The sequence below is a fragment of the Salmo salar genome, chromosome 07 (genome assembly GCF_965601325.2).
Source record: "Salmo salar chromosome 07, fSalSal1, whole genome shotgun sequence".
Classification (NCBI taxonomy): Eukaryota; Metazoa; Chordata; class Actinopteri; order Salmoniformes; family Salmonidae; genus Salmo; species Salmo salar.
Window position 1 is genome coordinate 9,222,255 of NC_138297.1, and position 71,329 is coordinate 9,293,583.

General features: G+C 43.4%; 5 protein-coding genes and 1 long non-coding RNA gene across 9 annotated transcripts in view; 3 read left to right on the top strand and 3 right to left on the bottom strand.

Moving 5' to 3' along the window:
• Nucleotides 1-4,622: 4,622 nt before the first annotated feature.
• ing2 (inhibitor of growth family member 2) lies at nt 4,623-7,291 on the top strand. The gene is made up of 2 exons (NM_001140538.1): nt 4,623-4,891; nt 6,100-7,291. The coding sequence occupies exons 1-2, from the start codon at nt 4,747-4,749 to the stop codon at nt 6,816-6,818; spliced, it is 864 nt and encodes a 287-aa protein (NP_001134010.1). The 5' UTR covers nt 4,623-4,746; the 3' UTR covers nt 6,819-7,291.
• Nucleotides 7,292-8,565: 1,274 nt separating this feature from the next.
• On the bottom strand, nt 8,566-13,110 carry LOC145879992 (uncharacterized). Its single transcript, XM_082977348.1, has 8 exons — nt 12,986-13,110; nt 12,215-12,462; nt 11,699-11,864; nt 11,102-11,303; nt 10,319-10,449; nt 9,753-9,886; nt 9,247-9,676; nt 8,566-8,885 (listed from the first exon to the last, which is right to left on the bottom strand). The coding sequence occupies exons 1-7, from the start codon at nt 13,015-13,017 to the stop codon at nt 9,357-9,359; spliced, it is 1,233 nt and encodes a 410-aa protein (XP_082833474.1). The 5' UTR covers nt 13,018-13,110; the 3' UTR covers nt 8,566-8,885; nt 9,247-9,356.
• Nucleotides 13,111-19,517: 6,407 nt separating this feature from the next.
• LOC106608527 (NACHT domain- and WD repeat-containing protein 1) lies at nt 19,518-35,232 on the bottom strand. Its single transcript, XM_014206483.3, has 15 exons — nt 35,059-35,232; nt 34,460-34,866; nt 30,206-30,360; nt 29,838-30,055; nt 25,900-26,039; nt 25,617-25,727; nt 25,241-25,402; nt 24,892-25,015; nt 24,338-24,541; nt 22,724-23,071; nt 21,559-22,085; nt 21,284-21,423; nt 20,993-21,121; nt 20,557-20,891; nt 19,518-20,428 (listed from the first exon to the last, which is right to left on the bottom strand). The coding sequence occupies exons 1-15, from the start codon at nt 35,230-35,232 to the stop codon at nt 20,276-20,278; spliced, it is 3,327 nt and encodes a 1,108-aa protein (XP_014061958.3). The 3' UTR covers nt 19,518-20,275.
• Nucleotides 35,233-37,676: 2,444 nt separating this feature from the next.
• rwdd4 (RWD domain containing 4) lies at nt 37,677-43,120 on the bottom strand. Of its 4 annotated transcripts, none has more exon segments than NM_001139935.1 (8): nt 37,677-38,535; nt 38,643-38,645; nt 38,964-39,013; nt 39,119-39,218; nt 39,342-39,492; nt 39,850-39,959; nt 41,030-41,110; nt 42,903-43,103. In NM_001139935.1, coding segments are annotated over 8 exon segments (552 nt in total). In that variant the 5' UTR covers nt 42,927-43,103; the 3' UTR covers nt 37,677-38,502.
• A 14,914-nt stretch (nt 43,121-58,034) lies between these two features.
• The window catches only part of adam19a (ADAM metallopeptidase domain 19a), a 242,938-nt gene continuing 229,643 nt past the window's right edge, over nt 58,035-71,329 (top strand). Inside the window, exon 1 of the mRNA XM_045721473.2 lies at nt 58,035-58,426. Within this exon, the coding sequence (XP_045577429.2) occupies nt 58,201-58,426 (226 nt within the window). The 5' untranslated portion in view covers nt 58,035-58,200. The remainder of the gene's footprint in view (nt 58,427-71,329) is intronic.
• Nucleotides 69,662-71,329, top strand: part of LOC145879993 (uncharacterized) — a 10,781-nt gene continuing 9,113 nt past the window's right edge. Inside the window, exon 1 of the long non-coding RNA XR_014392861.1 lies at nt 69,662-71,329. This exon is cut by the window's right edge and continues 5,531 nt beyond it. This is a non-coding gene — a long non-coding RNA (uncharacterized LOC145879993).

Here is a 71,329-nt window from a genome sequence, read left to right on the forward strand (position 1 = left end):
TGTAATCAAACCCACAAATGCTGATGCTCCAGATATTCAAATAGTCTATTGCTTATTTAATCAGAACAACAGTTTTCAGCTGTGCTAACATAATTGCAAAGGTTTTTCTAATGATCAATTAGCCTTTTAAAATGTTCAACTTGGATTAGCTAACACAACGTGCCATTGGAACACAAGAGTGATGGTTGCTGATAATGTGCCTCCGTGCGACCTATGTAGATATTCCATTAAAAATCTGCTGTTTCCAGCTAAAATAGTCATTTCCAACATTAACAATGTCTACACTGTATTTCTGATCAATTTGACGTTATTTTAATGTACAAAAATTGGTATTCCTTTAAAAAACAAGGACATTTCTAAGTGACCCTGTGACAACAATTTTGGACCCCCTTGTGGCCCCCCTAAATGTGGAGTATGAAATAATTTTTACATAACTAATTTTTGCTATCGTTCTTTTTTTACATCCGTTATTAGACAGTGGCAACGATGATGATTATGAACATGGTCTTTTGCCTGCTAATGCCTGCAATGCAGTGAAGAAAACGATATGACAACAATAACGTCTAATGTAACTGGCCCCTCTAACAGTACAACTGGCCCCAGCTTGCCCCCCCCCCCAGTTGAAATGGTCTAGAACCGCCACTGGAACCTGTTTCACCAAATACAATGTCACTTCTCTGTAAACAAATTGACAACAGACTTTCAGCATGATAATAGAGAAGGGAACTCAACATGTACGGCACTGACACAAATGACTGATGATTGGTTGAAATAAGTTTATAATAAAAAGGGTCAGTCCCTGGATGGGAGACCAGATGCTGCTGGAAGTGGTGTTGGAGGGCCAGTAGGAGGCACTTTTTCCTCTGGTCTAAAAAAAAAAAAAAAAATATTCCCCAGGGCAGTGATTGGTGAAATTGCCCTTTGTAGGGTGCTGTCATTTGGGATGAACATTACATGGCTGTCCTGACTCTGTGTGGTCACTAAAGATCCCATGGCACTTATTGTAGTGGTAACCCTGGTGTCCTGGCTAAATACTCCCCAGGTTGTTGCTGTAAATGAGAATGTGTTCTCTATCAACTTACCTGGTAAAATGAGGGTTAAAGAAATAAAAAATATTTCAGTGTAGCCTTTGATATTCTTGACCAAAAAAATGGTTTTAAGTTATTATTTTTTTTTTTAGATAGATAGATAGCTCTGAATTGTGGATTCTTTAATGGAAGTTTCTCTAATGTCACACATGTAGGGTGTGGCATCCCAGTAGGGCAGCTCTCAAGGCCCTCTACTCTTTTCTATTTTTACCAAGGACCTGCCACTGGCATTAAACAAAACCTGTGTGTCCATGTATGCAGATGATTCAACCACATACGTGTCAGTAACAACAGCTAATGAAGTCACCGAAACCATTAACAAGTAGTTGCAGTTTGTTTTGGAATGGGTTGCCAGTAAAATAAACTGGTCCTGAACATCTCTTAAACCAAGAGCAATGTATTTGGTACAAATCATTCCCAAAGCTCTAGATCTCAGCTGAATCTGGTAATGAATGATGTGGCTGTTGAACAAGTTCAGGAGACTAAATTACTTGGTGTTACCTTAGATTGTAAACTGCCTTGGTCAAAACATATAGATTCAAAGGTTTTAAAGATGGGGAGAGGTCTGTCCATAACACATTTACATTTTAGTCATTTAGCAGACACTCTTATCCAGAGCAACTTAAAGTAGTGAATGCATACATTTCATTTCATGCATTTTTTTTGTACTGCCCCCCCCCATGGGAATCAAACCCACAACCCTGGTGTTGCAAACACCATGCTCTACCAATGGACCACAGAGAAGACTATAACAAAGAGGTGCTCTGCTTTTTTGACACCACACTCCAAAAAGCAAGTCCTGCAGACTCTAGTTTAGTCTTAGCTTGATTATTATTGATTATTATCTAGTCAAGTGCTGCAAGGAAAGACCTAGTTAAGCTGCAGCTGGCCCAGAACAGAAAGTCTTTCTCTTCATTGTAATCAGAGGGCTAATATAAATACTATGCATGCCAGTCTCTCTTGGCTAAGAGTTGAGGAGAGACTGACTGCATCACTTATTATTTTTATAAGAAACATTCATGTGTTGAAAAGTCCAAATTGTTTGCATAGACAATTTACGCTCAGCTCTGACACACACTTATCCCACCGGACATGCCACCAGGGGTCTTTTCACAGTCCCCAAATCCAGAACAAATTCAAGAAAGCGTACAGTATTATATAGAGCCACTATTGCATGGAACTCCGTTCCATCTCATATTTCTTAAGTGAACAGCAAACCTGGTTTTAAAAAACAGATAAAGCAACACCTCACTGCACAAAGCAAAGCCTCTCCCCTATTTGACCTAGATAGTTTGTGTGTATGCATTGATATGTACAGTCATGGCCAAAAGTTTTGAGAATGAGAAAAAAAGTAATTTTCACAAAGTTTGCTGCTTCAGTGTCTTTAGATATTTTTGTCAGATATTACTATGGAATACTGATGTATAATTACAAGCATTTCATAAGTGTCAAAGGCTTTTATTGACAATTACATGAAGTTGATGCAAAGAGTCAATATTTGCAGTGTTGACACTTCTTTTTCAAGACCTCTACAGTCCGCCCTGGCATGCTGTCAATTAACTTCTGGGCCACATCCTGACTGATGGCAGCCCATTCTTGCATAATCAATGCTTGGAGTTTGTCAGAATTTGTGGGTTTTTGTTTGTCCACCCGCCTCTTGAGGATTGACCACAAGTTCTCAATGGGATTAAGGTCTGGGGATTTTCCTGGCCATGGACCCAAAATATCGATGTTTTGTTCCCTGAGCCACTTACTTTCTCCTTATGGCAAGGTGCTTTATCATGCTGGAAAAGGCATTGTTCGTCATCAAACTGTTCCTGGATGGTTGGGAGAAGTTTCTCTCGGAGGATGTGTTGATACCATTCTTTATTCATGGCTGTGTTCTTAGGCAAAATTGTGAGTGAGCCCACTCCCTTGGCTGAGAGGCAACCCCACACATGAATGGTCTCAGGATGTTTTACTGTTGGCATGACACAGGACTGATGGTATTGCTCACCTTGTCTTCTCCGGACAAGATTTTTTCCAGATGCCCCAAACAATCGGAAAGGGGATTCATCAGAGAAAATGACTTTACCCCAGTCCTCAGCAGTCCAATCCCTGTACCTTTTACAGAATATCAGTCTGTCCCTGATGTTTTTCCTGGAGAGAAGTGGCTTCTTTGCTGCCCTTCTTGACACCAGGCCATCCTCCAAGTCTTCGCATCACTGTGCGTGCAGATGCACTCACACCTGCCTGCTGCCATTCCTGAGCAAGTTCTGTACTGGTGGTGCCCCGATCCCGCAGCTGAATCAACTTTAGGAGACGGTCCTGGCGCTTGCTGGACTTTCTTGGGCGCCCTGAAGCCTTCTTCACAACAATTGAACCGCTCTCCTTGAAGTTCTTGATGATCCGATAAATGTTTGATTTAGGTGCAATCTTACTGGCAGCAATATCCTTGCCTGTGAAGCCCTTTTTGTGCAAAGCAATGACGATGGCACGTGTTTCCTTGCAGGTAACCATGATTGACAGAGGAAGAACAATGATTCCAAGCACCACCCTCCTTTTGAAGCTTCCAGTCTGTTATTCCAACTCAATCAGCATGACAGTGATCTCCAGCCTTGTCCTCGTCAACACTCACACCTGTGTTAACGAGAGAAATACTGACATATTGTCAGCTGGTCCTTTTGTGGCAGGGCTGAAATGCAGTGGACATGTTTTTGGGGGGGATTCAGTGCATTTGCATGGTAAAGATGGACTTTACAATTAATTGCAATTCATCTGATCATTCTTCATAACATTCTGGAGTATATGCAAATTGCCATCATACAAACTGAGGCAGCAGACTTTGTGAAAATGAATATTTGTGTCATTCTCAAAACTTTTGGCCACGACTGTAGACTATGTGTGCCATTTTAAAATGTATGTAGTTCTGTCCTTGAGCTGTTCTTGTCTATTAATGTTCTGTGTTATGTCATGTTTCTTCTAGACCCCAGTAAAAGTAGCTGCTGCTTTCACAGCAGCTAATGGGGATCCAATAAAATATCAATTAATTGCTTACTTTCTCGGGAAAAGTTCATAATACAAATGTGGTGATATTGTTGATTTGTTGCCACAGATATTTTGTTTACATAGCAGGTTAGGATAATTAACGGACAGATTAGTATAATTAACGTGGCAGGTTGGGTGAATTAACGTGGCGGATTATGCGAACTAACATAGCAGGTTTGGAGCATGAGGTTAACATTAGAGTTAGGATTATATCCTTCATTTGTCGCCACAGATGATATGTTAACGTTTCAAGCTACCATTGTAGCTGGATGGAGGTAAACCTATAGCTCTATCTAGTGGTTAAATCGATGACAACAGTTGTTGACAAACGTAACATTGCACATTTAACACTGTTGGCGACAAATCAGTATCTTGTTCACAGCCAATCCAAAAGCTAGAAATTTGGACGGCCCACCCCGTCAAGAGGAAATGCGGAAATGCGATGCATTGCCATAAAAGGAATACACCCGCGCATGCGCAGTATGTGCCGTTTTTTTGGTTTGAAGTGAACTGCTGCAGTTCGCTTGCGGATGGGAACTGCCCATTAGAAACCATACTAGCTAGCTAAATTTATCATCTCAAATCTATGTACATGTTGTTGTTTTTTTGTCTCGATGCATCGGTTTGAACAATGTTAGGTCATAATCATTACCCAAACGTAGAAAAGTCACAACTGGTCAGCTATGTTGAGGATTATTTGGAATGTGTTGAGTCCCTGCCTTTGGATATACAAAGAAACGTCTCCCTGCTACGAGAAATTGACTCAAAGTATCAAGGTATTGTTTACCCTTTCGTTCTTTTGGTGGTTTTACTTAACAGTAACGATAAAATCGTATAAAAAATGAGTGCGCTGTATTGACCTGTGCCCGAGTCACTTTAGGCAGCTACAGTAACTAGCTGACGTTAATGCTCCATACGTTAGCCGCTAGCTAACGTTAGCTAGCTAGTAATGAACGCGATTTTTTTTCTTGCTGAAATATAACGCTTGGTTCTTCTATCGAGTAGCTATGTATGCCTTCAATTTGTTATCCATAACGTCTCCGAAGTGAGGTCCGAGTTGGCTCGATAGCAATGAGATTGATAGCCACAGATCAGCCATTTTGACAAGAGGGGTGTTATTGTGGCGTTTAGCGGCTAAGAGTTGGTAAACCTTTTCATTTGCATGCGTTTTTATGTTTATTATGCAAGGGATGTTGACTTATTGTCGACGGTGTTGCTTGCTAGCAAATGTTACATTCGTAGTAACGTTACAAAGCTCCGTAACGTTAACTAGCAAGCTTAGCTCAGTAAACGGATCATTGCTTGCTAGAGAAGTAGCGAAATGGTCGTTGTTCCAATCCGCCGGTGATGAAAATGTGTCATTTACGAGGTGATTTTTGCCAGTAACGTTACTTCGTCTGACAGTTGTACGCCCAAGTGTTGTTGTAGTCGTTTGTGTGTGTGATCCACTTAGTAAGAAAACAGGGACAACCCGCCCTGACCAGGGCTGTCACTAGTTACCACAGCCAATTGTCGATATCGTACAAATTCATAAACTAAATTTCGCTTTTTAGTATTTAAGGTTAGGCATAATGTTAGCAGCGTGGTTAGGTTTCAAGACCAAGGTAGAAACAGGCGGGGTTTATGACAGCTAGTGACGACCCCTGATCATGCAGAAGGTGTCATCACTTCCTGAATATAAACCAATGCGGAAGTAGTAAGGAATCTATAAATTCAAATATCTTCCTACTAGTTTGTCTGATTGCCATTAGCTGATTTCAGTGCTCCTACAGTTTGCAGCAGCAATAAGATATGCATACAGTTGTGCACACCAGGGAAATTCGAAATGAATTTCCCCCTGTTCCTACCAGGAGCTTCATTGAGTATGTAAAACTTTCCTCTGACTGACACAGCGTCAGATATGATTCTATTCCCAATGCAAATTTCTCAACTCAATAGACACCCATCCTAACATTGAACTCTTGTCATTCTGTGTGCTTTGCAGAGGTCCTGAAGGAGGTTGACGATGTCTACGAGCGCTATCAGGGCGAGCGGGATGCGGCACAGCGTAAGAGGCTTCAGATCCAGCTGCAGCGGGCTCTCATCAGCAGCCAGGAGCTGGGTGACGAGAAGATCCATGTGGTCACCCAGATGACTGAGCTGGTAGAGAACCGTTCCCGCCAGATGGACTCCCACTCCCTCTGTCTCCAGGAGCCCAGCGAGGCCAGCGAGCGGGAACGGGTCGTCACCGAGCGGCGCTCCGGTTCCGTTCAGGAGGCGGCGGTGTCCACACCTGCGGAGCGCTCCTCCGCCCGCCGGCCGAGACGCCAGCGCAACAGCGAGAGCCGTGACGCCAACCACGCCTCGGGGAACGGAACAGTGATGGATGACCCGGTGGACGAGCTGCCTATGCAGCCGCGGGAGAAGAGGTCAAAGTCTGCCAAGAAGAAGAAGCGCAAGGCCAAGCAGGAGCGCGGCGCCTCGCCTGTGGAGTTCACCATCGACCCCAACGAGCCCACCTACTGCCTGTGCGAGCAGGTGTCCTACGGCGAGATGATTGGCTGCGACAACGACGCGTGCCCCATCGAGTGGTTCCACTTCTCCTGCGTGGGGCTCACCTACAAGCCCAAGGGGAAGTGGTTCTGTCCCAAGTGCAGAGGGGACAACGAAAAGACTATGGACAAAAGCCTGGATAAGAACAAAAAGGACAGGAGGTCCAGGTAGTAGTGACCTGTCCTCCCTTTCCTCTCGGGAACATTGCCGAACTGAGGGTTGAGTTTGTCAAAGTAAGTCATTCAAGGTATGACAAAATGTTGTGAAGTTTTGAGAGCACAATCGGAACACTATTTCCTGCAGCGCCTACTCTTGAGTAAAGGATTTGACCAATACTGAACTGGTGCTGTTACCATATACTGGTGACCCACACTGAAGCCTAAAGGTTATTCTGGGAAGCCAGATTTTGACTTTAAGAAGCCTAAAGCTGCCATCTACTGGTTCTATCGTGTTACTCAACACTTGGCGGAATGGAATTAAATTAACTCAAAAAGCATATTTTGGCTTACTAGCCATTTTGACTTGATGTAATGTACCTGAATGATGTCCTCTTTTTGTGAAAATGAGTGCATTCTGTTCGCCCCTTTCAATTCAGTAAGTTTAATTTCTTATGCAGTTTAAAAAATAAATATGTTCCAAATCAACAAGTCTCGATTCATTGATTTGGTCACTACCAGATGGGGCTAAATAGATCATTGTGCTAGGTTTTATGTTGTATGGCAGACGGAGGGGTAGATTGCTCTGTTTCTGCCTTGTGAGGTGCTTACCTGAGTTGGGATTTGACACACTACTTCACATTTGAGGTTATTTTATGATTTCATTTTCAACTGACCATCCTCAGGTGCAGCACTTTGATTTGCTATATAATGATCATAATATCATAATGGTATTTCATGTTTGTGAAGACATTCTACATATTCTTTGACAAACTAGTGTAATAGCATGTAACATTTATTTTATATCCATTAAAACAGTTATTGCAGATCAGAGACCAATCCTTGTCTTTTCTTATATACATTTTCAAATTCATTCTTCTACTTATCAGGTCATCCTGTTCGAAGACTGGTGTCTCAGTAAGTCAGGATATTTCCAAATACTCATATGAAGTTCCTGAACAAACTCTACTCCAGTCCTACATGTGTCTGACTGTCCTTTTCGTCTTCATCCTCGCTGCTACTGGATTCTGCGAACACGTCTTCGTCCCTGGAGCTGGTTCCCACGGCGACCCCCTGTGATTGTGACGTCAGCCTGACGGCGATGAGGGCAGGGCTGTGGCTAAGGCCCAACAGTAGGGTGCTACTGTTGTCTCCTCCAAGGGGGGTCAGACACTGGACATGGGCATCAGGGGAAAGGACAGACAGGACGTTGCAGGCCTCCAGGTCCCATAGGCTCAGCTCACCTGTGTGAATAAAACAGCATGAATTGTCACTTTACTATAACCTGTGTAGCAATACATAAACACTATATAACTCTCTCTTTCACCTGAGTGTGAACACCCTGTTCCACTATCCCTTACAGATGTGCTCATATAGTGGCGCACTTGTCAATGGAGAAGAAAGTTGTTTTCTCTTTTCAAAACTGGTTGAATGGCACCTGCAACTTACCACAAGTAGGATAAATTACACTTGTCGAGAACGACTTTCCTCCAGCCAAATGTATCTGAATTTGGAATAATTTAGTCCAGATCATTTGACTTTGAAGTGAGTTTAGATTTTTGTCTTGAGTCCTGTGCATGTTTGAAAACCATGTCCCCCCCCCCCCCACATCTATTTTGAGAAGAAATACTGACTTGTGCAAGGTTGCCAATATCTTTGTGCACAGAGAAACCTAATTATCTCACTTTTCTACATAGGGAAAGATAGCTGAAAATGTAAGTGATCTCTGTCCTACCTGCTAGTAGAATGGCTTTGGCTCCTCCCTCAGTGATATAAAGCTGGTTGGACCCTCCTAGCCTCAGGCTGGCATAGCCAGAGATAGTCTTGTGATTCCTCCTGAAGGGATCCCACACTTTAAGCCTAATCAGGAGAAGAGGTAAGCATGAGCTTTCTCATTGTGACAGAATATACGGGATGAGCCATATGTTTAGATACGGAACTTAATGACTGAGATGTTATGAGTTACGTGTCATTTGGAAACATATTACTTGTTACATCCGCTGACCCCAAAGGCGACTCTGCTGGCATCATCTGTGATAGCCACACAACAGACTCCTGGCTCGTTCTTCAATCTTTTCCTCACCTTCACAAGTGTAAAAAATACAATCATTTTGGGGGGGGGGGGGGGGGGGTCAAATAATTTAGCCAGTGTACTGTAAAATAGTGTTGTCAGTGATCCCAGATGGACAACAAAGCTATTTGAATCTGGCTTTATACTGTACACTCAGAAGAAAAGGTTATATCTAGAACCCGTTGAAGAACCCTTTTTGGTTTCACGTACAACCCTTTCCACAGATGGTTAAACATGGAACTCAAAAGGGTTCTACCTAGAATAAAAAGGGTTCTACCTAGAATAAAAAGGGTTCTACCTAGAATAAAAAGGGTTCTACCTAGAATAAAAAGGGTTCTCCTATGGGGACCCTTTTCTCTAAGAGTGTACATACCGTGCCTTTCTGAAGGTCCCAGAGGGTGAGGTAGGGTATATGCTGAGCTTGGCAGTAGTTGGCCAGCACCAGGTGTCCCCCGAGGTGGGTGAGGGCGGCGGTGTGGAGGATCAGCAGGGATGTCCTGTCCTCCAGGGTGTGGAGGTGGTCCTGGGACCCCACGCTGAAAACGTTGAGGTGGTGGGAGAAATAGGAACACACCACCACCTGGTAGTGAGGGGATCAGGGGAATGAAGATACATCACATCACACACTAACAAACACACACATTTTACCTGTTGGTCCCCACTGAGAAGGTACTGGTCTATGGAGTTGTATTTCTCCCTGTCCAGACTGCGCTGCTCCTCCTTCTCCCTCTGATCCTCCTTCTCCAGCCTCCTACACTTAGCAGAGTGGCTCTCTGTCCGTCTGTCCCAGGGCATCACTAGAGCTAGAGGAAATAGTCACCAAATAGTAGTCAAATAGCTTAGCTAGATCCCCGTGCACAACTTTTCTGGTATTGTTACCTGTGGTCTCATTTGGTGGTATCTGGGACTGTCTGTCTCTGACGGTGCTGCTGGACAGGAGAGACTCTGTGTGTGATGCTTTCATCCTCCCTTTGATATACCCAGACTCCAGGTCCCACAAAATCAGATGGTTCCTGTAACTCCCAACAGTCCAAATACAACAGGTCATGATCCCTGTAACTCCCAACAGTCCAAATACAACAGGTCATGATCCCTGTAACTCCCAACAGTCCAAATACAACAGGTCATGATCCCTGTACCTCCCAACAGTCCAAATACAACAGGTCATGATCCCTGTACCTCCCAACAGTCCAAATACAACAGGTTATGGACAATGAAAAATCTATCTAGCCTTCCACATCCCAAAAGCAGTTCACATCAATGAGGCAAAACGTATTAGGGGCAACAATGAACACGACAACGTTAAGCTGTGAGACAATTAGGATGCTAAGAAGGTATTATTAATCTGTATTAACTGGCTCAGAGGGACTTTATTTGGGGTGTGGTGTTTCAGGTAGTGGACTAAGTTAGCTGGTGCTTGTTTCAAGTAACCGAATCGCTCTCACCTCGTCTCAGACAAACCCAGGAGTAGCTGTCCCTCCAGGAGCCTGTATTCGTGTTGGGGACAGGGGACAATGTAGAGACCAGACTGTCTCCTCACGTAGCTTCTCTTGATCAGGTCATAGATCAGTAGAGTCTATGGTGTCAAGTGAAACAGAAGATGAATGACTAGGCTTTAGCTCAGTGGGCTAACACAGTCTTGTTGCATGTAGGAGACACGGGCTAGAACCTATAGGCCAGGGATCATCAGCTAGATTCAGCCACAGGCCGATTTGTTTCTAGAGCGGATGGACGGGGGGCTGTAACATAATTACAAATCATTTGTAAACGGAAAATTGAAGCCCAAACAGATTTAATGTTTGACTAAAACCTAATCATTTCAAATCTTGCTTACATTTGTATGCGACCACGTGTCTCTCTATTATGAGTGGGAATACTTGGGAACAGATTTCTTAAATTAAAATCATTTGGAGCTGATTTCCTAGTGTTTTCAGTCTATTATGTCCAACAATAAAAAACAATATATATATATATATTTATTTATTTATTTTTATTTTTTTATTTATTTTTTGCTCAGAAAACTTGGGGGGCCAAATAAAACCACACACCATTTGGGAACCCTGCTATAGGCAGTCACATGCAGAGCACATATGTCACTACAAGTATGCTACGGTCAACTAATGAAGTGACTTCAAGTGTAACCATGAAGTGAAAGAACAGCGTAGATCAGAGTGGATTCAGTATGGATACCAGGCTAACTGATACATGAAGTAGGGGGAGCTGGTGACCTGGAATATGGGTGAGGGGGTGTCTGTGAAGGTGGCCGTCCCTCTGTCTGTCAGGATGTACAGCTTCAGGTCGTGGGCCAAGGCCACGTCGGTGTTGCCATAGAGACCGTGCTCCACTCTGACTGGCCGACCTGTGAACCTTGATCTGGCCAGGTTCCAGACCCGTACCGTGCCAGGCCGTAGGGACTTGCACACCGCGTAGCTGTCACCAGAAGGGAGATTAGACCCATGAAAAAGCAAGACATCAAAGCAGATGCATCTCAATAATCTAAAGTGGCTTCCTTCCTCCTTGTCTCATCTCCTTCAACTGGCAATGACGTGAAAGAGCTGGGCAGGAGGAGCAAATCCCCAGTGGGTATGTACACTTCTCATCTATGCTGTGTGAATAGAACAGTGAATACGCAGGAGATGAGAGGAGAGAGGGATAGCAATTTAGCCTATTGAGATGACATGTTTAAAGAAACCAATAACGTTTGAATATTGAAAATACCATTATCAGTACTATTTAAACAATACAGCAAATAGTACAAAGAATACTAATCCTAATATTATTGAGATAATAGTACGGTAAATAGTAGATTGTTGATAAAGACCTACCGTGGGTGTTTCCCCATGAGGATGACCTCTTCTGTGCCGTCGCTCTTCACCTTGTGGACATTGTAGGTGAGGGTCTGGTCGTTGACCCTGGAGGACAGGTCCCACAGCCTTGGGTACCTCTCCCCACTGCACACCCCCACACAGAACCGTAGTTCCAAGCACACACCTACAGACAGGGGAGGAGAGAGGACCAATAGGAAATCGTTTTCCTGAACGTAACTCAATGTCAATTTAGCATCAAAAGTAAACGGTTTGTATCTGTCAATGTTAGTCTCGGAATTCATTTGATAGGTCATGTCATGTGAATTAAATGGTTGTGTGTTTATTCACTGGGCTTTTCTTTATGAATCCATAGCAGTCTCTCCACCGTTAGACACAAACACTGCAAGATAATGCAGGATGAACTTGAAGCCTTTTCTAAACAGTCTCCGACCACCACATTCTAACCGATTTCCAATCAGTCAACCAAGAGAGCAACCAATGCCTGTAAGTCTCCACCTAACCGCTCTTACTAACCTGCAGTCAGTATCCCGGGGAAGCGGGCGATGTGTTTGTGGTCCTCTGTCTCCAGGTTCCATGTCACGACCTGCGTGATGCCGGTGCGGGGGGAGGGGCAGAAGGCCACGGCGTGCGTCCCCATCCGGTTGACAGTGACCTGGGAGATGTAGTCCTGGCTGCAGCCCAGGATGGAGCGCTGGTACTGGAAACTGGCTGTGCTGTACAGCTCAATATGAATGATCTCACTGTCCCGCTTGTAAGGGTACCTGGGAGGGATAAACATAGGCAGGTGCACTATGAATAGCAATGGTCTGTTTCTTTAATAAAACATCTAATATGATAATGTGATTATAATGCCATGATAGACTTTTCAGAAGCACTTATGACTACTCTGTTCATAAGGCATTATACACGCACATCTATAATGCCTCATGAGCTATGCATTCTGTGTTGTAATGCATAACATAGGGTTATGGTTAATGGAGGGGACGCATACTTGCACTTAAAGTAACTGTCCAGTGAAAATCTCACTTTTAAAAGTTTATATTCTGTTAACTCATACCTATAGGCCTACTCGTATGTGGCCAAAGCATAAATTATAGAAAAAAAACATCAATCTTGTATCTCAAGCAGAGATTTCCTCATGACATAACATGACATGTTGGCTCATTGCCTGAGCTGGCCAATCAGCTGTCTACTCCTATGAATATTTTGAATGACCGGTATACACCCCACACCATTCTGTTTTTGGGGTACGCCCACACCATTCTAAATATATAAAACAGATACCTGCAGAATAGCAGTAGGTACTGATTGGTCATCTCTACTGCTTGTATGGAGGCAGCACCATGCTGGGCTCTGAGGACAGACAACACAGCCCCCCCTCTGGCACTAAGCACCGCTGCCTGACCTCCAGACCTTGGAGACAGAGAGAGACAACACGAGACGCACACACATGCACACACACAGAAAGAGAGAGGGAGAGAAGCCAGAAAAAGCGAGTGAGAAAACACAGAGAGGAACCCACAGACTATTAAAGGCCCATCAACACACTGCCTTGGCTACTCAGCCAGACCCACTCAGCCAGACCCAGACTCAGCCAAATGTGCTATTTTTTTAAATGCGCCATTGTTAGCTATTTTTCCTAACAATACCAGTCCTGTGAGAACACAGCGGTAGCTTTGTAGAGTTAGTCATGACTACATATGGACCTCTGAATGGTCTTAATGTATTCTCAAGTCCTCAAATTCCTATATTGAAATACATACATTTGTAAGAATTTTGTATTTATTTAAAATACAATCCACTGACAGTATTTCTAAAATAATATTTGTAAGCACTGTAATTTAAATGTGGTCTTTCCCTGTTACAGCAACCTGCCATATATTTATTTTATTTAACCTTCATTTAACTAGGCAAGTCAGTTAAGAACAAATTATTATTTACAATGACGGCCTACCAAAAGGCAAAAGACCTCATACAGGGACAGGGATTAAAAAATATATATATATAACATATATAAATATAGGACAAAACACATATCACGACAAGAGAGACAACACAACATAAAGAGAGACAGACATAAGACAACAACATAGCAAGGCTGCAACACATGACAACACAGCATGGTATCAACACAACATGACAAAAACATGGTAGCAAACAACATGGTAGCAGCACAAAACATGGTACAAACATTATTGGGCACAGACAACAGCACAAAGGGAAAGAAGGTAGAGACAATAATACATCATGCGAAGCAGCCACAACTGTCAGTAAGAGTGTCCATGATTGAGTCTTTGAATGAAGAGATTGAGATAAAACTGTCCAGTTTGAGTGTTTGTTGCAGCTCGTTCCAGTCGCTAGCTGCAGCGAACTGAAAAGACCGAGCGACCCAGGGATGTGTGTGCTTTGGGGACCTTTAACAGAATGTGACTGGCAGAACGGGTGTTGTATGTGGAGGATGAGGGCTGCAGTAGGTATCTCAGATAGGGGGGAGTGAGGCCTAAGAGGGTTTTATAAATAAGCATCAACCAGTGGGTCTTGCGACGGGTAAACAGAGATGACCAGTTTACAGAGGAGTATAGAGTGCAGTGATGTGTCCTATAAGGAGCATTAGTGGCAAATCTGATGGCCGAATGGTAAAGAACCTCTAGCCGCTCGAGAGCACCCTTACCTGCCGATCTATAAATTATGTCTCCGTAATCTAGCATGGGTAGGATGGTCATCTGAATCAGGGTTAGTTTGGCAGCTGGGGTGAAAGAGGAGCGATTACGATAGAGGAAATCAAGTCTAGATTTAACTTTAGCCTGCAGCTTTGATATGTGCTGAGAGAAGGACAGTGTACTGTCTACCCATACTGCCAAGTACTTGTATGGAGGTGACTACCTCAAACTCTAAACCCTCAGAGGTAATAATCACACCTGTGGGGAGAGGGGCATTCTTCTTACCAAACCACATGACCTTTGTTTTGGAAGTGTTCAGAACAAGGTTAAGGGCAGAGAAAGCTTGTTGGACACAAAGAAAGCTTTGTTGTAGAGTATTTAACACAAAATCCGGGGAGGGGCCAGCTGAGTGTAAGACTGTATCATTTGCATATAAATGGATGAGAGAGCTTCCTACTGCCTGAGCTATGTTGTTTGATGTAAATTGAGAAGAGCGTTGGGCCGAGGATTGAGCCTTAGGGGACTCCCTTGGTGACAGGCAGTGGCTGAGACAGCAGATTTTCTGACTTTATACACTGCACTCTTTGAGAGAGGTAGTTAGCAAACCAGGCCAAAGACCCCTCAGAGACACCAATACTCCTTAGCCGGCCCACAAGAATGGAATGGTCTACCGTATCAAAAGCTTTGGCCAAGTCAATTAAAATAACAGCACAACATTGCTTAGAATCAAGGGTAATGGTGACATCATTGAGTACCTTTAAGGTTGCAGTGACACATCCATAACCTGAGCGGAAACCAGACTGCATACCAGAGAGAATACTATAGACATCAAGAAAGCCAGTCAGTTGATTATTGACAAGTTTTTCCAACACTTTTGATAAACAGGGCAAAATAGAAATAGGCCTATAACATTTAGGATCAGCTTGATCTCCCCCTTTAAATAAAGGACGAACTGTGGCTGCCTTCCAAGCAATGGGAACCTCCCCAGAGAGGAGACAGGATAAAAAGGTCAGAGATAGGCTTGGCGATGATAGGGGCAGCAAACTTAAAGAAGAAAGGGTCTAAACCATCTGACCCAGATGTTTTTTTGGGGTCAAGTTTCAGGAGCTCCTCTAGCACCTCGGACTCAGTGACTGCCTGCAGGGAGAAACTTTGTTGCGGGGCAGGGGAAAAAGAGGGAGAAGCATCGGGGATAGAAGGGGTGGGAGATGAGGAAATGTTGGACGGGCAAGGAGGCATGGCTGAGTCAAATAGGAATCCTGACTTAATGAAGTGGTGATTAAAGAGCTCAGCCATGTGCTCCTTGTCAGTTAATAACCACATCAACTTTAAGGGACATGGGCAGCTGTGAGGAGGAGGGTTTATTCTCCAGGTCTTTAACCATTTTCCAGAACTTCTTGAGGTTAGACCCACAGAGAGAGAACTGCTCCTTAAAGTAACTAACTTTGGCCTTCCGGATAGCCTAAGTGCACTTATTTCTCATTTGCCTGAATGAGAGCCAGTCAGCCTGAGTATGCGCATGCCGAGCCTTTCGCCAAATGAAATTCTTGAGGTGGAGTAACTTTGCAAGATCACGGTCAAACCAGGGGCTGAACCGGTTTTTAATTCTCATTTTCTTTATGGGGGCATGTTTGTTAACAATACCACTGAAAATATCAAAAAAAGAAGGTCCAAGCTGATTCTATACCATTTTATAGAGGCCAGTTCATGAAAGAAGGCTTGTTTATTTCTTTGTTTTTTAGCAAGTGAATATGACAAATCAGGACAGGTCATTTCACTGAGCAGCCATTACGAACACAGGCTGTAAAACAGTGATCACTAAGATCATTACAGAGAACACCAGACTGATACCTATCAGGATTATTTATGAGGATAACATCGAGGAGAGTAGCCTTTTCTGGGTGTTTGGAGTCATACCTTGTTTGATTGGTAACAATCTGATAAAGATTTAGGGAGTCCCATTTCTTTAGGACTTGGTCAGGTGGTCACCGAGCAGGATAAATTCAGACTTAGTGTAAGGGGCCAGGAGAGAGCTTAAGGCAGGTAGGGTACAGGCCGGTGCTGATGGAGGACGATAGCACCCAGCAACAGTCAACAAAGACTTATTTGAAAGTTTAATACTTAAAACCAGCAAATCAAATTGTTTGGGGACAGACTTGGTGGAGACAACCGAGCACTGAAGGTGTTCCTTGGTAAAGATTGCCACTCCCCCACTTTTGGAAGATCTGTCTTGCCGAAAAAGGTTATAACCAGAAAGGTTAACATCAGTGTTCAAAACACTCTTCCTTAACCACGTCTCAGTAATGACCAACACATCTGGATTGGAGCTGTGAACTGTGACAATAACTCTAGTACGAAGTCGGACCCAGGCGCAGAGAAACACAGCAGGCAGAGGTGAGGGCAAATCCAGAATGTTTACTGAAGTATTCACAGGAAAAACAGCAAAGCAAGTGCACATGAGTACAACACAAAACAAGAGACCTGAGCAACCAGCCCAGTTCCATAGAGGAACCTAAAAAGCCCTAAACCAGGTGAAACCAATAATCCCAATCAGGCTCACCTGGACACTACAAACATAAGGGTGCCCTCCAGTGGCACCCTCAGGTATAACACTCCATGATGACCTCTAACCTGTGACAGGACCCCCCTGTCTGTCCCACGGTTGGGTAAAGAAAGTTCGTAGTCAACAAAGCATGCAGGAGTCATGAGGCAAATAGCAAAATGCACAAGAAAAAAAACATACAGTTGAAGTCGGAAGTTTACATACACTTTGGTTGGAGTCATTAAAACTCGTTTTTCAACCACTCCACAAATGTCTTGTTAACAAACTATAGCTTTGGCAAGTCAGTTAGGACATCTACTTTGTGCATGACAACAAATTTTTCCAACAATTGTTTACAGACAGATTATTTCACTTATAATTCACTGTATCACAATTCCAGTATGTCAGAGGTTTACATATACTAAGTTGACTGTGCCTTTAAACAGCTTGGAAAATTCCAGAAAATGATGTCATGGCTTTAGAAGCTTCTGATAAGCTAATTGACATAATTTGAGTCAATTGGAGGTGTACCTGTGGATGTATTTCAAGGCCTACCTTCAAACTCAGTGCCTCTTTGCATCACGGGAAAATCTAAAGAAATCAGCCAAGACATCATTAAAAAAAATTGTAGACCTCCACAAGTTTCCAAACGCCTGAAGGTACCACGTTCATATGTACAAACAATAGTACGCAAGTATAAACACCATGGGACCACGCAGCCATCATACCGCTCAGGAAGGAGACGCGTTCTGTCTCCTAGAGATGAACGTACTTTGGTGCGAAAAGTGCAAATCAATCCCAGAACAACAGGAAAGGACCTTGTGAAGATGCTGGAGGAAACGGGTACAAAAGTGTCTATACTCACAGTAAAACGAGTCCTATATCGACATTACCTGAAAGGCCACTCAGCAAGGAAGAAACCCCTGCTCCTAAACCACCATAAAAAGCCAGACTAGGGTTTGCAACTGCAAACAAAGATCATACTTTTTGTAGAAATGTCCTCTGGTCTGATGAAACAAAAATAGCACTGTTTGGCCATAATGACCATCGTTATGTTTGGAGGAAAAAGGGGGATGCTTGCATGCCGAAGCACACCATCCCAACCGTGAAGCACAGGGGTGGCAGCATCATGTTGTGGGGGTGCTCTGCTGCAGGAGGGACTGGTGCACTTCACAAAATAGATGGCATCATGAGGCAGGAAAATTATGTGGATATATTGAAGCAACATCTCAAGACATCAGTCAGGAAGTTAAAGCTTGGTCGCAAATGGGTCTTCCAAATGGCCAAGGACCCCAAGCATACTTCCAAAGTTGTGGCAAAATGGCTTAAGGACAACAAAGTCAAGGTATTGGAGTGGCCATCACAAAGCCCTGACCTCAATCCTATAGAAAATAGAAAAAGCGTGTGCGAGCAAGGAGGCCTACATACCTGACTGTTACACCAGCTCTTTCAGGAGGAATGGGCCAAAATTCACCCAACTTATTGTGGGAAGCTTGTGGAAGGCTACCCGAAACATTTGACCCAAGTTAAACAATTTAAAGGCAACTTCTGACCCACTGGGAATACAAAAATAAAAGCTGAAAGAAATAATTCTCTCTACTATTATTCTGACATTTCATATTCTTAAAATAAAGTGGTGATCCTAACTGACCCAAAACAGGGAATTTTTACTTGGATTAAATGTCAGGAATTGTGAAAAACTGAATATAAATGTATTTGGCTAAGGTGTATGTAAACTTCCGACTTGAACTGTATATAACGACATGGGGCTAGCAAATTGTAAGTTCAGAGTCACTCGCCCCAACAGATGGTGAACAGATCGCCAGGTGGAATCCAAGCAGCAGTGCAGCAGGCTATATAGATGGTAATCACCAGAAACCGAAGCCCAATTTATTATACTGTAACCATCCACAGACAGCTTGTATTACTAACTACCTCAACGACCATATTTGTCATTCCTTTAACATCTACACCACTCAGGTGTGAGAGGATGGATTCCACCAGCCAATCACATTATCCACGACATCCTCCTCCATCCTCCCATTTAATCAAGTCATGAAATAAGATTAAGATTTAACACTTGCTGGAAAATGTATCGTTTCATGTGTCATGTACACATATCCTGATGTCCAACGTTATCCGTCTATTCGACAGGGGCTTATGTGTGAAAAGGTTCTCTAACATACCGGATTACATTTTAATAGGCACCTGAGAAGTAGTCTGTTTGAATAATTCAACGGTGTTTTCAAACCGCACCGGTGAAATCTGTCAAGGTACTACGCTCGCCTGATTTCACAGCGTGTTAACAATGAGGGCATGTGATATTATTTAAGAGCCAGAGCAGGAGAAGTGACACCTGTCACTAATTGATTATTAGTCTATGGCACTAAGAGACAATCACCATTAGCCCCAACGCAAAAGAACCAAAAAACAAATAAGAAAGACCGAAAGCAAACAAAATATCATGAATAATGTGACAAAAAAAACTAAATATTGTTTACTCTATCGACCATGGATTTTTTTTCAATATTCAAGGTTGCGTGTAAAACACTGAGTGTCAATGTCCTTGAATCTCCCTATGTGTATAATTGGTTTGTTTAGTGTTTAGTTTTTTGTGTGGACCAGTTACAGACTAGCTGTTGTTACGGACTAGGGACTAGCTGTTGTTACAGACTAGCTGTTGTTACGGACTAGCTGTTGTTACAGACTAGCTGTTGTTACAGACTAGCTGTTGTTACGGACTAGCTGTTGTTACGGACCAGCTGTTGTTACGGACCAGCTGTTGTTACGGACCAGCTGTTGTTACGGACCAGCTGTTGTTACGGACCAGCTGTTGTTACGGACTAGCTGTTGTTACTGTTGTTACGGACTAGCTGTTGTTACGGACTAGCTGTTGTTACGGACCAGCTGTTGTTACGGACCAGCTGTTGTTACGGACCAGCTGTTGTTACGGACCAGCTGTTGTTACAGACTAGCTGTTGTTACAGACTAGCTGTTGTTACGGACCAGCTGTTGTTACGGACTAGGGACTAGCTGTTGTTACGGACCAGCTGTTGTTACGGACTAGGGACTAGCTGTTGTTACGGACTAGGGACTAGCTGTTGTTACGGACTAGCTGTTGTTACAGACTAGCTGTTGTTACGGACTAGGGACTAGCTGTTGTTACGGACTAGCTGTTGTTACGGACTAGCTGTTGTTACGGACTAGCTGTTGTTACGGACTAGCTGTTGTTACGGACTAGCTGTTGTTACGGACTAGCTGTTGTTACGGACTAGCTGTTGTTACGGACTAGCTGTTGTTACAGACTAGCTGTTGTTACGGACTAGCTGTTGTTACAGACTAGCTGTTGTTACAGACTATCAGGGATCTGAATCAAGGACTAAACTCTGACCTGTAGGCGAAAAGGACATAGTCTTTGATGGAGTTGTGGGAGACCAGTACGGAATGGTCTTTATGGATGGGGTCACAGTCCAGGGTAATGTTGACACAGCACAGTAGAGAGCAGGACGAGACCAGGTCGAACACCTGAGAGGTCACAGAGAGGTCAATCAATCACCACGGTAACAAATATCCAATGTCAAGGCACTGAACATAAACAATTAGCGTTTATGTTGCTTATGCTGATGTGATAATATATTGGACTATTGCAATACCTTCACCAGGTGACTTCCATCATAGAAGGCTACCAGCAGCTGTCCGTCACAGGCGGTGGTTACCACAGGAACGTCCAAAGAGTCACTCTCGGAGTAGATCACTTTCCCAGAATCCACCTCTCTGACCTGCAGATTCTGTCCCATGCGAACCACCAGGACCCTGTCCTCCAGACAGAGAGTGAGGGAGTCGCCCACCACGCCCCCCACCCCCTCCAGAGTCCTCACGGCGTGCCCCAGCTCCAGGTCCCACACCTTCAGGGTGCCGTCCCCATCGCAGGTGGCTGCCACCAGACCCCTCTGTCCCCTGGTCAGGGCCGTTACTATGGACGTGTGGCCTGGAGCAGAGCCAGGGGAAAAGGCATTTATCATGCCATTTACCTAGAATGGCATAGGATAACATAACAACCATGTCTTAATGTTTGTGATAGTTCTTTACCTGCCAGCAGGGTGTGTGGGATCTCTCCTGGGGGCACCAGAAAGCTGTAGGAGGGCACCAGGACTGGCAGAGAGGAACGGGCACACTGGGCCAGCAGGGCATGCAGGTAGCTAAACTTCTGTGGGTCACCTGGTATGAACACAATACACTGACAGAGAGCAGGCCATACAGCTGGAACCTCGTATCGAAGCTTTTTTTAAATTGTGTTGGAGGTACTTCAAACTCATCCATTTCAGACGTTGAGATGCCACTTTATCCATCAGTGACAATTGTAAGGGAGGTGAAGTGTACCTGGAGCCACGGGGAGGTCTTCAGCAACTATCTGTCCCAGACGGCCCATAACCTGGGAGGCCAGCTGGCAGGGGTCCTGGAGCAGCACGGTCCTGGAGAGCTCCAGAGTAGCAGCCAACACCTCCATATCTACCGACTCCCTGGGGGGGGGGGGGGAGCGAGGGGAATGGAAGGTGAGATTAGAGCGGAACAAAGAGAGAGAGGACACACATCACTTATCTCAAACATACAGAATCAAACAGCAACTCAAAAGAAGTATCTAACAGAGAACCTACTTCTCTGGCAGCACGACGCCCTTCAGGTCCTCTTGTATATGGAGCACAGACAGACCCCAGGCCTTGTGCAGCAGGAACTCATAGTTAAACACACACTCAGACAGGAAGGCCTGTATCTGGCCTGACCGAACCAGGTGGTAGGGCAGGCCATGGAGCTTTCTGAGGTTAAACACATAACTTTTCGTCGAGCCCTCCTCCAGTGTCCACGCCAGCGGCTGAAATATGTTTCTGTGTTGGCTATCCGTACCCCGGAAGTAGTCTGCATAGTGTGCGTGTAGAAGCATGCGGGAATCGTCCGTTTTGAGGTATCGTTTCACACACACCCTACCCAGCTCGGAGTGGGTCCAGCGGTAGACCCACGTCCCGTCTGTCTCCGCCTCCGTCAGGTGACTCCCAAGGTCTCGTCTCAGCCGCGCCCACAGCACGCACGGCACCCTGGGAAGGCTGGAGGAGGAAGTGGAGGATGAATGGGAGAGCGATACTTCCTGTAGAACCTTCTCATCTCTCCCCAGCAGATCCAGTAGTTCCTAATGATCATAATAATAATAACGATAATAATAACAACAATAATAACAATAACAACAAAAACAATAACTACAATTATAAAAATAATAATAACAACAATAATAATAACAATAACAACAATAACAATAATAAAACCTACAATAATAATAACAATAATAACAATAATCATAATTACAATAATAACTAATAATAATAACTATAATAATAATAATAACTATAAAACTATAATAATAACAAATATAATAATAACTATAATAAAAAAATATATAATAATAACAATTATAATATCAAAAATAATAATACTAACAATAACAATAACTGTAATAATAACTATAATAATAATAACTATAATAATAACTCTAATAATAGCAATAATAACAACAATAATAATAACTATAATAATAGCAATAATAACAACAATAATAATAACTATAATAATAACAACAATAATAGTATATGAAGAATAGAATAGCTTTATTTTTCTCAAGAGAATTTTCCGATTTGAAATTCAAATGCCAGTACATGAGGTACAATTCAAGACAATGTCCAGCTGTGTGATTGGTCTGGCTCTCTATTTCTGTTGTTATTCCATGTGCTCACAGCTCTTTACATTCTCCTTCACTACCAATGTTTCACCCACCTCTTCCGTGGCGCCCCCTCTGGAGAGTGATATAACCGCGGCGGCCCGTCTCACCAGCTGCTCCCCGTGGGCCCTCTCCAAGCAAGCCAGCAGGCCTACGTAGAGCCCTCCCAGGTCGGGTGGGAGGCTTAGGCTGCCCTGGGGGGAGAAGGAGCTCCAGAGGACGGACTCAGCATAGACAGCTTCCAGGTAGAGAGGGGAGGGACAGGAAAGGCAGGCCTGGAGGAGAAGCTGCCACTGCCAGTCCTGGAGCCTGCGGTGGTCAGTCTGGAGTTGATGTTCTAGAGCCTTAGTGATGTCATCAGGACTGAGGGGTGGTAGGGACAGGACAGTGGGCTGGGCTGACTTCTGGATAGGGAGGGAAAAACCGGAGAATTTCATAATCAGTTTGATACTAGCATAATGACAGAGGGTTTTAGATAGAACATGTACCTGAATGGTACCTGTCAGGATGTCTCACATACAGTAACTTAGCAACACGCAGGCCACACACACCTGAGGATCTCGCCTTTTCAACCATCTATTTCCTGTGTTTGAGGGGTGCAAATTCACTTGTCACTTAAATCTCGCTGGATTGATTGTTTTCATTTTACTCTGGCGACTCTTCCCACTCTTGCTTGTGCCATTTGTTTTTTCCCGTTAATGTAACGACCACGGAAACGTTTGTATTGACCAATCAAACACACCCCGGTTGTGGCCCGAAATGGACTCAATGGAATACGATGGTTTTCCGTTGCATCTATGAGAACGCCAACGCTCGGTCTGGGATTTAACGTCTCGATACTTACATCACAAGAAATAGAAGATAGATATCTTTATTTAGGTGGGTGTTGATTTTTTTTTTACAATTAAAAAAAGTTTTTTAATACAGTTGAAATGTTTACAAATTAGATGCACTGAAATGAAAGCATTTTTTCGCAAAGGAACACACAGATTATAGTGATATTATGTTTGCTCTCACAAACAATGTAAAGTATGTACATATACTGTAGGTGTAATCTATTTTAAATTGCGTGGGTATTCTTCTCTTGACACACTTGTTGAATTATGCAAGAGAACGTGACAACTACAGTCATGAATCATTAATGAGGCAGTCTAGACTGCGCAGTTTATGATTACAGATAGACCCTAGACAAAGGAAGTTTTTGGCGGTTGAAGCCCTGTTCCACCCCTTTATGTTAATGTATTCATTTATGCAAATACACCCAGTGAAGATGAGGCACAGATTATTTTTCCTAGTATTTAAAAAAAATACTTGATATACAAAAATAGTATATATACACGGGTGCTTTATAAGAAAATAAATGTGACATTTTACAATAAATTGAATATCTGAATTCCCACCAAAATGCCAGAATTTTGCCATTATTTGTCCATGCCAATACAATGTTTATGTGAAATAAATGATGAATTTAAACAATTCTAAATATTTTGAGTATTTTCATCCTTTGTCCAACTGTTGCATTTATCAGAATTCTATTTGAAACATTTTAACGACCGTTGCCACAGTAACAGCGTTCCTCCAGATTACAAAGTGACAAGAGATAAGGTGGGCAGCCTCAGCAATGGTAGGATAAACACTGTTGTACAGTATCTTTGTCAACCGGTCCTGACCTGCAGGGTGTGGGCGCAGGCAGAGTCTGTGGTGGCAGACAGGATGAGGTGGACGTGTGGGGGGAGAAGTGTAGACAGCCAGGAAACGTCTGCTCCGTGCTCCTCAGAAAGAGCATCTATCCCGTCCAGCACAAGGATTACGGGTCTGTCCGGTCTCACCTGACCCAGCAGTGAGTGGAACTCATTCATCAACTGAGGGAGACCCTGGGTTGAATGGACACAGAATGATATTGGTCATTTAATGTTTGTATTCAATGTATTTTCATGTTTGTACCTATTTTTGGTCTATGGACATAACTTTTGTGGTATATGATGACAAAATGTGGTTTTGGGGTGAAGTATCCCTTTACAGCTGACCAATATGAGCATTTTACCTTATCTATTCTATCAAGACAGCATTCATACTCTTCTATATGGGAATTGCATTGGTTGGAATAAGATGACAGATACGTATATGTCAGAGGTAGCTACCTCAGAGAGTTCAGTGTGATGGCTGTAGTTCTCAGCCAGCTGAATAAGATGATAGATACTGTATGTATGTGTCAGGTAGCTACCTCAGAGAGTTCAGTGTGATGGCTGTAGGTCTCAGCCAGCTGAACACACAGGTTCTGGAGAACCAGACGCACATTCCTGCTCTCGCCCGTCAGGCCCACGAAACACACCAGCACCTTCAGAGCTCTGAGAGGGAGAACATGCAAGTCCAGTTTGTGAGCACTACAGAGTCCTTCATATACACTCGGTCACAGGAATAGTATGGTTTGCTTATCACCAAGCAGTATGGATTCCAGAGAGCACTTCAATTCTTGACTTAGGATCATATCGTATTCTTAAACTGAAATAAGTGCATAATACCTTAACATTTTTACAAACATTTCCCATTGATGTCATGGAGCCACCCCTCACCCAGTAATCCAGGAGGGGGCGAGGTGTGCCAGTCTGGCCATGGTGGTGCTTTTGCCCCAGCCAGGGGGACCCAGGAGGAGGATAGGCCTGAGAGAAGACCCCTCCTCCACAGCCCTCCTCATCTCAACCAGGAAGCCATCTCTCAACACATGGTGCTTTTCCCTGGAGAGAGACTAGTCATGATGACATCAAACCACTTTGAAGCTAGCCTGGTTTGAGATCTGTTTGTGCTCTCTTGCCAGCTCGTACGGTGCAATATTTGGCATGACAATTGACCATAGGAGTTGGCACATACATACAGTATCTGAAACCAGGCTACTTAGAGAAGCATGCAGGTGGCCATTTTATATTGAAGAAAACCAAAGCAGAGACTTACAGAGTGTGTCCATGGTTAACATGGCGATGGATCTCCTCCTGTATCCTCATTCTAGATGCTTCTCTCCTTCTGATGTCAAAGGAGCCTTTGGCTTTGTTCCCCTTCATGACTCTGGAGTAGGGGGACAGCTCAACTCAACATTTATGCCATCAGTTAACTGTTACGCAATAATATTTGAGGGCCAACATAATGACAGATATACATGTTAGCGTGTGATAAACATGTCATATAGTTCCAATATACTTTATTACATGTGTTATGCATTTATTTATTTCTCTCTCACTTGTTCAGAGAGTTGATGACAGTCCTCTGGAAGTGAGAGGAGATGTGTTCTGTGTAGAACTGTTGGGATCGGTTGTGTTTGGGGTTCAGGCCCTTCCTTCCCCAGTCCACGTTACGCTCATAGATGTTGGTGTGGCGCAACTTAATGAGGGAAGAAAGGGCAATGTGTCAGTGGAGGCTCCTCGAAGGAGGAAGGGGAGTACCATCTTCCTTAGTGAATAAAATAAAAATTGTGAAACATTTTCAAAGTTATGCTTTTTAGATAAAACTATACTAAGTAAATTCACGTCACCAAATAATTGAATAAAACACACTGTTTTGCATATAAAAGTCTACAGTAGCACCATGGTGTAGCTGGAGGACAGCTAGCTTCCGTCCTCCTCTGGGTACATTGACTTCAATACAAAACCTAGGAGGTTGATGGTTCTCGCCTCTTTCCATAGACTTACACAGTAATTATGACAACTTCAGGAGGACGTCCTCTAACCTATCAGAGATCTTACAGCATGAACTGGCATGCTGTCCACCCAATCAAAGGATCAGAGAATGAATCTAGTACTGAAAGCATAAGCTACAGATAGCTAGCACTGCAGTGCATAACATTTGGTGAGTAGTTGACTCAAAGAGAGAAAGACAATAGTTGAACAGTTTTGAACAAATTATTTATTCAAAAATGAATAAGAAGCAAGAGAGGGAGAGAGAGAGAGCAAGAGAGAGCTAGCTATAGCGAGTGAATGTAGCTAGCTAGTTTAGCCTATGCAAACACCAAGCTCAAACAGAGAAGGATGCTATGTTAGCTAACTGGCTATGGTTATCCAATACTGTAACTCTTCCAAGTCAAGGTAAGCTTTTGGTTTCTATTAATTTATTGCCACTGGGGCCTGCCGGTGTAACTGCTAAACTGTTTGCTGACTGTACAATGTACTGCGTGATTGTAGCGGGTTTACTAACGCGTTAGTTCTAGTAGTTTTGTTGACAATGATGTTAATATGGTGACAACGATGTAGGCTTTGTGTAGCGGTTTGGCTTGGAAAGTTTTTTTCTCGCCTGGTCACAGACAGCTGATGTGTTGTGCACTGAAGTCCACAAGCAAAGGGAAAAGTTGAGAGGAGGAGAGCGTGTAGATGCGAGAAGGAATACAACGAGCAAAGTGATCATGCGGTTTGTATGTGGCTGCTATGAAAGTGAAGTGTGTTTGCGTGTAATCAGGGGTGTACTCATTGCCCCGATTATGTTGAAAAGAGTTTCTTAAACAGAAGCAAACGTAACGAAGCGGGGATAAATGTACCTGAATTTGTCCAATAGAAACTCTTGTTTGCAACTGTTGGACTAATGATTACACACTAGATCAGCTAGAAGCAGGCAACTGTGTGCAAGGCGGTATTAAATGTGTCACTGTCGGCCTCCTTGATTACTCAAATGTTTCTCTCGACCTGAGCTGTGCACCTATGTTGTAAACTTTAATTCGTAGGCTAGGTTATAGCAACCTCCTGATGGGTACAGGGACAATTAGAGTATCATGTAGTAGCCTAAACCTGTTACATTGAACTGGTTGAATGGAAGATGAATGACAATCACCCAATATGCTGTAATAGAAATGTGCATCCTGTAGCACAAACTCCAAAAAGTTCTGGGACACTGTAAAGTCTATGGAGAATAAGAGTACCTCCTCCCAGCTGCCCACTGCACTGAGGCTAGGAAACACTGTCACCACCGATAAATCAACGACAATCGAGAATTTCAATAAGCATTTTTCTACGGCTGGCCATGCTTTCCACCTGGCTACCCCAACCCCAGTCAACAGCTCTGCACCCCCCACAACTTGCCCAAGCCTCCCCCATTTCTCCTTCACCCAAATCCAGATAGCTGATGTTCTGAAAGAGCTGCAAAATCTGGACCCCTACAAATCAGCTGGGCTAGAAAATCAGGACCATCTCCTTCTAAAATGATCCGCCGCAATTGTTACTTGCCTGTTCAACCTCTCTTTCGTATCATCTGAGATCCCTAAAGATTGGAAAGCTGCCGCGGTCATCCCCCTCGTCAAAATGGGGAGACACTCTAGACCCAAACTGTTACATACCTATATCTATCCTACCCTGCCTTTCTAAAGTCTTCGAAAGCCAAGTTAACAAACAGATCACCGATCATTTCGAATCCAACCGTACCTTCTCCGCTATGCAATCTGGTTTCCGAGCTGGTCATGGGTGCAACCTCAGCCTCGCTCAAGGTCCTAAACGATATCATAACCGCCATCGATAAAAGACAATACTGTGCAGCTGTATTCATCGACCTGGACAAGGCTTTCGACTCTGTCAATCACCACATTCTTATTGGCAGACTCAACAGCCTTGGTTTCTCAAATGACTGCCTCGCCTGGTTCACCAACTACTTCTCTGACAGAGTTCAGTCTGTCAAATCCGAGGGCCTGTTGTCCGGACCTCTGGCAGTCTCTATGGGGTGCCACAAGGTTAAATTCTCGTGCCGACTCTTTTCTCTGTATACATCAATGATGTCGCTCTTGCTGTTGGTGATTCTCTGATCCACCTCTATGCAAACGACACCATTCCGTATACTTCTGGCCCTTCTGTGGACACTGTGTTAACTAACCTCCAGACGAGCTTCAATGCCATACAACACTCCTTCCGTGGCCTCCAACTGCTCTTAAATGCAAGTAAAACTAAATGCATGTTCTTCAAACGATCGCTGCCCGTACCCAACCGCCTGTCTAGCATCACTACTCTGGACGGTTCTGACTTAGAATATGTGGACAACTACAAATACCTAGCTGTCTGGTTAGGCTGTAAACTCTCCTTCCAGACTCACATTAAGCATCTCCAATCCAAAATTAAATCTAGAATCAGCTTCCTATTTCGAAACAAAGCATCTTTCACTCATGCTGCCAAACATACCCTCGTAAAACTGACTATCCTACCGATCCTTGACTTCGGCGATGTCATTTACAAAATAGCCTCCAACACTCTGCTCTGCAAATTGGATGCAGTCTATCACAGTGCCATCCGTTTTGTCACCAAAGCCCCATATACTACCCACCACTGCGACCTGTACGCTCTCGTTGGCTGGCCCTCGCTTCATATTCATCGCCAAACTCACTGGCTCCAGGTCATCTATAAGTCTTTGCTAGGTAAAGCCCCACCTTATCTCAGCTCACTGGTCACCATAGCAACACCCAGCCGTAGCACGCGCACCAGCAGGTATATTTCACTGGCTATCCCCAAAGCCAACGCCTTCTTTGGCTGCCTTTCCTTCCAGTTCTCTGCTGCCAATGACTGGAACGAATTGCAAAAATCACTGAAGCTGGAGACTCATATCTCCCTCACTAGCTTTAAGCATCAGCTGTCAGAGCAGCTTACCGATCACTGCACCTGTACACAGCCCATCTGTAAATAGCCCAGCCAACTACCTCATCCCCATATTGTTCTTTCTTTTTTTCACCTTTGAACCCCAGTATCTCTACTTGCACATTCACATTCTGTACATCTATCATTCCAGTGATTAATTGCTATATTGTAATTATTTCGCCACTATGGCCTATTTATTGCCTTACCTCCTTAATCTTACTACATTTGCACATGCTGTATATAGATTTTTCTATTGTGTTATTGACTGTACGTTTGTTTCTCCCATGTGTAAATCTGTGTTGTTTGTGTCGCACTGCTTTGCTTTATCTTGGCCAGGTCGCAGTTCTAAATGAGAACTTGTTCTCAACTGGCCTACCTGGTTAAATACAGGTGAAATAAATAAAACATTGAAATAAGGCCATGCTCATAAAAACAATTATCGTCTTCCTTCATCTTAAACGGCACCGACCGCCACTGCAATGTAGATATCGATGAGCAGTGTTACTCTGTGAAAGTATGGAACAAAATGAATGCTTTCATTCTGTCTCCTTTATGCTCCCACACACACACACACCCTTACCTTTTTGTGAACGCGATCCATGAAGCCCTGGTGTGCTGCATTCAGGGTGTGGTTGACCTGCGGTCGACCTCTCAGCAGGTCGATGTAGTGGGCAGCGTGTTCGTTCCTCAGGCTGTAGTGGAGGTCAGGGATGACCCTCTTATAGCAGTGGCAGTGTTCCTCTGGAGGGGACTTGGCTCCTAGTGCCTGGAGGCCCTGCTCTACCTCCCAGTCTAGAACTGGGTGGGGAGCAAACCAACATGGCTAAACGCAATGTAGACTACTTCCTGTACACTACTGTAAGAGGGAAATAACCTGATCCACCACTAAGGTGAAAGGACAATAATGATGACAATAATAACGACCCCCCCATACACCCCCTTACAAACCTGTCCTGAGGAGGTGAGATGTCCCCTCCTCTCCCAGAGCCTCTGTCCCACTCCTCTGTATCACCCCCCACAGGTGCAAGCATGTAGCTTGCCACGCCTTCCTCGCCTGCCTCCTGCGCTGCCCATCTCTACTCAGGAAGTCAGGCTGTTGGGTGCTACCAACACATACAGGAACTAGGTCATTTCAAGATGATTGACTAAGGAGACCTAACGTCAATCCAATATGGTGAAGGGATTTAAGACACTTGTGAATGGAATGGAAAAAGCTGAGAGGGAGGGTTGTTGTACTGTGAGAGCTCAATTTCCTTACGGTTTGTCTGGCTAATTTTAACTACCCTCAAACAATCCTTTTCATAACAATACATGGCCTAGGGGCAAGAGCCATGGAAACCAAACAAAGTATTTCATATGACAGTTGGGTTTAGATTGCCAATGGTTGTTGGTAACTAGTTTAGCAAGTTACACAAGCTTCAAATAAGAAACTATACTAGTGGTCCCTGTGTTGGTCATTTCAACAATCCCTAAAACAAACAGTAGCAAACAGTAGCATACTATGCAACTATGCAACAAACTCACAAAAAAGCAAAAAAGTGCTTTACAAAATACAAATAAAAGTTGACATCAATGTATCATGGCCAAACGTGACATTCTCTCAGACTTTGAACTCAGGCATAGCAATAAGAGCAACAGTGTAATTGTATATCAGTGTTACCTAGCTAGCTACTTAGTTGTCTTTGTCATAGCTTGATAATTGTTAGCTAGCCAGCCATCGAGGTTAGCTAGCCAGCTATTTCCGTCCCCCGCGACGCCATTTTTCCTAACCCAGCCAACTATTACCGACGAGCAGCATTGTTGAAACTAAATACACTACAAGGAACGTCTTGATTAGTGTTATGTTAGCTAGCTAGCTACAAAGTTGCTTTGTATCATGACAAGGTGTAGTACTGAAACTACCGAGGTTACCTAGCCAGCTACACGTTCAAAGTCAACAACGCAGCCACTGCTAGCTAGCCTACTCCACCAGCCAGCAGTACTGTATCATTTTAGTCAATAAGATTTTTGCAACGTAAGCTTAACTTCCTGAACATTCGAGACGTGTAGTCCACTTGTCATTCCAATCTCCTTTGCATTAGCGTAGCCTCTTCTGTAGCTTGTCTACTATGTGTCTGTCTATCCCTGTTCTCTCTCCTCTGCACAGGCCATACAAACGCTCCACACAGCGTGGCCGCTGCCACTCTAACCTGGTGGTCCCAGCGCGCACGACCCACGTGGAGTTCCAGGTCTCCGGCAGCCTCTGGAACTGCCGGTCTGCGGCCAACAAGGCTGAGTTCATCTCAGCCTATGCTACCCTCCAGTCCCTAGACTTCCTGGCGCTGACGGAAACATGGATTACCACAGATAACACTGCTACTCCTACTGCTCTCTCCTCGTCTGACTACGTGTTCTCGCATACCCCTAGAGCATCGAGCCAGCGGGGTGGTGGCACTGGAATCCTCATCTCTCCCAAGTGTACATTCTCTCTTTCTCCCCTGACCCATCTGTCTATCTCCTCATTTGAATTCCATGCTGTCACAGTTACCAGCCCTTTCAAGCTTAACATCCTTATCATTTATCGCCCTCCAGGTTCCCTTGGAGAGTTCATCAATGAGCTTGACGCCTTGATAAGTTCCTTTCCTGAGGATGGCACCTCTCACAGTTCTGGGTGACTTTAACCTCCCCACGTCTACCTTCGACTCATTCCTCTCTGCCTCCTTCTTTCCACTCCTCTCCTCTTTCGACCTCACCCTCTCACCTTCCCCCCTACTCACAAGGCAGGCAATACGCTTGACCTCATCTTTACTAGATGCTGTTCTTCCACTAATCTCATTGCAACTCCCCTCCAAGTCTCCGACCATTACCTTGTATCCTTTTCCCTCTCGCTCTCATCCAACACTTCTCACTCTGCCCCTACTCGGATGGTATTGCGCCGTCCCAACCTTCGCTCTCTCTCTCCCGCTACTCTCTCCTCTTCCATCCTATCATCTCTTCCCTCTGCTCGAACCTTCTCCAACCTATCTCCTGATTCTGCCTCCTCAACCCTCCTCTCCTCCCTCTCTGCATCCTTTGATTTCCTCTGTCCCCTATCCTCCAGGCCGGCTCGGTCCTCCCCTCCTGCTCCGTGGCTCGACGACTCACTGCGAGCTCACAGAACAGGGCTCCGGGCAGCCGAGCGGAAATGGAGGAAAACTTGCCTCCCTGCGGACCTGGCATCCTTTCACTCCCTCCTCTCTACATTTTCCTCTTCTGTCTCTGCTACTAAAGCCACTTTCTACCACTAAACTCCAAGCATCTGCCTCTAACCCTAGGAAGCTCTTTGCTACATTCTCCTCCCTCCTGAATCCTCCTCCCCCTCCCCCCCCCCTCCTCCCTCTCTGCGGATGACTTCGTCAACCATTTTGAAAAGAAGGTTGACGACATCCGATCCTCGTTTGCTAAGTCAAACGACACTGCTGGTCCTGCTCACACTGCCCTACCCTGTGCTTTGACCTCTTTCTCCCCTCTCTCTCCAGATGAAATCTCGCGTCTTGTGACGGCCGGCCGCCCAACAACCTGCCCACTTGACCCTATCCCCTCCTCTCTTCTCCAGACCATTTCCGGAGACCTTCTCCCCTACCTCACCTCGCTCATCAACTCATCCTTGACCGCTGGCTACGTCCCTTCCGTCTTCAAGAGAGCGAGAGTTGCACCCCTTCTGAAAAAACCTACACTCGATCCCTCCGATGTCAACAACTACAGACCAGTATCCCTTCTTTCCTTTCTCTCCAAAACTCTTGAACGCGCCGTCCTTGGCCAGCTCTCTTGCTATCTCTCTCAGAATGACCTTCTTGATCCTAATCAGTCAGGTTTCAAGACTGGGCATTCAACTGAGACTGCTCTTCTCTGTGTCACGGAGGCTCTCCGCACTGCTAAAGCTAACTCTCTCTCCTCTGCTCTCATCCTTCTAGACCTATCTGCTGCCTTTGATACCGTGAACCATCAGATCCTCCTCTCCACCCTCTCCGAGCTGGGCATCTCCGGCGCCGCCCACGCTTGGATTGCGTCCTACCTGACAGGTCGCTCCTACCAGGTGGCGTGGCGAGAATCTGTCTCCGCACCACGTGCTCTCACCACTGGTGTCCCCCAGGGCTCTGTTCTTGGCCCACTCCTATTCTCGCTACACACCAAGTCACTTGGCTCTGTCATATCCTCACATGGTCTCTCATATCATTGCTATGCAGATGACACACAATTAATCTTCTCCTTTCCCCCTTCTGACAACCAGGTGGCGAATCGCATCTCTGCATGTCTGGCAGACATATCAGTGTGGATGACGGATCACCACCTCAAGCTGAACCTCGGCAAGACGGAGCTGCTCTTCCTCCCGGGGAAGGACTGCCCGTTCCATGATCTCGCCATCACGGTTGACAACTCCCTTGTGTCCTCCTCCCAGAGTGCTAAGAGCCTTGGCGTGACCCTGGACAACACCCTGTCGTTCTCCACCAACATCAAGGCGGTGACCCGATCCTGTAGGTTCATGCTCTACAACATTCGCAGAGTACGACCCTGCCTCACACAGGAAGCGGCGCAGGTCCTAATCCAGGCACTTGTCATCTCCCGTCTGGATTATTGCAACTCGCTGTTGGCTGGGCTCCCTGCCTGTGCCATTAAACCCCTACAACTCATCCAGAACGCCGCAGCCCGTCTGGTGTTCAACCTTCCCAAGTTCTCTCACGTCACCCCGCTCCTCCGCTCTCTCCACTGGCTTCCAGTCGAAGCTCGCATCCGCTACAAGACCATGGTGCTTGCCTACGGAGCTGTGAGGGGAACGGCACCTCCGTACCTTCAGGCTCTGATCAGGCCCTACACCCAAACAAGGGCACTCCGTTCATCCACCTCTGGCCTGCTCGCCTCCCTACCTCTGAGGAAGCACAGTTCCCGCTCAGCCCGGTCAAAACTGTTCGCTGCTCTGGCACCCCAATGGTGGAACAAGCTCCCTCACGACGCCAGGACAGCGGAGTCAATCACCACCTTCCGGAGACACCTGAAACCCCACCTCTTCAAGGAATACCTGGGATAGGATAAAGTAATCCTTCTAACCCCCCCCTTAAAAGATTTAGATGCACTATTGTAAAGTGGTTGTTCCACTGGATATTATAAGGTGAATGCACCAATTTGTAAGTCGCTCTGGATAAGAGCGTCTGCTAAATGACTTAAATGTAAATGTAAATATCTTACCTCACAGGGAGTAGGCGGTACACAGGAGGATCACAGTTCTCATCTAGTCTGTACCACGTCTGGAGTAGGATCAGATCCCGGTCGAAGTCTGCCCAACACCTCGTCGCCGAAGGACTTATCCGCGTCTCATCTGCATCAGACAGGGAATTACGGGATACGGAAATCTCATCGCTCATTAACACAGAATTCTGAGCTGGATCTCCTGAATCATGATCGTTGTTGTGTTCTGGAACAAAGCTGCCCGTGTCACTTCCTGTGGCAATATTAGACTTGGAATCACTGATGAGGTCGTCCATCTTGGGGTGTTTTCTCTTGGACATCTTCTGTCTGTCTCTCTCCACCACGTTCACGATGGCCTCAAACACCTCTCTGGAGATAGTGCTGGGCAGGGTCTGGACCTCGTACTTCTGACCAAGGAATAACTATTAAATAAAACACAAATTAAAAACTTCATGAATCCAGCAGTTTAGCTAGTGACTGGCAGAAGGGTTGTAAACGTGTGGGAGGATATGTTGGATAAGAGATCAGTGAAAAGAAAGATAAAAAGGAAGAGAGAAATGATTTGAATAAAAACAAATTAAACTAGAGAGATATCTCACTATGAAGTTTGGCCCCGGTGTTTCCTGACACTGTGTGAGGGCCTCCACATGCAGCGCTGCCGTGTCGTGTCTATCTGACACAGGGTCTCCCACGCCCCAGCGCAGGTCCACCATCCTGAAGTCATAGCCTCTCTGTTTGCAGTAGAGGTACAGGCGAGGGAACACAGTTTCCATCAACGCACTCCTCTCTACCACCGTGTCTGTGTGGGGGGATGGGATTGTGGTTGATACATATACAGAGACAAGCCCGCATGCGCGCACGCTCACACTCGCACGCTTACCTTTATATCCACCACATATGTAGATCATGAATCTCCTCTTCTTGGCACGTTCCAGGTCATCTGTTATAACTGTGAGACCTAATGAATGAGGGTCTCCTCCTGTTGTCTTGACAACACCATTAGAAGATCCAGCCAATAGACATTTGAGAATTTCGGGAACACTTTCAGTCCATGAGGTGACATCCTGGTTTACACAAACACGGTCCTCTTCTTCCTCTTCCAGTGCCACCAAACTCTGCAGCAGGTTTTGAGGAGCAGCATCCTCAGTGTCATCGAGTCCTCCATCTGGTAAGGCTTTGAAAGCTGCTTTGTCCTAAAAAAAAATATGTTTTTTAATAAAAGCCCAAAAGAAATGAAGAATGGGATCAGTTTTTTTTCCATTAGCAGATCAGGAAGGATGAATCAGCAAAGAGTTGCTTGGTCCTCCTCACCTTGAATAAATACCCCTGCGTTTTCTGCAGATGCAGCACATTCACCCCTTTCTCCTCTGACGGTGTGCTTTGTCCATACAACTTTACATGGCGCTGCAGAAATTGATACTGAGAAGAAAGTGTGGATTTACAACATTAATAATTAGATAGAACACATGAAAACCTAAGTCGTCCAGACGTGTGCAGAACACTTACTCTGAGGTGAGCTGTTATCTGGGACTCTGACTCCTCACTGGCTTTGGTCAAAGGAATACTCCTGTCTGTTCTCTACAATATAAATACAGAATACAGTAAGCAACACATGGATGGACTGTACAGTTCGACTGGCTGAGAAAAGGTGCCTGCCTGTCTGTCTCCTCCCGACACGTTCATTACTATGGGACAGCTGGAGATCGAATTTGAATATTGAAACAATGTTGCAAATGTCAGAGAGACAGACAACAAGGTTTATACAAATCACCGCTGTTGAAAACTAAATGTTAGTCTAAAAGAAATGTGAGATAATGTCTAGATGCTTTTTATAGTGGAGATGAAGTTTATAAATTGCTTGTCTGAGCTGATGAGACAGTGGATTGCCCAGTCAGATGGAACAGAATAAATAGGCATTTTAATGTCATAGATTTATCTGGTGGTAATTTGTGGAATAGACAACGGTTGAAAAGCCGTTTTAATCAATCAGTATTCAGAATTAGACCAACCCATTGTTTAAACATGTGTTACTCAAACTGGATCAAATACCTTACCTTATTGGACGTGATCTTTTTCGCTAGGATGCCATGGTGGGAAAAGAACATCTCCTGGAGTCTTTGGAATGTGGGAATAGTCGCTCTCTTGTTTTTGCTGTCCTGATGCTACGACGCATTACCAATGACAAAGAAACAGAGTGAACTGATACTAATGAGGGTTATAAATCAATGTAAATTACTTATGTAGAACAATTGAACCCTTCAATTGGGTGATAAGAGAGCAGATACCCACCTAGGCTATAGAACATCTAATTTTATATTGTACTGAATATTAGACTACCTGGCACTTAAACTCACCCGAGGCAGTGAGGTAGAGCCATTGGAAATAGGTGGAAATATTACTTCTTTCTCCTATGAACAAAATTGAAAATTGTAGCCTAACATTGCAGGAAGCTCTTAATTGAGAGCTTTACATTATTTATGATCAGTTATTGTAAGTCATGTTCATTTAATATAAAAGCTACAAGGTGTTAGAAAAAGTTAGAAAATTAGCGCACACAGGAATAACGAAATAGTTGGACTTACTCTCCTTGTCTTCTTTCCGTTTTTATAAGTCCACATTTTTCTTGATTCTAGGATAGAATCGGCTCTCTTCATTGGCTGTCCTGCATTCATTTGTTATTCCGATCGAAGCTTCCGCGGCTCACCATCCATCACAGTTCAACGCAGACAGGATCACCTGTCCCACTGTGTTGAAGTGATAACTCCTCTGGCAACTAGTGTTGTCCAGGGCGGAGTTCGAGTGATGCTTCATGTTCCACTAGTAGGACTAGGCCAACTAGCGACGCACTGACCCGGTGCGTATTAACGCATAGAGTTAAGTTATTTACGTACACCTCGGTTTAAGAATGCGTCGAGATATTCAAAGTAAAGTTCAATTTCGGACATGGCTTTTACGACGTAGAACAACAAGCTTCAGGCGGGCCTCCTATTCATTACTATGTTTTCTACCTCTAGATACTATTCAGATACATCGCCATGGGAACCAAATATCCTACCCCCACAAAACTGGTGCAAGGGGGTCAAGTATTTGATATTCACATTAAGCCGTTTCTGTTTTCCCCTTAATCAAGACAACAGCACATAAAATACACTGTACATGCCAGGATGTATTTTTAGTGGCGAAACATGGACAACCTCAAATAAATGTAAGAACAATATCGTAATCATTTTTTATTTAAAAAAAAACAAAAAAAACGTATGTCTCTCCAGCACTTCTCTAAATTAAAGGGGCACGATATCACATTCAGTTGGTGTGTTCTTCATAAACTCAACATGTTATGTTCCACACCACTGTACATCATGATACACTGAGGATCCTAAAGTCATACAGCCATACTTTAACACCCCTGGTAAAGCATGTTTTACAGCTCTGATGCCTAGACACTGAACCGGTCTCAAAGCGGACATATTTTCAATTCCCTGGCAGTGATGACAGTACATGTAAGTCTGGCTCATGGTAACAAGAGGTCCAGAGCATTCCACTTTAACAAGTATACTATATTTTCAACCCACTAGCACTAGTGAAAACAGATGACACTGCCACCCCTTCACTCACTTCCACGGCACAAATACTAGCACACGCCCCAACAAGCCTTCGTTGTTTCAATGCAGCTCACTGTCATCACCACCGTTAAAACCAAAATTAGTCACACACATTTGGGGTCTCTTCCAAGCAAATGAAAACACAGTTCATAAAAAAATAAAAATAAAAACAGCCACATTTTAAACTCCTTCCGATATGACACGAAAACCACCTGCATGTGTGACACCCTCTCAAATTGACAGCTTTGACAACTATTGATTGTGTTCAGGTGTAGAGGACCCCCCGTCTTCCCTTGGAGCGAAAAAAAACCCGTCCGTCTTGAGTGTGGTGTCTTGGGGCAGACTGGAAGGAGTCTACAGAGCAGCGGTCAGGTGGTCTGAGTGAGGTTGGGAGACTTCACTTCCTGGTAAAAGCAGTACCAGAGACCTCTCCACTTCATTCTAGTCTTCCTCTTTACCGCCTGTTCTGCTCAACTGAAAAACGACAATATCGAGAAAAGCATTTAGAAACCACAGTAAGCTCAGATGCAAATACACTGTATTCAGATGGGAAATATGTATAGTTTTTCCATTGTACTTACATGCTGGAGTGTCATGTTCAACAAGTTGAAGATGCAAGAAAGGAGAGAAATTAAAATGATGAACAATGGTGCTATTGGCAGCAATGGTGCTATTGGCAGCAAGGGTGCTATCGGCAGCAAGGGTGCTATCGGCAGCAAGGGTGCTATCGGCAGCAAGGGTGCTATCGGCAGCAAGGGTGCTATCAATAGCAAGGGTGCTATCAATAGCAAGGGTGCTATCAATAGCAAGGGTGTCTTCTGAAATAAAATAAAAACAGCAGACAGGACAACAAAAATAGTCGGCACAAAATCAACTGCTGTGAACTGACTGAAGGAATATACCTTGATGACGTCGACCCAGTCCCAGCCTCTAGGGAGCTCCCCCTTGTTATCTGTTGAAACGCTATAGTGTCAATTGCACTGTTTAAATATCAATAGCCTTGACTAAAAAGGTCATTTGTGATGGAAAGTAAATACTCAGTCATTTCAGTCCTTACCAGTTCTACATGTTATCTTCCTCTTCTGTGATTTGGTCAGCTGTTCCTTCTTCTCTTTCTTCTTGGCTGGGGCGTTGAGATCACTGTTGGATGTCAACGTCTGCGAAAACAGGTCACCAATGGTTAATGAGCACAATGTGTATAGAAATACTAAACCGATTTGAACGGAAAGTCCCTTCCAAGTCATTCTATTTCTATGGTTGTGTGTGTGTAGCACACTGACCACGGCAGTGACCACGGCTTGGTGGTTCTCCATCAGAGCTTCCTGGTTGTCTTTGGCCCACTCGAACAGGGTGTACATCATGGCAGTGCCCAGGTTGGCTTCCACCTGCTCCTCCAACCCAGAGATGATCAGCTGCTTGGTCTCTGAAGATCTGATAAGAGAATCAATTAGAATAAAACGCCATTTAGTTGGTGTTTTTATCCAAAAGCGACTTACAGTCAAGTCTTGCGTACATTTTCCATACGAGTGGCCCCAGGAGGAATCTAAACCCACTATCCTGGCATTGCAAGTGCCATGCTCTACCAAAAGAGCCACAGAGGACAGGACCAACTCAATGTAATTACCTCAGGAATTAGTTAGATAACTTCATATATTAAGTTATTTTGTATCTTTACAGGCTCACTGTATTGCATTGGTGGATCATGACCCAAACTTAGGCATATGGTATGGTAGTAACATAAATTAGGCTAACCACAATAAGTATTGTACAGTGTCAATGGTTACTTACATTTTTTTGTTGAAAAAGCCATCTAGAGAAATTTCAGGTGCCGTTTCAGGATACATCTCAGGCCATGAAATATCCAGAATGAACGCTTTGGAGTCATCATGTTCTCCTATCTGGAAAGGGAAGTGGTCCGGCATGTTAGACAATGTTCATTCACATCAACAGTGTTCCCCAAATCTCTTCCTGACTACCCAGCTGATTAGTAAACCAACTGAAATCAGGTGAGCCTAAGAGGTTTGGGAAACAGACACTAGGAGAATCACTTTAATTTCCTTTATTCCTCACTTCGTCTCCTACGACCTCTACTCGACTCTTTTTGAAAAAGGTCAAAAGGTAAATCGAGGAGAGGAGGCGAAAAGAGGAAATTTGGAAACAAATGAGATTTTTTATAGATAAAAGTATATATTTTTTTTAAGTAGTTTTTCGTTTTTAAATATGTGAATGCTTTTTTCACCCAACAACAGCTGGTTCAAAGGGGATGTGGCTGATTTAAATTCATCAGCAGTAAGATATTCCTGAGCATCCTCTGCCATAGGATAAATAAATAAACTCCTCCTGCCGCCTATTAACAAACTGACAATCTCCTAGATATGGCCACCCCTTCCTTATCTGTTTCCGGATCACGTAGAAGAGGATGGACCACAGACAGAAGGGGTAACCTAGACATGTCACTGGGGCTGTAAAGCTGAAGCCTCCATTTAGAACTGTTCTCACCACCAAATATGGTAGTGAGGAAGTCCAGTCGAGAGGTAGTCGGAGAGGTAGTCGGAGAGGATGGAACTATGGAAAACTGGGCCGACATTCTGCACACTCATCGATTTAAACATCTGATCTCAATACATGTTTCTGTTCCCAAAACTGTTACAAACACAGTGCACTAAGTGTTATAGACTTGAGGCTTTCACAAAATTAAAATATATATTTAAACTGTCCGTTTAGAAGGAGTGCAAGGTCAAATCGAGTTTGTAGACACGCCTACTTCAGAGGAGTTCCCCAACGGAAATATGCAAATATGCTACAACGCACGAACAGGATCTCACCATCTTCTGCATGGCTTTGCCCACCTCCTTGCTTGTTCTAACCACTATGCTTCATTTACTACCACTATAAATTACAAAGATGAACTCATTGAGAATCTCACTCTACAAATTCTGCAGCACATCCCATTCAACAAGCTACTCACCCTAAACTGAAATGAAACCGGGCTGACTTCCTTGAAGCACTCATCCCCCTCGTATATAGAACGAAGTGCTTCTAACTCCATCTGGAACAGAAACCAAAGTGAGGGAGAGAGAGAAGACAAAGCACGAAGAGAGAGAGGTTATTCATTGATGCTGGATACAAGACGGTAGGTAGCTAGATAATATACAGAACAAAAACATAAAACGCAACAATTTCAAAGATTTTACTGAGTTGCAGTTCATTAGGCCCTAATCTATGGATTTCACATGACTGGGAATACAGATATGCATCTGTTGGTCACAGATACCTTAAAAAAGGTAGGTGTGTGGATCAGAAAACCAGCCAGTATCTGGTGTGACCATTTGCCTCATGCAGCGCGACATCTCCTTTGCATAGAGTTGATCAGGCTGTTGATTGTGGCCTGTGGTCCTCAATGGCGGTGCGAAGTTGCTGGATATTGGCGAGAACTGGAACACGCTGTCGTACACGTCAATCCAGAGCATCCCAAACATGCTCAATGGGTGACATGTCTGGTGAGTATGCAGGCCATAGAACTGGGACATTTTCATCTTCCAGCAATTGTGTACAGATCCTTGCGACATGGGGCTGTGCATTATCATGCTGAAACTTGAGGTGATGGCGGCGGATAAATGGCACGACAATGGGCCTCAGGATCTCTTCACAGAATCTCTGTGCATTAAAATTGGCATTCATGCTTGTCCATACCATAACCCCACCATGGGGCACTCCGTTCACAATGTTGACATCAGCAAACCGCTCTCCCACACAACACCATACACGTTGTCTGCCATCTGCCCGGTACAGTTGAAATCGGGAATCATCCGTGAAGAAAAAAAACCCCACTTCTCCAGCGTGCCAGTGGCCATCGAAGATGAGCATTTTCCCACAGAAGTCAGTTACGACACCAATCTGCAGTCAAGTCAAGACCCTGGTGAGGACGACGAGCACGCAGATGAGCTTCCCTGAGAGTTTCTGCCATAATTCTTTGGTGGTGCAAACCTACAGTTTCATCAACTGTCCGAGTGGCTGGTCTCAGATGATCCCGCAGGTGAAGAAGCTGGATGTGGAAGTTCTGGGCTGGCGTGGTTACAGGTGGTCTGCGGTTGTGAGGCCGATTGGACTTACTGCCAAATTCTCTAAAACAATGTGGGAGACGGTTTATGGTAGAGAAACTAACATTCAATTATCTGGCAACAGCACTGGTGGACATTCCTGCAATCAGCATGCCAATTGCACGCTCCCTCAAAACTTGAGACATCTGAGGTGTTGTGTTGTGTGACAAAACTGCACCTTTTAGAGTGGCCTTTTATTGTCCCCAGCACAAGGTGCACCTGTGTAATGATCATGCTGTTTAATCAAATTGTTGCTATATAACAACTGTCAGGTGGATAGACTATCTTGGCAAAGGAAAAATGCTTACTAACAGGGATGTAAACAAATTTGTGCACATTTGCGAGAAATAAGCTTTTTGTGCGTATGGAAAATATCTGCGACATTTTATTTCAGCTCATGAAACACTTTTCATGTTGGGTTCATATTTTTGTTCAGTATAGATACGTTAGCTATCTAAGGAGATTCAGTGCACTGACTCACACTACTCAGAGCTATTGTTGGCTAACTGGTGGTGTGGCTAAAACTAGCCTAGTTCTTCAGTTAGCTAACTAGACAAACTAGCCTAGTTCTTCAGTTAGCTAACTTGACAAACTAGCCCAAGCATCCACTGACTACGGTAATGCTAGTACTTTGTTCATGAAACTCTGTTTTTGTCGAAAACTGTTAACAGTTCAGCCTTCGTACATCACTGCTAGCTAACTCTGTTAGCTAGCGCGCTGTTTAGCATCACCAGATATTACCTCTTGATCCTCGTTGGCAGTCATGATTTCTTTCTTTCAGGTGAGGCTAAACAATGGTAGTCAAGTATGTCTTGCTAACAGTACAAAATATGAAAAGTGCAGAGTTAACGTGTCATGTCTGTGATAAAAAAATATATAGCTAGTTTATAAATTTAGCAACGTATCTAGTTGATCCAACGTCAGACGTGACCCATGATGTTCTTCGCATTGTACGCATGCGCAATTTCTCTGAACTTTGAACCCGACAACTCTTGCAGATACTGCAATGCTTTTATATGGCCACAGGAGGGTATCTGGAACTAAGATTTCCTAAATATACTGAACAAAACTATAAACGGAACATGTAAAGTGTGTGTTTGATGAGCTGAAATAAAAGATAAAAACATATTTTTCCATACGCACAAAAAGGTTATTTCTCTCAAATTATGTGCACACATTGGTTTACGTCCCTGTTAAGCATTTCTCCTTTGTCAAGACAATCCATCCACCTGACAGATGTAGCATATCAAGAAGCTGATTAAACAGCATGATCATTGTGCAGGGGACAATAAAAGCCCACTACAAAATCTTCCGTTTTGTCACACAACACAATGTCACAGATGTCTCAAGTTCTGTTGGGGTGTGCAATTGGCATGCTGACTGCAAGAATGTCCACCAGAGCTGATGCAGAGAATTGAAAGTTCATTTCTCTACCATAAGCCGCCTCCAATGTCATTTTAAAGAATTTGGCAGTACATCCAACTGGCCTCACAATCACAGACCACCTGTAATCACGCCAGTCCAGGACCTCCACATCTGGCTTATTCACTTGCGGAATCGTCTGAGACCAGCCACCTGGACAGCTGATGAAACTGAGGAGTATTTCTGTCTTTTGTGGGGAAAAACGAATTCTAATTGGCTGGGCCTGGCTGCCCTCCCAGGCCCACCCAGGGCTGCACCCCTACTCAGTCATGTGAAATCCATAGATTAGGGCCTAATGCATTTATTTCAATTGACTGATGTCCTTATATGAGCTATAACTCAGTAAAATTGTTGTTGCATGTTGCGTTTATATTTTATATTTTTGTTCATTTTCTCTTTAGAAATAGGCAGACTGGCATGGAACTTGGTACTCACCAAACAAACACTAATCTGGTACTGTATCAATTGTTGAATCGAAAGTACCATATCGCTAATCGTGACAACACTGAATAGACAGTCTCATCTATTTTTAGGCCAGAAAATGGCTCACGAGGCCTTATAAATCAGCACAGCAGCTCAATGACATCAGCCCATGTGTAGTTGACATAAAGGTCAAGTGATCAGACTCATCTCTCTTGTTGAACACCACACTTTGGTCCCAATGGTAGGGTCACTCAGCGATACTAGCTAAGGCCTAACCTAATTCTTATTTAATTAATAGAAAACCCTCTCTTTCTTCCCAGCTAACAGCAAACGTTCCCACAACTTTATAGAACGTTCCCTTAAGAGTCTCATTTTGTCGTTACCTATAACCTTTTCATAGGAATGTTCCAGTGATGTGCAAAGACTGTTTCCAAGAGACCATTCCCTTAATGTCAAACAGAACATAGCCAGAACATGGTTGCCATGTTCTCACAATATAAGATATGACTGTTCTAGACACGTTTAATGGGAACGTTGCAGGAACATTTCAAATCAAATCAAATCAAATGTATTTATATAGCCCTTCTTACATCAGCTGATATCTCAAAGTGCTGTAGAGAAACCCAGCCTAAAACCCCAAACAGCAACCAATGCAGGTGTAGAAGCACAGTGGCTAGGAAAAACTCCCTAGAAAGGCCAAAACCTAGGAAGAAACCTAGAGAGGAACCAGGCTATGAGTGGGGGCCAGTCCTCTTCTGGCTGTGCCGGGTGGAGATTATAACAGAACATGGCCAAGATGTTCAAATGTTCATAAATGACCAGCATGGTCAAATAATAATAATCACAGTAGTTGTCGAGGGTGCAACAAGTAAGCACCTCAAGAGTAAATGTCAGTTGGCTTTTCATAGCCGATCACTGAGTGTATCTCTACCGCTCCTGCTATCTCTAGAGAGTTGAAAACAGCAGGTCTGGGACAGGTAGCACGTCCGGTGAACAGGTCAGCATTCCATAGCCGCAGGCAGAACAGTTCAAACTGGAGCAGCAGTACAGCCAGGTGGACTGGGGACAGCAAGGAGTCATCATGCCAGGTAGTCCATGGTCCTAGGGCTCAGGTCCCCCAAGAGAGAGAAAGAAAAAGAGAAAGAGAGAATTAGAGAGAGCATACTTAAATTCACACTGGAGAAATACTCCAGATATAACAGACTGACCCTAGCCCCCTGACACATAAACTACTGCAGCATAAATACTGGAGGCTGTGACAGGAAGGGTCAGGAGACACTGTGGCCCCATCCGATGATACCCCCGGACAGGGCCAAACAGGCAGGATATAACCCCACCCACTTTGCCAAAGCAAAGCCCCCACACCACTAGAGGGATATCTTCAACCACCAACCTACCATCCTGAGATGGGCCGAGTATAGCCCACAAAAATCTCCGCCACGGCACAACCCAGGGGGGGGGGGGGGTGGTGCCAACCCAGACAGGAAGACCACGTCAGTGACTCAACCCACTCAAGTGACGCACCCCTCCTAGGGACGGCATGGAAGAGCACCAGTAAGCCAGTGACTCAGCCCCTGTAATAGGGTGAGAGGCAGAGAATCCCAGTGGTGAGAGGGGAACCGGTCAGGCAGAGACAGCAAAGGAGGTTCGTTGCTCCAGTGCCTTTCCTTTCATCTTCACACTCCTGGGCCAGACTACACTCAATCATAGAACCTGCTGAAGAGATGAGTCTTCAATAAAGACTTAAAGGTTGAGACCGAGTCTGCGTCTCTCACATGGTTAGGCAGACCATTCCATAAAAATGGAGCTCTATAGGAGAAAGCCCTGCCTCCAGATGTTTGCTTAGAAATTCTAGGGACAGTTAGGAGACCTGCGTCTTGTGACCGTAGCGTATGTGTAGGTATGTATGGCAGGACCAAATCGTAAAGATAGGTAGGAGCAAGCCCATGTAATGCTTTGTAGGTTAGCAGTAAAACCTTGAAATCAGCCCTTGCCTTAACAGGAAGCCAGTGTAGGGAGGCTAGCACTGGAGTAATATGATCACATTTTTTGGTTCTAGTCAGGATTCTAGCAGCCATATTTAGCACTAACTGAAGTTTATTTAGTGCTTTATCCGGGTAGCCGGAAAGTAGAGCATTGCAGTAGTCTAACCTAGAAGTAACAAAAGCATGGATTAACTTTTCTGCATCAATTCTGGACAGAAAATGTCTGATCTTTGCAATGTTACACATGTGGAAAAAAGCTGTCCTTGAAACAATCTTGATATGTTCGTCAAAAGAGAGATCAGGGTCCAGAGTAACGCCGAGGTCCTTCACAGTTTTATTTGAGACGACTGTACAACCATCCAGATTAATTGTCAGATTTAACAGAAGATCTCTTTGTTTCTTGGGACCTAGAACAAGCATCTCTGTTTTGTCCGAGTTTAAAAGTAGAACGTTTGCAGCCATCCACTTCCTTATGTCTGAAACACAGGCTTCCAGCGAGGGCAATTTTGGGGCTTCACCATTTTCATTGGAATGTACAGCTGTGTGTCATTTGCATAGCAGTGAAAGTTAACATTATGTTTTCGAATGACAACCCAAAGAGGTCAAATATATAGTGAAAACAATAGTGGTCCTAAAACGGAACCTTGAGGAACACCGAAATTTACAGTTGATTTGTCAGAGGACAAACCATTCACAGAGACAAACTGATATCTTTCCGACAGATAAGATCTAAACCAGGCCAGAACTTGTCCGTGTAGACCAATTTGGGTTTCCAATCTCTCCAAAAGAAATTGGACGTTAGCCCTTGTCACTGTAACCAAGGCTATTTTAAGGCCCTGATTGGTGTACAACTGAGCCATTCACAACTCTTTGTCTGTTGGCAAGGTTACAGACACTCACAAACAATGCCTTTAACATACAGTGTTTTCAACTTACATATTTGACACGCTTTCACATACATGATTACATTATGTCTGCTCATTTATTATTCAGCATGTCCTCACCTGGGATTTGAACTCATTCCAGTCTTTCTGCTACCACGTCTGTGTCTGTTAATCAGTTCATATTTTATTTATCATAGTGATGTAAATCTCAGCTCTGTTAAATGCACACTCAAGAAAAACAATTTTATTGACGATAGTGATTCAGGAGTATCATTAAAACAGGGTTATATGCCCAACCAACATTAATCAACTATACAAAAAGCCCTAAAATTGCTGAAATAAGTAAATAAAATCAACGATAAGAAAATAGTCAGATTAACTGACACGGACATGGTGGCGTGGCAAGAAGATTGGAATGCATTGAACCAAGAGGTTGTGAGTTAAAATCACAGAGGAGGACATGTTGAATAATAATCACTGTATAAATGAACATGCACAATGTAGGCTATGTCAAAGTGTGACAAATATGTATGCACGTTAAAAGCATTGTTTGTGAGTGTCCCTAACTTTGCCGACAAACAAAGAGTTGTGAATAGATCGTTGGTTCACCGGTAAGACCATTGATTGACTTGTCCACAGTAATAAGGGGGTGCTGTGATGAAGGTGACGACTGATACACAGGAACGTTCTCGAAATGTGTCTAGAACATTATTATATTCTGAGAATATGGCAACCATGTTCTGTGTAGCTCATTTGGTAGAGCATGGTGCTAGCAATGCCAGTGTTGAGGGTTTGATTCCCACGGGGAACTGGTAAATAAATAAGATAATGTATGCAATCACTAACTGTATTTTGCTCTGGACAAGAGCGTCTGTTAAACGACTAAAATGTAAATGTTTCTGTGAGATCATTCACCCTTAAAAAAAAAAAAAATATTTAAATGTCTAATGGGATGTTGATGGAATATTCTCCTAACCCTCAGAAAACTGGACACGTTAATGTGTCTAAAACATTATTATCTCTGATTTTGAGAACATGGCACCCATGTTCTGGATAAGTTTGGTGGGACGCTGATGGAATATTCTCCTAACCTTCAGAAAACTGGACACATGAATGTACTTGCAATGTTCTCATGAAACATGTCTAGAACATTTATATTGGATATTCTGAAAACATAGCAACCACGTTCTGGATAAATTCTGTTTGGCATTTCGTGAATGTTCTCCTAACTCTAATGCTTAAACATTCTAAATAGGTTCTTAGGAGGTTTTTTTCTAACATACACAGACTGTTCCCCCTACCTAAATGAAAACTGGACACTCACATTACGGGTATCATAACAAAAACGTTCTCTCTCCATATAATTGTTAGCTGGGTTATAACTTCAGTCATCTTTCTCTTCTCTCATCATGGTGGTAGATAAATATGATGGAAATGATGCAGCATTGGGATTATATATTTTTTAATGGGATATGAATTATCCATCCTGGCTTTTTCACACCAGCAAACTAATTTGCCTTCGATCTTATTGGACAGAACACCATTACCCCGCTGAGTCCAATCAGGGCTGTAATCAACCCGGCTGAGATCGATCACAATGGTCAGACGTAGATTCAAACCTGCAAGACTGTGACGGCGCTGCCAGCCAGAAGTGTTCTGCTATAATACTCCCAATATTAACATTTACACGGCTGGAGATGTGCAGCTTGTTCCCTTTGTCAATTTCAGTCAGATTGGATTCACTCAGGGAAAGGTAATTGAAGAGAAAGCTACTTTTCGCATGAACATGGCTGCCTCGGAGATGGGTTTGTTTCCTTCCCAAGATCCCTCCATCCCTCTCCATCCATAAAATGTGTTTTATATTGCCAGTAAAAAGATATCGCACATGACCGGAAAGTTAGGGATTTACAGCGATGTTTATTTCCATTATGGGCCTAATTTTCCAAAGGGTTTTTCATGCATGACTATTGTGCTGAATTAAAAGCTCACTTACTTATAACACTACACTGCTACTACTGTGTAGACCAGGCTCACCTCCTGACAGAATTATTCCTCTCAAATCCAATCTCCCTCTTATGAATTTTTACTCAGGTTCTGTGTAGGGAAAACATATTAAACCCTGCTCTGAATAGCCATTTTTTTTAATTTCCCAAGCTACCACCTTAGGAAGCATATAGGTTAAGTTATTAAAGAATCAATAAGGGAGTAGACGTTTTAGACTCACACACATACGCTTCCTGTAATTTGTTAGCCAATTGGCCTGGCGCCATCTTTGCCCTGTAGCATAATTAGGTGTCTTATCTTCTTAGTGTGTGGTCCTCTGATACACAATGACCCCCTGCTTCAAATACCAGGGTGCAAAACGCAATTACTGTACTAGAGAGGCTGACTAGAAGGCTCTTATCATTGCCTTTTCTCCTCTTAATTAACTTATATAAAAAATACTTTCTGGCCCTGCAATGACAAACGCAGGAATTGGTAGTGAGAGAAGGAGGCGTGTGGCAGTGTAGTGTTACTCTCGAGACGCAATTATCTAAATCAACATCTTTTTTTACCTCCTCTCACTTTCGAAAAACTTAATTGTTATTTTGGGGTTATACTGAGAGAAAATGTTATTCCTGGAAGTTAGAAAACAATTGTGTAGTCTTAGCTGTTGCAGAAGCGAACTGAACTGTGGGCAGTCTAGGCAGAATACACTGTGTGTGTGTGTGTGTGTGGTTAGGGAGGAGAAGAGGCTCATAGCTCTGTAAAGTAAGTCTCCTCTGTTATTACCATTCACTCTGAGGAAAGAAATGTTGGACTTTTATTCAGAGACAGGATGTCACGTTTTATTTTCATTTTACCTTTATTTAAGTAGGCAAGTCAGTTAAGAATAAATTCTTATTTACAATGGCGGCCTACCCCGGCCAAACCATAACCCGGACGTTGCTGGGCCTATTGTGCACCACCCTATGGGACTCCCAATCACAGCCGGTTGTGATACAGCCTGGAATCGAACCAGGGTCTGTAGTGACACCTTTAGCACTGAGATGCAGTGCCTTAGACCGCTTCGCCACTCGGGAGCCCCGAGGGCTCATTGAACTCCCCATAAGAAGCAAACATGGCAGACATCACTAGACTAAACCCTTACGGTACACCCTCATATGGTGTATGAATAAGTAATTTAGTGGATATGCAGGCATTTTCCTATCCTATAAGGCTCTATGCCTGCCAGCAGCTGTATCCACTTGGACAGCAACCCTGTAGTCATTAGGCCAATTAGCTTTACACTCTGTCTTTCTGCTGTTGTCAGCATCCAACATACGATTGTTGTGACATTTGTTTTTCCAGTAGCGATGCCCCACCGAAACAGCTTGCTCTGAAAATCCTATTGTCACGACCCAGCAGTTGAAATGTTGTGTTGTCCTTCGGGGTGGTGGGGAGGCAGACATACCGTTCAGACACAACCTCCATCCATCCACTCGCTCTCCTCCACTATCCAGCGGGGCTGGCTGACAGAGTGTGTAGCCTATCAAGTGGTGCTTTTGTGTATCTCAGCAAAAACAGCTTGAGGACCCAACGTGAACCCTCTGCACACTTATCTCGTGTGTCAGACAAACCAGCTTAGAGCAGCATTGTTCTAACTGATATGCCTCTGTCTCTCTCTCGCTCTCTCTCTCTCACTCTGTCTCTCACTCACTCTCTCTCTCTCTGTCGCCCTTTGTCTCTCTCCCTTTGTCTCTCTCCCTCTCTCCCTCCCTCTCTCGCTCTCTCTCTCTCTCTCTCTCTCTCTCTCTCTCTCCCCCTCCCTCTCTCTCACACTCTCTCACTCTCTCTCTCACTCTACCCTCCAGGCCCTACTATGGAGTCTGGGCTCCGGCAATTTCCTTTTACCTAGTTAGGCTACGCTTCATAACAAACTTGACATATACATTTATCCCATCCCCAGCCTCACAGAGCAGGCTGTTTGGCAATTTAGTAGAATAGGCATTCCTGTCATAAAATTAGCAACGCCACATTACTGAATTGGATTTTTGGTTGTTGTTGTTGCTGTTGTTGTCGCCGTGGCGTCAGGCGCTTAAGTCCTTTGTAGACTCTTTGTTCTGTGTTCAAGAATAATAAAAAAAACTGTCAAAACTCGACCCAAAGCATTGAAGAGACAATATAGAAATAATACCTGCATTTAAGGAGAATAAAAGACAAAACATTATGGAAATTGTCTACTAAAGCTATTCAGCGGAAAGTGATATCTTCGTAGTGTTGAATTATTTACATAAAGCACTATGTCAGTGGGAGAACAATGACAATAAAAAAAAGCTTTGCGTTGTTATAGGTTCCCCAATAAAAACATATACTAATAATCATAATTTATTTAAAGCTCTGTAAAGCAACAGTAACAACAACAACAACTGTTTTAAAACAACAACATTAATCATCATGAGGTCATCGGTCAAGAGACTAAAGGTTGATAAAGTTCATGACTTGATTGAGGAGATCAAAAAGGGAGAGAAGGCAGCTGCTGGTTGCATATCGTCATCACGTTGTCTCACCATCCACACCTTCTGTAGTAGAGATGAAGTTTGAGTGTTTGTACTAAGCTGCTGGACTAGTAGCAAGCTAGCTACTCTTCAATACTACCAAATTGCAGCACCCACTTGGTACTAGAAAGCACATCACACTTCAATAGTAATTTAGGAGAAGCCTTATAACTTAGTCCTCCATACAGTCAAGGTCATCTTTCATCGATCTACACAGGCTTCTCTCCATCCCCAACCTCCGGACAATAGGCATAATCAAATCAAAAGATGTTTGAGATTTATGCTAATGCTAGTCAGCTAACATTAGCTAGCTAGCTAGCCAACTAACATTAGCTAGCTAGCTAGCCAGCTAACATTAGCCAGCTAGCCAGCTAGCCAGCTAACGTGCTGGATTCAAACTATTTGACTGTATTAATAAGCTAAATCAATAGTGAATTAGTAAAAAATAAAAAAGGTTTGTAGGGAAAAATGCTATAAATTGTATATTTTGGCAAGAAAACAGTCACCAGACTTCTAGACCCCTCCCGATCAACCAGTCACCAGACTTCTAGACCCCCCCATCAACCAGTCACCAGACTTCTAGACCCCCCCATCAACCAGTCACCAGACTTCTAGACCCCCCCATCAATCAGTCACCAGACTTCTATACCCCCCATCAATCAGTCACCAGACTTCTATACCCCCCCATCAATCAGTCACCAGACTTCTATACCCCCCCATCAATCAGTCACCAGACTTCTATACCCCCCCATCAATCAGTCACCAGACTTCTATACCCCCCCATCAATCAGTCACCAAACTTCTAGACCCCCCTGATCAATCAGTCATCAGACTTCTAGACCCCCCCTGATCAATCAGTCACCAGACTTCTAGACCCCCCCTGATCAATCAGTCACCAAACTTCTAGACCCCCCCGATCAATCAGTCATCAGACTTCTAGACCCCCCCCCCCCCCCCGATCAATCAGTCATCAGACTTCTAGACCCCCCCTGATCAATCAGTCACCAAACCTCTAGACCCCCCCATGATCAATCAGTCACCAGACTTCTAGACACCCCCTGATCAATCAGTCACCAGGCTCCTATATTGGGGGGGGGGGGGGGGGGGGGTGCAGGATTGTGTGTTTCTGCGTCTGTGTTTATGTGTTTGTGTGTGTGTGGTTGGTTGGTTGGTTAAGACTAGGGTAGTCAGCGAACGATGATGATGCACTAGTATTTAATGCCAGGGTCCTTGAAGAACACAAACTACAGCAGCACCAAGATAATAAAAATAATTTATTTTATTCGCCAACCTTCAACTGCAGCTAATCTGAGCTCTGCAATAAAGAGAAACAATGCTTTGGAAGGAGAATGACATCGTTAATTTCAAGTCTTAGTGTGTGTGTGTGTGTGTGTGTGTGTGTGTGTGTGTGTGTGTGTGTGTGTGTGTGTGTGTGTGTGTGTGTGTGTGTGTGTGTGTGGAAAGAACCAGACTCTTTCTTTTCATCATTCCCGAGGACTCCTCTAGTGAAGATTACTAGTTCAAATAAAGATTAGGTCGTAATCATACCAGATTAATTCTCTGCAATGTATGTGTAACATACACTATATAACCAAAAGTATGTGGACACCTGCTCGAACATCTCATTCCAAAATCATGGGCATTAAAATGGAGTTGGTCCCCCCTTTGCTGCTATAACAGCATCCACTCTTCTGGAAACTATAACCAATAGATATTGGAACATTGCTGCGGGGACTTGCTTCCATTCAGCCACAAAAGCATTAGTGAGGTCGGGCACTGATGTTGGACGATTAGGCTTGTCTCGCAGTAGGTGTTCTAATTCATCCCAAAGGTTTTCAATGGGGTTGAAGTCAGGGCTCTGTGCAGGGCATTCAAGTTCTTCCACATCGATCTCGACAAACCATTTCTGTATGGACCTCGCTTTGTGCACGGGGAAATTGTCTTGCTGAAACAGGAAAGGCCCTGCTCCAAACTGTTGCCTCAAAGTTGGAAGCACAGAATCGTCTAGAATGTCATTGTATGCTGTAGTGTTAAGATTTTCCTTCTCTGGAACTAAGGGGCCTAGCACGAACCATGAAAAACAGTCCCAGATCATTATTCCTCCTCCACCAAACTTTACAGTTGGCACTATGCATTCGGCCAGGTAGTGTTCTCCTGGCAGCCGCAAACCCAGATTTGTCCGTCTAACTGCCAGATTGTGAAGCGTGATTCCTCACTCTAGAGAACGCGTTTCCACGGCTCCAGAGTCCAATGGCGGCAAACTTCTCCAGCTGACACCATGAGCAATGTCAAGCGATCTTAGGCTTATGTGTGGCTGCTCGGCCATGGAAAGCCATTTCATGAAGCTCCCAACGAACAGTTCTTGCACTGACGTTGCTTCCAGAGGCAGTTTGGAACTTGGTAATGAGCGTTGCAACCGAGGACAGACAATTTTTACACGCTATGTGCTTCAGCACTCGGCAGTCCTGTTCTGTGAGATTGCGTGGCCTACCACTTTGCAGCTGAGCCATTGTTGCTCCAAGACGTTTCCACTTCACAATAACAGCACTTACAGTTGACCTGGGCAGCTCTAGCAGGGCAGAAATTTGACGAACTGACTTGTTGGAAAGGTGGCATCCTATGACGGTGCCTGGTTGAAAGTGACTTTGCTCTTCAGTAAGGCCATTCTACTGCCAATGTTTGTCTATGGAGATTGCATTGCTGTGTGCTCGATTTTATACACCTGCCAGCAACGAGTGTGGAAGAAATAGCCAAATCTAATAATTGAAATGGGTATTTTGTATATACAGTATAGTGTGTCTGTATGGGAAGTGATTTATTTCACAACCTTGTCTTTCCACTATCCACTACATTTACTTTCAAGCCACTGCTGGGCTAATCAATAAAAGTAGTGATATTGTATGAAGGGTATTTGTTGGAGTCAGCAGAGGTGGAGAGTGGAGTATTGTGAAATGTGCTTGAAGTCAATTGCATATCTGAGGAAGCACACCGACATCTCCCTCTCTCTTTAGCTTTCTCCCAGCCCTCTGATTTTAATCATGACAGTGACTGAATGCCATAAAACTACGACTGCACCAAAGAAAAGCAAAAGCCCAGCTCTGTTCAGAGAGACTGGATGAAGTCTGGCTTTTCAATTTTCATGTTATAGAATGAGAAGTTGACACTTGGAAGGTAGAGTCAATAGTTTTTGTGTTTTTCTTTAAGAGATATGATATCTCTAGTGCAGGATAATATAGAGGCTTTCCTTTCCTGAGACCAGACCATATCGACTAATTTATACCATCCATTTTCTGAGGTTCTTTGAAACCAACCTTTTCTCCATATGCTTTGTGTATAGTCCGAGGGATTTGCTCCCCTTTTAAGTCTTAAGCCCTTGACCTTTCAAATGAAACAAGTGTTTAACAATAGCCAGAGAAATATGAACTCCAACAAACACAAAAGAACAACTCGTCCATGTGATAACCAAATGAACAAATGCAATGTCCAACTTCCCATAAGCTGGGCTTTAAAGCATCACAGGGGGTTGTGTGGCAGCAGAAATAAATGTTCCAGATGAGGTGAATTTAAATCCGTCTGGGTGGGAAGTCTAAACTTTAAAGCTGTAATCCTGGAGTAGAAGAGAATGAGCGTGACAATGAACCGTTTGACAACAGTGTCAGGGAGGGGAAAAGAGACAATGTTTTTGGCCCCTTCTTATACAGTACCTCGCTGGCCTGGTAGCGTGTTTGGAGTGCTGGTACTGGCAGGCATAGTCTGCACCCTAAATGGCACCCTATTCCCTACTTAGTGCACTATTTTTGACCTAGGCCCTGGTCAAAAGCAGTGTACTACACAGGGAATAGGGTGTAATTTGGGACAGACCCATGGTTATAAGTTTAGCAGCTGGCAAGCACATGATCTCAATACTCTGGGGAAACGGATCCCTTTTTGGAGTGTATCAGGCACTGGGATTTCACTTAATACTCTGGGAAAACAAGATAGCTTTTTGGAGTGTATCAGGCACTGGGATTTCATTTAATACTCTGGGGAAACAAGATAGCTTTTTGGAGTGTATCAGGCACTGGGATTTCATTTAATACTCTGGGGAAACAGATTGCTTTTTGGAGTGTATCGGGCACTGGGATTTCATTTAATACTCTGGGGAAACAGAGAGCTTTTTGGAGTGTATCGGGCACTGGGATTTCATTTTGTTTCTGCTAGATAGTGGATGGTAAGAAAATACAATAGAGTACCCCAGTATGAGTCATAATACCCATAAAACCTAGCGGTAAAACAAGGAAATAGTTCCAATCGTTCTTTCCACCATTCATTTTTCCAATAGGGGATTTTAGAAACCCTTAAAATAAGGAATGTTTTTCGTATAGGTTTACCCTGGCTTGACCATGTAAATCTCGCTAGGACAAGGTGGCTTTTATCAATATATTTGCCTGTATTTACCCCCTCCCAAAAAAATGAAATGGTAATTAGCTTCTAATGTGGCTATCATAAAGAACTACAAATGCAACGATGATCTGGACGAGACTGACAAATCGAGGCAAAGGTAAGAATCTCTGGATTTACAATCTAATGTCAGCTAAATGTAGGATGGAATAAATTGTTACATTTCTTTAAAAGGACAATTCTGTGAACTGTCTAGTGCAAGTTTTAAATTGACACAATACCTGTTAGCAAAAGTGTCAGCTAGAGATGATGTGTAGGAGCTTGCTGGGATTTGTAGTCTTGCATGATGTCTACCTTGATGCTAATTAACATTTTAGAATCTGAGAGGAAATAGAGCCAAATACATTGATAAAACTCACCTTGTCCGAGAGAGATTTACATGGTTATCAAAACGTCACGCCAGTGTAAGCCTACACAAAACACAGCCCTTATTTTAAAGGTTTCCTAAATTTCCCTATGGGAAAAATGAATGGTGAACTATTGGAACCATTTCCCTGTTTGACCACTAGGATTTATGGGTATTATGACACCTCCACCGTGGGGCTCTATACGTTGATGTTTTAGAGTCACTGGGGGTGAAAAACAGTAGAAAACACCATGGGAGAAGGATTGGACTTCTTCATTGTAGTCAAAAATTCAACAACAGTGTTGGATATGCGACACAGGTATTCATCATTAACTATATCACAGATTATTACTTCTTGATTGGGACTGCTCAATACAGCCCAATGACAAGAGGAGGTCCAATCTTTGATTTAAAAGGCTTGATATATGTCCAGTTTCGAAAGGTCCTCTGTCTTTCAACCATACTAAATATTCAAGGTGGATTATTCAAAGTGTTTGGAAATGGCAACCGGATTTGAAATGGCACCCCACTTCACAAATGGCATTTTCCAATGTATTATTAATTTTCCATTTTATATTACTGAATTTATGCAAATGTTCACAAATAATTCATATACAGTACATATATAAAGTAATGGGATCTAGTTGTGACTTCAAATCGCCCAGAAGCAATGTGTTCTTCCTTCAAGCCTCTCAGATGCCTACAAAACCAACAACATGTTCTTCATCGCAACATAGTAAGGCTTATTCTCATATTATAAGGCTCATTCTTATATTATAAGGCTCATTCTCATATCGTAAGGCTTATTCTCATATAGTAAGGCTTATTCTCATATTATAAGGCTTATTCTTATATCATAAGGCTCATTCTTATATCATAAGGCTTATTCTCATATAGTAAGGCTCATTCTCATATAGTAAGGCTTATTCTCATATCGTAAGGCTTATTCTCATATAGTAAGGCTTATTCTCATACCGTAAGGCTTATTCTCATATCGTAAGGCTTATTCTCATATAGTAAGGCTTATTCTCATATTATAAGGCTTATTCTCATACAGTAAGGCTTATTCTCATACAGTAAGGCTTATTCTCATATCGTAAGGCTTATTCTCATATCGTAAGGCTTATTCTCATATCGTAAGGCTTATTCTCATATCGTAAGGCTTATTCTCATATCGTAAGACTTATTCTCATATCGTAAGGCTTATTCTCATATCGTAAGGCTTATTCTCATACAGTAAGGCTTATTCTCATACAGTAAGGCTTATTCTCATATCGTAAGGCTTATTCTCATATCGTAAGGCTTATTCTCATATCGTAAGACTTATTCTCATATCGTAAGACTTATTCTCATAGGATTGAGATATCTTGTTTTCTTCTTTCTCTGTTTCTTTGGCAGATAAACATGATTTGAGTTGGTGAATAAATTGTGCGTGGGCCTTAGCTATAGCTGTAGATAATGACTTTGCCCACAGATCAATAGTTCAAACTTAATGGGTCTGAATCTATGCCTATTTACTTGCTTTGTCAATCCTAGTGGGTCAAACTCTGGCTATCTGACTCACTAAATAGACATCATCAATGGATGACTTGGTTGTTGTTATTGTATTTTTTATTTAACTAGGCAAGTCTGTTATGAACAAATTCTCATTTACAATGACGGCCTAGGAACGGTGGGTTAACTGCCTTGTTCAGGGGCAGAACGACAGATTTTTACCTTGTCAGCTCGGTGATTCGATCTAGCAACCTTTCGGTTCCTGGTCCAACGCTGCCGCCCCTTTGTATGAGGGGCTCAGGACAAGTATATTTTATCTAGACACGTTTACATGTTCCTAATATAATGCATGGACTTATGCACACATTTCATATGATTCATTATAACTGACAGACATCCTTTCAACTGAAGATACTTTTTGATGGACAATTTAGCCGGTAATTTTTACTGAAGAGCATCTTTCATACAACCGGGAAACGGGGGCTGGGGCTGGGCTCGCGGTCTTAATCAGATCCATTTCTTGTTTTGATGCGTGCGCCGCTCCGGAGTCAAAGCAGAGACAGCGAGGGGAATCAGTGCGAGCGAAGAACGGGAGGACGGATAACGGTACCGAGGACAACAGGGATGTACAGCAAACATAGGCAGAAAAATGTCCAAATATCACCGGCACAATGTGGACGTTCGCTTATTATGTTGTCTTTGCTACTACTGAATGGCATACTGGAAAGTGCAAACGGAGATACCCGAGATCAAGGTAAAGAAAAAAAAAAAAAAATAGAGAGGCACTCGCCTTTGTAGCGTAGCCTACTTACAAAGTTATTTTCCTCTTTTGTATCTACCAGTTGCGTGTCGTGTGGCAGCACGCGAACATTGTTGATAAGACGTTTGCTTTCGTGATAGAAAACAAACGACTGGATCTATTTCTTCTTATTTTGTTGATGTGTTCTGTTTGTGTCCAAACTCCTGTATTTTAAAACGTGACGACGAACTGAAAGCTAATGTCAGCGATCCAACTTCCCTCGGAGTGGTTTGAATTCTGCACTATAATGTCCATAAAAGGAAGAGCATTGAGACTAGTAGCTTATAATGAATAGGTAGTCTACAGTACAATGTGGCAGTTGTGGTTATAACCATGCCAACACCGTATTAATAACACCATGTTCATTTTTATAAAAGTGGCAACTCATAAAATATTATAGTTGTTTGAAAGTGACTGTTCCTTTTTAGGTGATAATAGATATTTTGAACTTCGCTGATACTGACTTTAAAGAGTATTTGGGCTCAGAGTTCAATACTGTGTATTAAATATCCTGAAATGACCCATAAAGTTTTATGGAATATGTACAGTTATATCACAATTATTCCGACAGTAAGTTAAATAGAAAATCACACTGGGAGTCATACAATTGAACTGCACCAGGTCAATAGAGGTAAATTAGCTATATTCAATCAAATCCTGCATGATGATTTCCAGGAAAATTTGGAAAATGCAGTCCAGTTTCATTTTAGTTCACACTGAGTAGCCTATATTAATTTAATGTGTGTAGTATTTCAGTGCAGGAGGAATGCAGTTTCTTGACACTCAGCTCAAACCTGGTTAAAGTACAATTCCACTCCAAAACTATATTTTGGTATTTGTTTCATTAGTCCATTGTTGATATAATGCCAAAATGTTTTGCATGTATGATGCAAAATACATAATTCTGGCAGTATTTCTGTATTTTGAAAGTTATATATCTTGAAAACTTGTTTGCCAACATGCAAAACATTTGGGGATTATATCAACTTGTTTGCCAACATGTTTGCCGACATGCAAAACATTTTGGGATTATATCAACAATGGACTAATGAAAGAAATACCAAAATATAGTTTTGGGCTGGAATTTACCTTTAACTTTTTACTGCAATGAGCTAAATCAGAGTCACACAGAGTGTTTCTTGGTAGTCTTAAACAAATCTACTTTGAAACAAAAGTATATACCTCACACACATGGTTATGGGGTTAAAAAAGGAAGACACCTGTACCATGTCGGTTATAGAATTGAAATATATGACATTTTGAGTTTGCATCCCAATATTACAATGAATATACATCACAGAAGACTGAAATATAACAACACAGTTTGACATAGAAACACTGTATTTTCATCCGTTTATTTTGTTTTTATAATGTTGATTAATTATGAAATGATGAAAAATATGAATAACATTCCACCCATGAGGCCACTAGGACTTTTGACTGGAGGAAAGAACAACTGGGTTTGATTGAATACCCTTTCTATAACTCTTTAGATGACTATTGTATGGTTCCAGATAGATATATCTTCATTTAAAAAAAATGTTTTCTCTAAATAAGCGTTGTTCTAGAATTAAAGGTAAAATACACTGCATTTCAAACAGTCAGCTAAAATCTAATGAATTCAGGGCTTGTGAAGTTATACCTAGGCTTAATATAAGCCTTCCACAACCATAAGACACACTGATAATTAAATCATTTTATAAAAATAGTTTTACCTACTTTTTTTTCAATAATCACTGATCTGGCTTTTAAGTCTGTCTATAAAAATGACCTTTTTTTGTTACAAATGTAACTATAACCAAGCAGAATGCAAATTCACTAATAATGACTTACTTATTATAGCAGGCATTAGGCTATAGACAATTTACACAGGGCTCATCAACGATCTCTAAGGCCCACATGCTAGTGATCGGGGGTGGCAGGTAGCCTAGTGGTTAGAGTGTTGGACTAGTTAACCGAAAGGTTGTGAGATCGAATCCCCGAGCTGACAAGGTAAAATTCTATCATTCTGCCGCTGAACAAGGCAGTTAACTCACTGTTCCTAGGCTGTCATTGAAAATAATAATTTGTTCTTAACTGACTTGCCTAGTTAAATAAAGGAAAAATAGTTATCCAGATTATCTTTATATCTCATGTTTAGCCAACTTGGATCTATTTAGTAGCTAACAAGGGTGAACAGTTGCATGTGGGCTTTAGACCACTCTTCTGTCTCCAACTGTTTGAAAAGCATGTTAGCCTGTCCACTTTGTTCAGATGTTGAAATCAAGTGGCCTACCTTATTTCTCAGAATGACAACGAGTTGCCAATTTCTAATATAATTGTGTTTTATGATTGTTCCACATTTATAAAACACAGACAAGGCAGCTAGTATAACAGACTGACTAAAAAGCTGTAGTGGTAACCCAATGCTGCTCGCGACAAACTGAGCATTCATTTCTCAGAATCAATGTTCATTTATACTCTCATTTTAGTAGTGTCTGCTCTGCGTGCAATTTGAGTAGTTGAGACATAAAAAAATAATATTGTGAGAAAAGTTTACTTCTCCACTATTACAGTAAAATAATGTCAGTGTGTTTTGGTGTCCATTTGACCGATTCTGTTCGACCAAACCTCAAACGCAAATAGCGAGTTGAAACAGTTTGTCAGAGTGGAAGATGTGATCTCTTAACATGGTTGGCGTGAGAGGCAGGGGGAGGGGCTTGGTGTGTAAACCATAGAGGAAGAGTGCAAAGCAAGAGGGTTCACTCTCGCAAAAATCTGTCCAAAATAAGCCCAATGCTTTTCTATGGCTTATTTTGGACCTAAATTTGTCACCTGCCTTACCGCCTTTGGGACAACGACTCCCATTGTTAGGGTGGAGACGTGCATCTCACCATTATATACAGATCTCTGGTGTAAATGGGAAGGTGCACACAGCACAGAGGAGTGAATGAGACGAGACCAAACATGAGAACAAGCGGACATAAAGGCTCATAAAAACGAAGAAAAAATATATACATTTGAGAACATCGCGAACAAACACACATTCTATCTGTCATCCAGCCCAGTCCCAGACGCAGAACAGAAAAAACACAGTCCATGTATCTCTGTCACCAGTTACACCAGTCTGATGCTCACTGTTGGGGGGGGGGTGGAGAATTTCCTCTCGTCACTTGTAAAGCAGATAGCCTAGTGGTTAGAGCGTTGGGCCAGTAACCGAAAGGTTGGTGGATGGAATCCCCGAGCTGACAAGGTAAAAATCTGTTGTTCTGCCCCTGAGCAAGGCAGTTAACCCACTGTTCCCTGGGCGCCAAAGACGTGGATGTTGATCAAGGCAGCTTCCGGACCTTTCTGATTCAGAGCGGTCTTTTGTTAAGACCTGTAGCTAGCTAACTAAACAATTAACCATAATCCCAACTCATAACGTTACTACCCTCCATGAATCTGCAGGTAGCTAACAAACCAGGCTATAACTAGCAATACAAATGGCTCTGAGATGCAAATAATATTACTACACAGATCATACACATAACGTTAACTAGCTAGCTAAGAGTATGCTTTAACTTGGAATGAAAATTAAAACCTGTAATATCTGAAAATGTAGCTAGCTAGACTATCTGTAACAGTCTGGGTGTAGCTGGTGCAGAGGAGTTAGGCGCAGGACAGCAGAGATGAGTAATAAAAGTAACTTTACTCAATGATATACATTCCATGTAGTAAATACCAAGCCCACACAAAAGGACCAAAATACATAAAACAAACACGCACAAAAACCATGGGGAAAACAGAGGGTTAAATAATGAACATGTAATTGGGGAATTGAAATCAGGTGTGTAAAACAAAGACGAAACAAATGGAAAATGAAAAGTGGATTGGCGATGGCTAGAAGGCCAGTGACATCGACCTCCGAACGCCGCTCGAACAAGGAGAGGGACCGACTTCGGCGGAAGTCGTGACACTATCTTACCAGTATAAATCGATGGACTCTTCTCCCTCTCTGTCATGGATGCCATGGTTCCCCTTAGTTTGAAGATGTAATCCGGAGACAGGTGTTTTATACAACAGCCTTCTGTGTGTTCTCTTTTCGACACCCTCTGCAAATTTGCAATCAAACGCCAGAATTTTCTCCATCTCCTTAGCTATCATACTCTATCTAATAACACCGGGCATTCCACTGAATTTAAAACTCGGTCCTCCAGAAAGTGGAGAGCAACACTTAGAATGGATTATCTACACATACTGACCAGCTCATGTTACAGACAGAAGCGTGCTACATGGCAGACCAATCCGAATTCATCTCCCGGCATGTCCAGCCCATCCATTATCTCAGCCAATTATTGCAGGGGGAAGGATCCTGTCTTTTTCTGTGGTTAAACCAACTAGGCTCGTAATTTAACTATTTTATTTGTATTTACAGATGGCATACAAGTTTGTTATTAATAAGGAACATGAAAGTTCACATTTTCCAGAAGGCATTTCTGCCCAAAAATGCATTTTGATAAAAAAAAATAAGTTTTCGTTCAAATGCTGATCCTGTGAAGTGGTGACGCGTGACATACGCCTAGTTTCCTGAAACAAGTCACAGATGCAGAAAATAGCCAATCAAAATAAACATTCTACAATGTTATTTTTTTGCGAAACCTTTTTTGATTCTGAGTTCGGACATAATAAAGTTTGTGTGTGAATACTATTTTTAAGATGCATACTTTTCAGTTTTTTCCGAACTCACTTCACTCATGCGCATAAGAGGGAGGCTAGCGCTACCGGTGCTGGTACATGTGCAGATCAAATACACCTCTGGAACGCCGATTAAACTGTCCTAATAATTCTAAAGATTGCTCAGAAAACCAGCTGTTTTAATCAGCATATGCTTACTTAAATTTGGACCTTACACAGATTTAAGAAAAGAGTAAGGCGTTACATTACTATTTCGAAATTCGGCCTACTGCCATAATCAGTTTAATATCAAATTATAAGTGTTCATGTAAACGTACTCATAGAGAGAGATTGTATAGTCACACTGGTTCACATTGCTTATATCTCGGGCGGAAAACTAATCAAATTCCAATGCTATACGTCTCGGTGCAAAGCTAATTCAAGTCATGTCGGACAATTTTGGAGGGAGGAGATGAGACTGTGATCTAATCTGTCAAAATCAACAAAGGTTCATGCAGAGACCCTGGGTCGGGATGTAGCAGGGGACTTTAATTTTAAAAAAAAATTCTCCAATTTTTATGTCAAACCACAACTAATTTTCTCTCAGTTATCATCAACGGTACTCTTCTCTCTTATTTTGTTCAAACTAGCTGTCACTTAATTGCCTTATTAGTTCTTGTTAGCCAACCTGTCTTGATCCCCATGCTAACTGCTAACTTTCACTCGACTTAGCCCACTGCTAACTTTCACACGACTTCAGCCTACACTTAGGGAGTAAACGTCAATAATCTCTTATCCATCATCGTGCTTTTCAAATTGATTTCCGCTCAGCAGTTACTTACAACACATATGCCTTGTTTCCGTGCATTTACAGCAAGACCTATTTACAAAAGTACCATATCAGTCCTGACTGCTGTCCACATGCTCCGCCTTTCAGGGCCTCGACTCCGGAACTGGAGGAAGATGTAATGGGATGAGAGCTCTCAGAGAGAGAGAGCGAAAAGGGCAGACAGAGTGTTGGTTTAACTTCCACGGAAGAGGAGGAGGAGGAGGACGGAGGAGTAGGAGGCAGGATTTTATTCACCCTCCTCTGAATAGCTCAACTTCCATTAGTCGACCGCTCCTATACACTATCTATTTCACCTCTTTTTATCACTCCGTCCTTTTGCTAACTACAAAACATGCAGTCGGTTTGACCGTACGTTCCCTCTCATCAAAGGTTTGATATGTGGACTATAACAAGGCGACATGCCCCTTTTTAGTCCGCCCACTAATGGAAGCCTTTTTAGTCCGCCCACTGATGGAAGGCTTTTTGGTCCTCTGCGTGGGATCCTTTTAGTGTCAGTATTCATATCCCAACTGTTATGTTTATGTATTGCATAGCCACTGTGTGTAGGGTACTTTAACAGTGTGTAGGGGGAAGTTTAACAGTGTGTAGGGGGAAGTTTAACAGTGTGTGGGGGATAGTTTAAAAGTACAGTGCATTCGGGAAAGTATTCAGACCCTTTTACTTTTCCCACATTTTGTTACTTTAAAGCCTTATTCTAAATGGATTACATTGTTTTTTCCCCTCGTCAATCTATACACAATACCCCATGATGACATCACAATACCCCATAATGACCAAGCAAAAACAGGTTTTTAGAAACATCACATTTACATAAGTATTTAGACCCTTTACTCAGTACTTTGTTGAAGCAGCGATTACAACATTTTTCTCTGCAGATCCTCTCAAGCTCTGTCAGGTTGGATGGGGAGCGTCACTGCACAGCTATTTTCAGGTCTCTCCGGAGAGACGTTCAGAGGACATTCAGAGACTTGCCCCGAAGCCACTCCTGCGTTGTCTTGGCTGTGTGCTAAGGGTCGTTGTCCTGTTGGAAGGTGAACCTTCGCCCCAGTCTGAGGTCCTGAGCTCTCTGGAGCAGGTTTCTTCAAGGATCTCTCTGTACTTTTCTCCGTTCATCTTTCCCTCAATCCTGACTAGTCTCCCAGTACCTGCCGCTGAAAAACATCCCCACAGCCTGATGCTGCCACCACCATGCTTCACCGTAGGGATGGTGCCAGGTTTCCTCCAGACGTGATGCTTGGCATTCAAGCCAAATAGTTATATCTTGGTTTCATCAGACCAGAAAATCGTGTTTCTCATGGTCAGTCTTTTAGGTGACTTTTGACAAACTCCATGCGGGCTGTCATGTGCCTTTTCCTCATAAGTGGCTTCCATCTGGCCACTCTACCGTAAAGGCCTGATTGGTGGAGTGCTGCAGAGATGGTTGTCTGTCTGGAAGGGTCTCCCATCTCCAAAGAGGAACTCTGGAGCTCTGTCAGAGTGACCATTGGGGTCTTGGTCACCTCCCTGACCAAGACCCCTCTCCCCGAATGCTCAGTTTGGCCGGGCAGCCAGCTCTAGGAAGAGTCTTGGGGGTTCCAAACTTCTTCCATTTAAGAATGATGGAGGCCACTGTGTTTTTGGGGACCTTCAACCCTGCAGAAATGTTTTGGTACCCTTCCCCAGATCTATGCCTCGACACAATCCTGTCTCGGAGCTCTACGGACAATTCCTTCGACCTCATGGCTTGGTTTTTGCTCTGACATGCACTGTCAACTGTGGGACCTTATATTGACAGGTGTGTGCCTTTCCAAATCATGTCCAATCAATTGAATTTACCACAGGTGAACTCCAATCAAGTTGTAGAAACATCTCAAGGATGATCAATGGAAACAGGATGCACCTGAGCCCAATTTCGAGTCTCATAGCAAAGGGTCTGAATACTTATGCAAATAAGTTATTTCTGTTTAGAATTTTTTATAAATTAGCAAACATTTCTACAATTGTGTGTAGATTGATGAGGATTTTTCAAAATGTAATCCATTTTAGTATAAGGATGTAACGTAGCAAAATGTGGAAAAAGTCAAGGGGTCTTAATCCTGTCCTAATGCACTGTATGTAGGGAAGTTGAACAGTGTGTAGGGGAGTTGAACAGTGTGTAGGGGAGTTGAACAGTGTGTAGGGGAGTTGAACAGTGTGTGGGGGAGTTGAACAGTGTGTGGGGGAGTTGAACAGTGTGTAGGGGAGGTGAACAGTGTGTAGGGTAGTTGAACAGTGTGTAGGGGAGTTGAACAGTGTGTGGGGGAGTTGAACAGTGTGTGGGGGAGTTGAAGAGTGTGTAGGGTAGTTTAACAGTGTGTAGGGGAGTTGAACAGTGTAGGGGAGTTGAATAGTGTGTTTAGGGGAGTTGAATAGTGTATAGGGGAGTTGACCATTGTGTAGGGGGGAGTTGAACAGTGTGTAGGGGAGGTGAACAGTGTGTAGGGGAGTTTAACAATGTATGGGGGAGTTTAACAGTGTATATGGGAGTTTAACAGTGTGTAGGGGAGTTGAACAGTGTGTAGGGGAGTTGAACAGTGTATATGGGAGTTGAACAGTGTGTAGGGGAGTTGAACAGTGTGTAGAGGAGTTGACCAGTGTGTAGGGGGGAGTTGAACAGTGTAGGGGAGGTGAACAGTGTGTAGGGGAGTTGAACAGTGTGTAGGGGAGTTGAACAGTGTGTAGGGGAGTTGAACAGTGTGTACGGGAGTTGAACAGTGTGTGGGGGAGTTGAACAGTGTGTAGGGGAGTTGAACAGTGTGTAGGGGAGTTGAACAGTGTGTAGGGGAGTTGAACAGTGTGTGGGGGAGTTGAACAGGGTGTGGGGGAGTTGAACAGTGTGTAGGGGGGAGTTGAACAGTGTGTAGGGGGGAGTTGAACAGTGTGTAGGGGAGTTGAACAGTGTGTAGGGGAGTTGAACAGTGTGTAGGGGAGTTGAACAGTGTGTAGGGGAGTTGAACAGTGTGTGGGGGAGTTGAACAGGGTGTGGGGGAGTTGAACAGTGTGTAGGGGGGAGTTGAACAGTGTGTAGGGGAGTTGAACAGTGTGTAGGGGAGTTGAACAGTGTGTAGGGGAGTTGAACAGTGTGTGGGGGAGTTGAACAGTGTGTAGGGGAGTTGAACAGTGTGTAGGGGAGTTGAACAGTGTGTAGGGGAGTTGAACAGTGTATAGGGGAGTTTAACCCCTGTGCGGCCTCCATCCAGCGAAAAATCCTATCGTCATTAGCATAACAAAATGTAATAATTATTAAAAAATTAAAAAAATTATATCGTTTTATAGATACACCTCTCCTGAATCGAACCACGTTGTCCGATTTCAAAAAGGCTTTACAGCAAAAGCAAAACATTAGATTATGTTAGAGGAGTATATCGTAAAAGTAGCCACATAGCCATTTTCCGACCAACCACATGCATCACAAATAACCAAAAAACAGCTAAATGCAGCACTAACCTTTGACAATCTTCATCAGATGACACACCTAGGACATCATGTTACACAATACATGCATTCTTTTGTTCGATAAAGTTCATATTTATATATAAAAACAGCATTTTACATCGGTGCGTAACGTTGACTAACTATTTTCCCTCAAATGCATCCGATGAAACAGCGCTACAATTTACTAAATTACTATTCGAAAACATTTTTAAAATGTAATATTGTCATTCTAAGATTTATAGATGAATATCTCTTGAAAGCACCTGTAATGCCAGATTTAAAAATAACTTTACTGGGTAATCACACTTTGCGATAAAAGGGGATGCGATACTCAGAACAATAGGCTAGCAATACAGGTCAGCGCCATCTTGGAACAATCGCATATCAAATCTAGTCTTGTATACTATTGTCAATAATCCCTTACCTTTGATTATCTTCATCCTTAGGCACTTCCAGGAATCCCAGGTCCACAACAAATGTATTTTCGTTCGAAAAAAGTTCATCCTTTATGTTCCATTAGCTTGTTGTTGTTAGCGCGTTCTGAAGGCTGCACCAAAAGTTCCGACGTGCGCGGGGCTACTCTTTCAACAAAATGCTTTTTTTTCTTATTTAGGTTCGTTCAAACATGTCAAACGTTGTATAACATAAATCTTTAGGGCCTTTTTCAACCAGAGCTCCAATAAGATTCAAGGGGGACGATTGCATTGTCTTTATAAACGTTTCGAAAGGGGAGGGTAGCCAGGGGCGCCGGCGTCATAATGGTGATGGCCCTCTCCGTGTGACCACGTTCCACAGCGTGTCATTCTGTCAGTTTTCACAGTAGGAGACTCAAATCACTTTGTAAAGACTGGGGACATCTAGTGGAAGCAATAGGAAGTGCTCAATGAACCATAGCTCACGGTGTGATTAATAGGCAACGTGATGAAGTTGAGTCCGCAATTCAGAATTCCACTTCCTGTTTCGATCTGTCTCGGGGTTTTGACTGCCATATGAGTTCTGTTATACTCACAGACACCATTCAAACAGTTTTAGAAACTTAAGGATTAATTATATGCATATCCTAGCTTCTGAGTTTGAGTAGTAGGCCGTTTAAAATGGGCACAAATTTTTTTCAAAATGCGCTGTGGCGCCCCCTATCCTAGGCGACCGTCAAGAGGTTAACAGTGTATAGGGGAGTTTAACAGTGTGCTTGGGGGTTGAACAGTGTGTAGGGAAGTTGAACAGTGTGTGGGGGAGTTGAACAGAGTGTGGGGGAGTTGGAACAGTGTGTGGGGGAGTTGAACAGTGTGTGGGGGAGTTGAACAGTGTGTATGGGAGTTGAACAGTGTGTAGGGGAGTTGAACAGTGTGTAGGGGGGAGTTGAACAGTGTGTAGGGGAGTTTAACAGTGTGTGGGGGAGTTGAACAGTGTGTGGGGGAGTTGAACAGTGTGTGGGGGAGTTGAACAGTGTGTGGGGGAGTTGAACAGTGTGTGGGGGAGTTGAACAGTGTGTAGGGGAGTTGAATAGTGTGTATGGGAGTTGAACAGTGTGTGGGGGAGTTTAACATTGTGTGGGGGAGTTTAACAGTGTGTAGGGTGGAGCACATGCTTAGCGAAAAAGGTTCTATTTATAACCTAAAAGGGTTCTTCTGCTGTCCCCATAGGAGGACCCTTTTGGTTCCAGGTATAACCATTTTGGGTCCCAAAAGAGTTCTACCTGGAACTTAAAAGGGTTCTCCAATGGGGACAGCTTCAGAACCCATTTGAAACCGTTTTTTGTTAGAGTGTACATCTTTTTCTAACAGCCTGATATCAGGATATGTAGCCCTCTATGATGCCCCATGCATGGCCTCCATCCCCCTATTTGTTCTCTCGGTTCAAGGAAAGTTTCCAACCACTTGAGAAATGAACTGGATTTCAACTCTTCTCTTACACAACAGATAATCACACTATAACGGTATTGGAGGAGGATGATGTGCCAGTAGTTATTTAAACCATTACCAAGTTATATAACCTGAGTGCTTGAGAGGAGGCTGTATTCTCCCATCAATACTATTTTCCAGTTCCCACTGTCAAATTTGGAATAAAGCCACACGGCTTTACAGCGCAAAACTTTCATAGGTCTTTTTCAGATTGGCTTTGTAGTTTGTTATTACAGTGAGACCTACACATTGCCATGTAGAGTTGAACCTATCCAGCCATTATCCTGGCGTGCACACACACACACACACACACACACACACACACACCACACACACACACACACACACACACACACACACACACACACACACACACACACACACCAGTGGTGAAGCTCCATTGCTACTGTCTCTTAAGGAAAGTTTCATTGCTAAAAGGAGGTGAGCAAAGAGCCGTGGGCTCTCGTTAAGCAATGTCAGGGTAGACAAGAAGCCACTTTCCCTTTGGAGCACACTTTACTTTGGCTGATGAGTTTTAGCACTTGAATATCATGGATGGCGAGAAGAGGCCAGAAGCCAGAAACACCACCTTGTTTACAGGCCCTCTGCATTGACTCTGAGTGGGAGAGTACCAAAAAGGGTTCTACAGAGTACCCATAGGAGAACCCCTTTTGGTTCCAGATAGAACCCTTTTTGGTTCCAGGTAGAACCCTTTTTGGTTCCAGGTAGAACCCTTTTTGGTTCCAGGTAGAACCCTTTTTGGTTCCAGGTAGAACTCTTTTGCGTTCCATGTAGAAAGGGTCGTCCTAGATTGAACCCAAAAGGATTCTACCTTGAACCAAAATAGTTCTACATGGAACCAAAAAGGGTTCTTCAAAGGGTTCTCCTATGGGGACAGCCAAATAACCCTTTTAGGTTCTAAATAGCACCATTTTTCTAAGCGTGCAGACATCCTGACTCGCTGAGAGAAGCAGGGCCGTCCTCCTGCTTCCGTTCCAAACGGCCTCATTTGTCCGCTACACAGAGCCAGAGAGAAACGGGGGCTGTTGGAAGATCCATGGCCCGGGGTGGTGGGAATGGAACGCCAGGCAGCAGATCATCCTCCTCTCCTCCCACCACCAGCGCCTCCACACCCCTCCCACCTCCATCCCCTATTCATCCACCATACCCCGTCTTCTCCCGCAACACCTCCTGCCTCACCCCCTTACTCCCCCGACACACAACGTTTCACAGAGAGACCCAGACAGAGAGACCCAGGCAGAGAGACCCAGGCAGAGAGACCCAGGCAGAAAGAGCAGGGAATTGTGGACCATTATCTGATGCCATTTTGCCAGTAACGCCGTATCAGCGAACATGTGCTGTGTGCTCTCAGTTCTTTCTCCACGTACGCTGGTTATGCACCTGAGGGAAAGAAGGAGAAAAGGAGAGACGGGGAGAGGAGAAAAATCACTGGGAACAGTATGTGATTGGAATAGGGCAGTGTAACGAACAAGACAGGATGAAAGCTGCCACTATGTCTTATCGCCTGTTCTGCACTTTGTGCCATACAGATATTGTTCTGCACTTTGTGCCATACAGATATTGTTCTGCACTTTGTGCCATACAGATATTGTTCTGCACTTTGTGCCATACAGATATTGTTCTGCACTTTGTGCCATACAGATATTGTTCTGCACTTTGTGCCATACAGATATTGTTCTGCACTTTGTGCCATACAGATATTGTTCTGCGCTTTGTGCCATACAGATATTGTTCTGCACTTTGTGCCATACAGATATTGTTCTGCGCTTTGTGCCATACAGATATTGTTCTGCGCTTTGTGCCATACAGATATTGTTCTGCACTTTGTGCCATACAGATATTGTTCTGCACTTTGTGCCATACAGATATTGTTCTGCGCTTTGTGCCATACAGATATTGTTCTGCGCTTTGTGCCATACAGATATTGTTCTGCACTTTGTGCCATACAGATATTGTTTTGCGCTTTGTGCCATACAGATATTGTTCTGCGCTTTGTGC

Bases quoted from the DNA above. Each gene is read 5' to 3' on its own strand.
- rwdd4 (XM_045721342.2), bottom strand. From the start codon at position 42,926: ATGACTGCCAACGAGGATCAAGAG. The intron at 39,493-39,849 runs GTAAGTAACCAT...TTCTCTTATCAG, and splicing joins GGCTTTTTCAACAAAAAAAT to ATCTTCAGAGACCAAGCAGC. The intron at 39,014-39,118 runs GTAAGGACTGAA...GCGTTTCAACAG, and splicing joins GAAGATAACATGTAGAACTG to ATAACAAGGGGGAGCTCCCT.
- LOC145879992 (XM_082977348.1), bottom strand. From the start codon at position 13,017: ATGACCAATCAGTACCTACTGCTATTCTGCAG. The intron at 10,450-11,101 runs GTCACCAGCTCC...TTGACACCATAG, and splicing joins CCCCCTCACCCATATTCCAG to ACTCTACTGATCTATGACCT. The intron at 9,677-9,752 runs GTAACAATACCA...TATTTCCTCTAG, and splicing joins ACCACCAAATGAGACCACAG to CTCTAGTGATGCCCTGGGAC.
- LOC106608527 (XM_014206483.3), bottom strand. From the start codon at position 35,232: ATGGAAACTGTGTTCCCTCGCCTGTACCTCTACTGCAAACAGAGAGGC. The intron at 34,867-35,058 runs GTGAGATATCTC...TTCCTTGGTCAG, and splicing joins CACCGGGGCCAAACTTCATA to AAGTACGAGGTCCAGACCCT. The intron at 25,016-25,240 runs GTGAGGGGTGGC...TCTCCCTCTCAG, and splicing joins GCCCCCTCCTGGATTACTGG to AGCTCTGAAGGTGCTGGTGT.
- ing2 (NM_001140538.1), top strand. From the start codon at position 4,747: ATGTTAGGTCATAATCATTACCCAAACGTAGAAAAGTCACAACTGGTC. The intron at 4,892-6,099 runs GTATTGTTTACC...TGTGCTTTGCAG, and splicing joins AATTGACTCAAAGTATCAAG to AGGTCCTGAAGGAGGTTGAC.